The sequence below is a fragment of the Lolium perenne genome, chromosome 6, assembly GCF_019359855.2.
Source record: "Lolium perenne isolate Kyuss_39 chromosome 6, Kyuss_2.0, whole genome shotgun sequence".
Taxonomy (NCBI): Eukaryota; Viridiplantae; Streptophyta; class Magnoliopsida; order Poales; family Poaceae; genus Lolium; species Lolium perenne.
Window position 1 is genome coordinate 129,403,741 of NC_067249.2, and position 72,089 is coordinate 129,475,829.

The 72,089-nt window shown below is 42.9% G+C and overlaps 1 protein-coding gene across 1 annotated transcript; it reads left to right on the forward strand.

The window, feature by feature from the left end:
- Positions 1-40,774: 40,774 nt before the first annotated feature.
- On the forward strand, positions 40,775-44,957 carry LOC127330381 (uncharacterized). Its single transcript, XM_051356613.2, has 9 exons — positions 40,775-40,957; positions 41,063-41,172; positions 41,630-41,748; positions 41,859-41,956; positions 43,524-43,611; positions 43,876-43,998; positions 44,094-44,184; positions 44,375-44,493; positions 44,813-44,957. The coding sequence occupies exons 1-9, from the start codon at positions 40,899-40,901 to the stop codon at positions 44,858-44,860; spliced, it is 855 nt and encodes a 284-aa protein (XP_051212573.1). The 5' UTR covers positions 40,775-40,898; the 3' UTR covers positions 44,861-44,957.
- Positions 44,958-72,089: the final 27,132 nt, after the last annotated feature.

Consider the following 72,089-nt stretch of genomic DNA (forward strand, 5'->3'; position numbering starts at 1 on the left):
CTTGCGATTTCTGTTCTTGCTCTAGATCTTCTTTTTTTTTGTTTTCTCGTTCTTGTTTTTCTCTCCTACAAACCCTGGAGGAGATGGTCTGGTCGAGATCTGGTTTTGCTCTGTCTTGAGGAAGAAAAGCTCAGCTGTAAAAGGAGGGATGGCACGTGTGTTTTTTTTCCTGTAGTCTACTAGGTGGTCCACATATTCGGGCAGAGATATTTCTGGGCGTAAAGGATCCACCTTTTTTTGGCCCGATCTCTTTGTGGGCTTTCTCGTTACTGGGTTGAACCTTGGTGGGTGGACCACGTGCACCGGTGGACGACGTGGGTCGGTGACCACGTGCGTGTGGTCAAGGTGCGCATGTCCACACTCTAGCAACCGCCACACAGAAGCCGGTTTGTGCGGCGCCGCTGTGTAGCACGGTCCTATAAGGTTTTAGCTTTCAGTAGGTTCATCTATTTTTCTATGTATCTAGTCTATTTTTAGTATGTAGATTCACTCATTATGGTGTATATATAGTTCACTTTCAAGTGTCTAAAACATCATGTATTTATGATCAGAGGGAGTATTTACCAATTTGAAATTCCAAGCTGAAAAATCATGTTTGGCTAATCCTGCACTATTCCTAAAGTTGGACATACAGAAGGCATTTGATACGATCTCCTGAAAACTCTTGATGGGGATTCTTGAGGCTAGAGGTTTTGGGGAGAGATGAAGAAACCGAGTGGCTGCTCTCTTATTCACCGTTTCCACTAAATCCTCGCTAATGGCAACCTCAGAGGAAATTCAACATTGTCGTGGCCTTGGACAAGGCGAGCCACTGTCCCCTTTGTTATTTGTTATCTTCATGGATGCACTGGTCAAGATGGTGGTGGCAGCCGATCAACATGGAGCCCTCACCCAGCTTGGGCGACGGGCACTACTTCACCGGATATCTCTGTATGCAGACGATGTCGCCCTTTCATCAGCCCACTGCAGCGAGACATTGAAATGACCAAACAGATTTTCCATTCCTTCCAATCAGCAACCGAACTACGATTAAATTTTGAAAAAAAATCTCTATCACTTTGGTACTATGCAACGAGATTGATGCCACAACGATCACCGCAATCATCGGAGGCCCCATCAAGCAGTTTTCGTTGCAATACCTAGGCATGCCCCTATCGGATAGACAGCTCCGCAAGGTTGATTTCCAACCAGCTCTTGACAAGATTGGAGGAAAAGCCATAGGCTAGATGAAGAGGCACTTATCTATTGACGCACATATAATCCTAGTCAAGCATGTTCTCTCAGCAGTGGTTCTGTTCTAGATGATTGATCTCGCCCCTCTAATTTGGCTCTCCAAAGTTGCAGACAAGGTTTTTCGTGCCTTCCTTTGGTGCTAAGACGAGATTGCACCGGGAGGCAAATGCCTTGCCAATTGGAAGACAATATGTCACCCCTACACATATGGTGGCCTTGGACTACCAGAGTAAGTTGGTTGTGGCAATCCTGGAAGGACCCCAATAAGCCATGGCAAGGCCTTCCCTTGCCGGTTGATGAGCGTGTCCGCGCCCTTTTCAATTCTTCAGTGAGATTCCATCTTGAAGATAGAAACAAAATCAAGTTCTTGACAGATCCATGGTGGGGTGGCCAATGTCTTAAAAATTCTTTCAACCTATATGTACTCGCAAGAATCTCACAGTTACCCAAGCCCTGAATAATTACCGATGGACTAAACACTTCAAGCATGATCTCACGACAACGATGCTAACTCAAGTGGTTCAACTTTGGGAAGACTTACAACATATAAATCTGTAGGACAATGTTGAGGACTCCGTCGGGTGGAGATGAACTGAATCAAGCTAATATCCTAACCCTAACCCTAATACACTACAGTTCCGGCCTATGCAGTCCAGTTCGAAGGTGCGGCTAGAAGAGATTACAAGGTGACAATCTATTCTTCTGAAGCTCCTCTAGGCTGCCGAATCTTCGCTTTGTTGGAAGTGCCTGACCGCTGACTTGCTCGCGCGTCGAGGATGGTCACACAAGGATCAGTGCCCTCTCTACCTAAATACCGAGGAGACAACACCACATCTGTGTAGGTTGCCCCATGTTGGTTCAGATATGGTGCGCCATTCTTCCAATGGTAAGGTTCCTGCCCTGCTACCTCCCGCAAGCTCATCACCCGCTGGCAACCTGGACTGCGCACATAAGAGCATCTCTAACAACCTTCGTATATTTGAGCAGAATTGATAAAAACTAAAAATATAGCAATTTGCTCAAATACATTGCTCCAATAGCCTTTGTATAAGTGGTCCCCCACTCAAAATGATAGCAAGTTTGCTATACTTGCACCTCCACTTTGTATATATATGCAAATTCTAGAGCCACTTTATATAACTTCTAAAAAACGCACTGCGGGAGAGCCAACTGCCCACGACCCGGAGTTTTTAACGCGTGTGTTGTATCGCCCACAATCACCCTTTCGACATTCCGTCGCCGTTCAGCCATGGTGTCGCCTCTCCTGCATGCCCAAAGGTTCCCAGCCGCCGTGCCCCTCCTTTCACCTCCACCTCAAGCCGCTAGGTCAGTCAATCGAGCTCCGCCGCCCTATAGACCAGCCGGTCGATTCGCTCCGGTGGAGGCCAACACCGGCGCGGGAGAAGCTCCGCGCGACCCTCAAGTGCTCCTGACCGGCCTTCGCTTCCCCACCGACGCTCCCTCGCCTCCACGCGCGTCGGAATATGGTGGGAGGCGGCGACCTACGTCACCAAGGCGAGCTCATGCGGCCCCACCGCCGGCCACCAATGCGAGCCCTAGAGCCGTCTCCACCGCATGCCCCAGCTACCCTCTCCTCTTTCCCCCTCAGTCGCTCGCTGCTCCACCACGGAACCGACCCTCGCAAGCCCCGCCTCCCCGGCATACCTGCCACGCCGCGAGATCGGTTTCCAACCGATTTCGGCCGGATTGACCGCCGCTGGAGTCGATTATGGCCGATTGCCGCCTGATTGGCCCCTCCCACGGACACCATTCGTCATCGGGCCTTGGTGTTCGGAGCAAGACTGCAACACTTGTCCGCTCAGGCGCCATAACTCCGCATCTTGGATGATCTTGGTCTTCAGGATGGACAGGTTGGAGGCTTGTGGCTGAAAAATCCTTGCATTTCTTTTCCAGGTTGTCCACCAGATCAGATGGGTTAGGGTCGTTCATCATTTTCTGTTGCGCTTAGTTGTCATTTGCCGAGCATCTCCAACAGCCTTTGCATATTGGATTGCTAAAAATTAGCTGTAGAAAGATGAGAGAGGTTATAGCTCTTTATTCAACTTTACTACCTCTTTTTCCAAAAATAAGGCGCACACGTATTTTAAGATAAACTTTGATCATAAAAATTGAGTAACAAAATCTTGATTATATTATATGTAATTAGTATTGTTGGATTCGTATTGAAAACCACTTTCTAATTTTATACTAACAACCTTAATAAATTTAAAATAAATTTTGGTCAAACAAAAAACACGAAAAAGAGAACGCCATATTCTTTCCAGAAAATAACGTTGTTAGGGACATGGATTGACTTAACCTACATTATCAATTTCTAGAATTTTTTCAATTGAAATAACAGTTCCAATTCTATGCATCCAAACACGTTGGGTGTGAAATATGAATTGAATTTCATGATTCCAGCACGAAATGATAGTTGCCAAAAGAATCCAAAACCAATTTGAAAGAATCCGATGATCATAACGGTATCTGATTGACCGGTTCCCACTAACACCTTGATACAGAAGATATGACATGTAAAATAGCATCTAGATTTGGATTATCAACAAATTAATCCGAGTTCTCCAATGGTTTTTAACTGAATTGGTCTGACTTCTTGCGGAAAAGCCGGAACTCATTTGTTGAGTTAGTAGTCACTGATTTGATAATCTAGTTAGTAGTTAATGAGTTTTTGAGTTTGTCTCCTATTCATCAACTCATTAACCTAGTCCTTGGTCCAATCAGGGATTACAATTTTGATAGGCTACTTGGCTATTGAAGCATGTGTAGACTTTTTTCCAATAAAGAGTATGTATTAACATCACGGAGATACCAATTACATCCAGCCTTAGCACCGATGTTGTGCCTAGCGGCAATATTGGATGCACACAGCCAAAAAAAGAAGAAAAATTAGATAGAACAAATGTCCCGCTACAGTGATCAAAATCTAATAGCAGCAATACAAACACCACTGCGTGTGACAGTAAAGCACACGTCCGTTGGGAACCCCAAGAGGAAGGTATGATGAGTACAAGAGCGAGTTTTCCCTCAGTAAGAAACCAAGGTTATCGAACCAGTAGGAGATGAAGACCACGTGAAGGTTGTTGGTGAAGGAGTGTAGTGCGGCGCAACACCAGGGATTCCGGTGCCAACGTGGAATCTGCACAACACAATCAAACTACTTTCCCCCAACTTAACAGTGAGGTTGTCAATCTCACCGGCTTGCTGAAAACAAAGAATTAAACGTATGGTGTGGAAAAGTATGTGTGCTTGCAGAAAACAAAAGAGAACAATGATTGCAGTATGTTGTATTTCAGATGTAAAAGAATGGACCGGGGTCCACAGTTCACTAGTGGTGTCTCTACAATAACATAAATAACATGTTGGTGAACAAATTACAGTTGGGCAATTGACAAATAGAGAGGGCATAACAATGCACATACATATCATGATGAATACTATGAGATTTACTTAGGGCATTACGACAAAGAACATAGACTGCCATCCAGCATGCATCTATGCCTAAAAAGTCCACCTTCGGGTTAGCATCCGCACCCCTTCCAGTATTAAGTTGCAAACAACAGACAATTGCATTAAGTACTGTGCGTAATGTAAACAATAAAAATATCCTTAGACAAAGCATTGATGTTTTATCCCTAGTGGTAACAACACATCCACAACCTTAGAACTTTATGTCACTGTCCCAGATTCAATGGAGGCATGAACCCACTATCTAGCATAAATACCCCCTCTTGGAGTTACAAGTATCAACTTGGCCAGAGCCTCTACTAGCAACGGAGAGCATGCAAGATCATAAACAATATATATGATAGATCAATAATCAACTTGATATAGTATTCCATATTCATCGGATCCCAACAAACACAACATGTAGCATTACAAATAGATGATCTTGATCATGATAGGAAGCTCACAAGATCTAAACATGATGGCACAATAGGAGAAGACAACCATCTAACTACTGCTATGGACCCATAGTCCAAGGATGAACTACTCACGCATCAGTCCGGAGGTGGGCATGGTGATGTAGAGCCCTCCGGTGATGATTCCCCTCTCCGGCAGGGTGCCGGAGGAGATCTTCTGAACCCCCGAGATGGGGTTGACGGAGGCGGCGTCTCTGGAACTTTTCTCGTATTTTGGCTCTCGGTCCTAGGGTTTTCGCGAACGAAGGAATAAATAGGCGGAGAGGCAGCGTCAGGGGAGCCAGGGGGCTCCCTCCCCACATGTCGGCGCGGGGGGCCCACTGCCACGCCACCCTATGGTGTGCCCCCCCTGCTGGCCTTCTTCGACTCCTCTTCGGACTTCTGGAAGACTCCGTGGAAAATAGGGCCATGGGCTTTTGTTTCGTCCAATTCCGAGAATATTTGTAAACTAGCTTTTCTGAAATCAAAAACAGCAGAAAACAGGAACTGGCACTGTGGCATCTTGTTAATAGGTTAGTCCCAAAAAATGCATAAAAACATTATAAAGTGTGAATAAAACATGTAGGTATTGTCATAAAACAAGCATGGAACATAAGAAATTATAGATACGTTGGAGACGTATCAAGCATCCCCAAGCTTAGTTCCTACTCGCCCTCGAGTAGGTAAACGATAAAAAGAATAATTTCTGAAGTGACATGCTACCAACATAATCTTGATCAATACTATTGTAAAGCATATGAGATGAATGAAGTGACTCAAAGCAATGGTCTATAGTTTGCTAACAAAAAGATAATGACTAAACAACTGAATCATATAGAAAAAACTTTTCATGAATAGTACTTTCAAGACAAGCATCAAAAAGTCTTGCATAAGAGTTAACTCATAAAGCAATAGATTCTTAATAAAAGGTTTTGAAGCAACACAAAGGAAGATTTAAGTTTCAGCAATTGCTTTCAACTTTCAACATGCATATCTTATGGATAGTTGTCAACACAAAGTAATATGATGAGTGCAATAAGTAAGCATGTAAGAATCAATGCACACAGTTGACACAAGTGTTTGCTTCTAAGATAGAAAGAAGTAGGTAAACTGACTCAACATAAAGTAAAAGAAAGGCCCTTCGCAGAGGGAAGCAGGGATTAAATCATGTGCTAGAGCTTTTCAAGTTTTGAAATCATATAGAGAGCATACAAATAAAGTTTTGAGAGGTGTTTGTTGTTGTCAACGAATGGTAGTGGGCACTCTAACCCCCTTGTCAAATAGACTTTCAAAGAGAGGCTCCCATGAAGGACGTTATCTCCACCAGCAAGGTAGATCATCCCTCTTCTCTTTTGTTTACACATGTATTTTAGTTTTATTTATAGATGACACTCCTCCCAACCTTTTGCTTTCACAAACCATGGCTAACCGAATCCTCTGGTGCCTTCCAACATTTCACATACCATGGAGGAGTGTCTATTTGCAAATTAAGTTGCTTACTGATAAATAAGGGCAAAACATGTGAAAAGAATTATTAATGAAAGTTGATTAATTGGGGCTGGGCACCCCGTTGCCAGCTCTTTTTGCAAAATTATTGGATAAGCGGATGATGCCACTAGTCCATTGGTGAAAGTCTGCCCAACAAGATTGAAAGATAAAACACCACATACTTCCTCATGAGCTATAAAACATTGACACAAATAAGGAGTAATAAAGTTTTGAATTGTTTAAAGGTAGCACATGAAGTATTTACTTGGAATGGTAGAAAAATACCACATAGTAGGTAGTTATGGTGGACACAAATGGCATAGTTTTTGGCTCAAGGTTTTGGATGCACGAGAAGCATTCCCTCTCAGTACAAGGCTTTGGCTAGCAAAGTTGTTTGAAGCAATCACAAGTATAAACCGGTACAACAAAAACTTACATAAGAACATATTGCAAGCATTATAAGACTCTACACTGTCTTCCTTGTTATTCAAACACTTTTACCAGAAAATATCTAGACCTTAGAGAGACCAATCATGCAAACCAAATTTCAACAAGCTCTATGGTAGTTCTTCACTAATAGGTTTAAACTACATGATGCAAGAGCTTAAACATGATCTACTTGAGAGCTCAAAACAATTGCCAAGTGTCAAATTATTCAAGACAATATACCAACTACCACATGAAGCATTTTCTGTTTCCAACCAAAAAGCAATAAGTGCAGCGGCTTTCAGCTTTTGCCATGAACATTAAAAATAAAACGAAGAACACCAGTGTTCAAATGAAAAAGCGGAGCGTGTGTCTCTCCCACACAAGTATGTTAGGATCCGATTTATTCAGAGAATGAAAATAACAAAACAAAAATAAAAACACACAGACGCTCCAAGTAAAGCACATAAGATGTGACCGAATAAAAATATAGTTTCACTAGAGGTGACCTGATAAGTTGTTGATGAAGAAGGGGATACCTTGGGCATCCCCAAGCTTAGACGCTTGAGTCTTCTTGAAATTTGCAGAGATGAACCACGAGGGCATCCCCAAGCTTAGACTTTTCACTCTTCTTGATCATATTATATCATCCTCCTCTCTTGATCCTTGAAAGCTTCCTTCACACCAAACTCAAAGCAATCTCATTAGAGGGTTAGTGCATAATCAAAAATTCACATGTTCAACAAGGACACAATCATTCCCAACACTTCTGGACATAACCAAGGTTACTGAAATTTAATGGAGCAAAGAAATCCACTCAAACACAGTAAAAGAGGCAATCTGAAATAAAGGCAGAATCTGTCAAAACAGAACAGTCCGTAAAGACGAACTTTTTCGAGGCACTTAACATGCTCAGATGGAAAAGCTCCAGTTGATTGAAAGTTGCGTACATATCTGAGGATTACTCATGAATTGTTTCAAGACTTTTAGATTTTTCTACAAGAGAAAAACTCAAAACCGTGACAGCTAGAAATCTGTTTCTACGCAGAAATCCATATCAAGTATCAACTTTCTATCAAAGACTTTACTTGGCACAACAATGCAATAAAATAAAGATACAAAGGTATTGCTACAGTAGTAACAAACACCTTGACTCAAATATAAAACAAAAATTGCAGAAATAAAATAATGGGTTGTCTCCCATAAGCGCTTTTCTTCAACGCCTTTCAGCTAGGCGCAGAAAGTGAAAATCAAGTAACATCAAGAGAAGAAGCATCAACATCATAATTTGTTCTAATTATAGAATCAAAAGGCATATTCATTCTCTTTCTATGGAAGTGTTCCATACCTTTCTTAAGAGGGAATTGATATTTAATATTTCCTTCTTTCATATCAATAATAGCACCAACGGTTCGAAGAAAGTGTCTTCCCAAAACAATAGGACAAGATGCATTGCATTCAATATCCAAAACAACAAAATAAACGAGGACAAGGTTATTGTTAACCGTAATGTGAACATTGTCAATTCTCCCCAAAGGTTTCTTTATAGAATTATCAGCAAGATTAACATCCAAATAACAACATTCCAAAGGTGGCAAGTCAAGCATATCATAAAGTTTCTTAGGCATAACAGAAATACTTGCACCAAGATCACATAAAGCATTACAATCAAAATCATTGACCTCCATTTTAATGATGGGCTCCCAACCATCTTCTAACTTCCTAGGGATAGAAGCTTCAAGTTTTAATTCCTCTTCCCTAGCTTTAATGAGAGCATTTGTAATATGTTTTGTAAAGGCCAAGTTTATAGCACTAGCATTAGGACTTCTAGCAAGTTTTTGCAAGAAATTAATAACTTAAGAGATATGACAATTATCAAAATCAAAATCATTATGATCTAAAGCAATGGGACCATTGTCCCCAACACTTTGAAAAATTTCAGCACTTTTATCACAAATAGTTTCAGCAGTTTTAGGAAATTTTGCACGCTTTGTAGTAGAAGTAGAAACATTGCCAACACCAATTATTTTACCATTGATAGGAGGAGGTTTAGCAACATGTGAAGCATCAACATTACTAGTGGTGGTAATAGTCCAAACTCTAGCTATATTATTCTCTTTAGCAAGTTTTTCTTCTCTTTCCCACCTAGCATGCAATTCAGCCATCAATCTAATATTGTCATTAATTCGAACTTGGATAGCATTTTCTATAGCAAATAACTTAGTATCTTTGACTTCATTAGGCATAACTTTCAGTTTTAAAAGATCAACATCAAGAGCAAAAGACTATCAACCTTAGAAGCAAGAACATCAATTTTACCAAACTTTTCCTCAGTAGATTTGTTAAAAGCAGTTTGTGTACTAATAAATTCTTTAAGCATGACTTCAAGATCAGAGGGTACACTCCTACTATTGTTGTAAGAATTACCATAAGAATTTCCGTAAGAATTACCACCATTAGAAGGATATGGCCTATAGTTCTTGTTACCAAAATTATTCCTATAAGCATTGTTGTTGAAATTATTATTTTTAATGAAGTTCACACCAACATGCTCTTCTTGAGCAACCAATGAAGCTAAAGGAACATTATTAGGATCAACATGAGATTTACCATTAACAAGCATAGATATAATAACATCGATCTTATCACTCAAGGAAGAGATTTCTTCAACAGAATTTACCTTCTTACCTTGAGGAGTCCTTTCGGTGTGCCATTCAGAATAGTTGACCATCATATCATCAAGAAGCTTCATTGCAGCACCCAAAGTGATGGACATAAAAGTACCTCCAGCAGCTGAATCCAATAGGTTCTTTGAAGAAAAATTTAATCCTGCATAAAAGGTTTGGATGATCATCCAAGTAGTTAGTCCATGGGTAGGGCAAATCTTTACCAAAGATTTCATTCTCTCCCATGCTTGGGCAATATGTTCATTATCTAATTTCTTAAAATTCATAATGCTACTTCTCAAAGATATAATTTTAGCAGGAGGATAATATTTTCCAATGAAAGCATCTTTACATTTAGTCCATGAACTAATACTATCTTTAGGCAAAGATAGCAACCAATCTTTACCTCTTCCTCTCAAGGAGAAAGGAAACAATTTCAGTTTTATAATATCCCCATCTATATCCTTATACTTTTACATTTCACAAAGTTCAACAAAATTATTAAGATGGGCAGCAGCATCATCAGTACTAACACCAGAAAATTGCTCTCTCATAACAAGATTTAGTAAAGCAGGCTTAATTTCATAAAATTATGCTGTAGAAGCAGGTGGAGCAATAGGAGTGCATATGAAATCATTATTATTTGTGCTAGTGAAGTCACACAACTTAGTGTTCTCAGGAGTACTCATTTTAGCAATAATAAAAATAAATAAAGCTAGACCGAATTTAAAATTAAGTAAAACAAGTAACTAAATTTTTTTGTGTTTTTGATATAAAGAAAGCAAACAAGACAAAAAATAAAATAAAGTAAAGCAAGACAATAAACAAAGTAAAGAGATTGGGTGTGAGAGACCCCCTTGCAGCGTGTCTTGATCTCCCCGGCAACGGTGCCAGAAAAGTAGCTGCTTGTGATGGTAAAGCACACGTCCGTTGGGAACCCCAAGAGGAAGGTATGATGAGTACAAGAGCGAGTTTTCCCTCAGTAAGAAACCAAGGTTATCGAACCAGTAGGAGATGAAGACCACGTGAAGGTTGTTGGTGAAGGAGTGTAGTGCGGCGCAACACCAGGGATTCCGGTGCCAACGTGGAACCTGCACAACACAATCAAACTACTTTGCCCCAACTTAACAGTGAGGTTGTCAATCTCACCGGCTTGCTGAAAACAAAGGATTAAACGTATGGTGTGGAAAATTATGTTTGCTTGCAGAAAACAAAAGAGAACAATGATTGCAGTAGGTTGTATTTCAGATGTAAAAGAATGGACCGGGGTCCACAGTTCACTAGTGGTGTCTCTCCAATAAGATAAATAACATGTTGGGTGAACAAATTACAGTTGGGCAATTGAAAAATAGAGAGGGCTGATGACCCACAAGTATAGGGGATCGCAACAGTCTTCGAGGGAAGTAAAACCCAATTTATTGATTCGACACAAGGGGAGACAAAGAACACTTGGAAGCCTTAACAACGGAGTTGTCAATTCAGTTGCACCTGGAAACAGACTTGCTCGCAAGAGTTTATCAGTAGTAACAGTTTTATAGCAGTAGCAGTAGTGAAATAACAGCAGCAGAGTAACAAGACAAGCAGTAGTGATTATAGTAAACAGCAGGATTAAAATACTGTAGGCACGGGGACGGATGACGGGCGTTGCATGGATGAGAGAAACTCATGTAACAATCATAGCAGGGCATTTGCAGATAATAATAAAACGGTGTCCAAGTACAAAGCAATCAATAGGCATGTGTTCCATATATAGTCGTGCGTGCTCGCAATGAGAAACTTGCACAACATCTTTTGTCCTACCAGCCGGTGGCAGCCGGGCCTCAAGGGAAACTACTGGATATTAAGGTACTCCTTTTAATAGAGTACCGGAGCAAAGCATTAACACTCCGTGAACACATGTGATCCTCACATCGCTACCATTCCCTCCGGTTGTCCCGATTTCTGTCACTTCGGGGCCATCGGTTCCGGACAGCGACATGTGTATACAACTTATAGATAAGACCATAAACAATGATTATCTTCATGAAACAATAACATGTTCAGATCTGAGATCATGGCACTTGGGCCCTAGTGACAAGCATTAAGCATAACAAGTTGCAACAATATCATCAAAGTACCAATAACGGACACTAGGCACTATGCCCTAACAATCTTATGCTATTACATGACCAATCTCATCCAATCCCTACCATCCCCTTCGGCCTACAGCGGGGGAATTACTCACACATGGATGGGGGAAACATTGCTGGTTGATGGAGAGGCGTTGGCGGTGATGGCGGTGATGATCTCCTCCAATTCCCCGTCCCGGCGGAGTGCCAGAACGGAGACTTCTGGCTCCCGCGACGGAGTTTCGCGATGTGGCGGCGTTCTGGAGGGTTTCTGGCGACTTCGACTTCTCTTCTGGTGTTTTTAGGTCGAGGCGAATAAGTAGTCCGAAATAGGGCGTCGGAGGCCGGCCGAGGGGGCCACACCACAGGCCGCGCGGCCCCCGGGCCGCGCCGCCCCATGGTGTGGGGCCCTCGGGCCTCCACTTCAATTGCCCTTCTGGCTCCGTTAGTTTCCTGGGAAAATAGGGCCTTCTGCATAAATTCCGAGGTTTTTCCCGAAAGTTGGATTTCTGCACAAAAACGAGACACCAGAGCAGTTCTGCTGAAAACAGCGTTAGTCCGTGTTAGTTGCATCCAAAATACACAAATTAGAGGCAAAACAATAGCAAAAGTGTTCGGGAAAGTAGATACGTTTTGGACGTATCAACTCCCCCCAAGCTTAGCTTATTGCTTGTCCTCAAGCAATTCAGTTAACAACTGAGCGATAAAAGAACTTTCACGAACACATTTGCTCATATGATGTATATATTCTCATGGTATGGCTAATACTTAAGCAGTTCATAATGAGATACATGCAAATAAGATCATCTAACAGCTATGTCAATCATGGAGAAGCACCAACAATTAATAATAAGCATCATGAATCATGTATATAAGCAGAATTGTAATGTTCATAAGAGAGCATGATAAAGTGGTATCTCGCTTGCCTCGTATTTGGTTGGCAAAACATAAATGCCCGGGCACCTCGAGTTCATAGAAAGACTAGAAGTAGTGATTGTCAAAAGATAAATGCATCAAAGTTATACCACAATCAATCATATTTTGAGACAAGCATATTATACTAAGAATGACAATTGTGCTCTCAAGATAGTGCTCAAAGAAATAATGGAGACACAACATAAAAGTAAAAGATTGACCCTTCGCGAGAGGGAAGCTGTGGATTAACATGCGCTAGAGCTTTTCATTTTTATAAAGTCAGGAGTAAAATTATTTTGAGAGGTGTTTGTTGTTGTCAACGAATGGTAATGGGTACACTAACTACCTCGCCAACCGGACTTTCAAGAGCGGCTCCCATGAATTATTGCATATTTATTTGGCACTCCTTCCAACCTTTCTTTCACAAACCATGGCTAACCGAATCCTCGGGTGCCTGCCAACAATCTCATACCATGAAGGAGTGCCTTTTTATTTTAGTTTTACTATGATGATGACACTCCCCCCAACCTTTGCTTACACAAGCCATGGCTAACCGAATACTTCGGGTGCCGTCCAACAATCACAAACCATGGAGGAGTGTCTATTTAAGTTAATTAATTCGGGACTGGGAATCCCATTGCCAGCTCTTTTTGCAAAATTATTAGATAAGCGGATGTGCCACTAGTCCATATGAGAGTCCGTCAAAAGTAAATGACAAGGTTGAAAGCTAAACACCACATACTTCCTCATGAGCTATGAAACATAAACACAAATTGAGAAGCATTTTGAAGGTTTTAAAGGTAGCGCATGAGAATTTACTTGGAATGGTTTGAAATGCCATGCATAGGTATTTATGGTGGACACGCTGGAGTAACTTGGTTTTCATGTGGTTGGAAGCACGAGCAGCGTTCCCGCTCAGTACAAGTGAAGGCTAGCAATAGACTAGGGAGCGACAAATCAAGAGAGCAGTAACTGTCATAATCATGCTTGCGGCAAAATAAATTAACGGAGGCATAAAAGTGATACAAGAACTCTGAAGCAATATAGATCATCGAGGCTTAATTGACTTTTTTGTTCAGTCATATGCATGCGTGAGCATGTGCCAAGTCGATATAAATGAATTATTCAGAGGAGGATACCACAATGCCATACTTACTTATGAATAAAACAATGCAAACAAACATACATGACATGCTACTCATATTAATAAATTGGAGCTAAACATGAGAGATCATGAACTACTAGACTTTCTCAAATAACATATACCTCACATGAACCAACTAAGCATGCTCACATGGATGAGTATATGTACAAAAATGAAAACAAATAGAGTTCATACCAGCCTCTCACCACAATCAGATTGTCGTAGATCGTCATTATTGCCTTTTCACTTGTGCAGCTTGGATAATATGAAATGAAAACCACGCTCCAGCCACCGAAGACCATTGAACTCAAAAAGAACTTTACAAACCAGAGAAGAACAGCAAATATTTTTGGTGTTTTCAAATTGCAAATAAGAACAAGAGGAAACAAACAAACAAAGCAAAATCTTTTTGGGTTTTCTTATAGCAAACTAGCAATAGCAAATAAAGTGAAACAAATGCAAGAAACCAAAGCAAACAAATGGTGAAGAGAAACAACAGAAATATTTTTGGTCTTTTTGTGTTTTGGGAAGGAAACAAAACAAAAACAAGAAATAGCGAACTAAAAGAAACACAGAAAAGCAGGATGACAGAAATCTGCCAAAACCTGACAGCAGTACAGAAATCGATTTTTACAAAAATCTTACGTTGCTCAGATCGAAAAGTGTTCAACTAATGAAAGTTAGATAACAACCTGGGAAACCTGCACAAAAATTTGCAGCTTAAAATGACGTTCTGGCTATTTTTGACGATTTTTACAGTAACGTTCCAGAATCTGTTTTCAGGCAGCACTTCCCCAAATATCATCTTCCTCTCATTAGAAAACCACTCAAACGAACAAAACAAGTATGTGCAAGTATCCAGCAATCATAATATGCAAAGATTGAGTGATGCCGGTATACCTCCCCAAGCTTAGGCTTTTGGCCTAAGTGGAGTTCAATCCCATCGATCCCATGAAGTAGTGTCTCCGTAATATGAAGAAGATGGGTCGTATTCCGGGTATGTGCTAGAAGAAGCACCCGGATATGTGACGGTGTGGTCGTAGGAGGTCCCGACATCCTCGGAGTCATGTTGCTGGTGGAATTCTTGTATCTTCATATGTTCATCCACCTCCTCCTTGGTGCACGACCATGATTGCCTGTCAATACTTAACAAACCAGGTTGGGGAAGAGGGATTTCCTTCTCCTCCCCGTCAGAAAACAACATTCTATACACCATATTATCTAAAGTAGAGTCAGTGGTAACAAAATGATGACTCTTCATAGCAGTAATATCGAGTCTCCTAGGGGCCAATGGCACATCATTAGGATCAAGAGGAAGATTAAGATATGTTAAAACACGCAATGCGATAGTTCCTCCAAAAATAGGCCCCCTGGTAGTCAGGCGGCGAGCAATAAGAGCACCGAGGTGATAGGAGGTTTGACCAGTAAGTGCAATATGCAAGAAAGCAAGATGGTAACTAGAGATATTACTAGTGTTCTCCCTACCAAGAATGCTAGTAGCAATGTAGTATGCGAAATACTTAATGGCGGGAAGTTGGATGTTCCTTATCTTGCCCCGCCGGATGGTGCGACAATCATCCTCGGTGATCCCTCGGTAGAGCTCCAACAAGTCCCGGGGTTGTCATCAATCCTACTTGCTGTACCTACAGGGGCAATGTCCAAAGCACAACAAAAATCCTTCAACGGCATAGTCACGGTCTTACCATAGATTCTGAATGCAACCGTTGGCTCATATTGTTTGTTGTCGAACCGGAAACTCTCGACAAAGATCTTGGTGAGCATGTGGTATTGCTCCCTTTCATCGCTCATATAGGTGGTTAACCCTGCCCTGTTGACAAGGGTCAAGAAATCCTCCAGTATCCCTGCATTCCTTAGAAAATCATAACATGGAAAAGTAGAAGCATTAGGGGGACCGTGGTCCTCTTCGGGCGCGAAGCTAGGCGCGAGGATGTCTTCATTGTATGATTGCCTAATCCGGGTGGCGGCCCTAGAAGGCCTCCCGGTGCTGGTTGTCCCCTTCTTGAACAACTCTCCAAAGCTAAACTTCTTCATAGCTTCTCTGAAATTTTCAACAAATGACATAAAAATTTGATTTGGTGACATATAATTGAGGGAAACTACAATAGGAACTTGCTAGAGTACTAATCATGCATCAAAACTAGTTTCTACCACTTAGAACAAGCATGCAAGCTCACTAATCATGTTACCTACAGCAGCAAAATATTCAAGATATACTCAACCAAACGAAATTCTACTTGGATGGGTGGAGGAGTCACATACCGAAGAGCAAATGTGCCAAATTTCAGACATGTAAATCTGGGCTGAGTAAAGAGATCGAAAAATCTGGAGTTACTGGAGCAAAAACGCGAGTGAGAGGAACTTGGTACGAGTTTTTCGGAGAGAGACTGTTCGGGGCGAAAGAGATGACAAAGTGGGGCGAGAGGGGTCCCACACCACATGGTGGCGCGGCCACCTCCTTGGCCGCGCCGGCCGGTGGTGTGGCGCCCTCTGGTGCCCCACAGTCATCTTCTAGTACTCCCAGTGCCTCGTCGAAAAATAGGACCAACGGTATAATTTTCGCGAATTTTTGAAAACTTTGAAAAATGCATATTTTAGGGTATTAAGTTTATTATTACCGGCCAGGAAAAATTTTGAAATCTTCGAATAACTCAAGAACTTTGCAAATTAAAAGTGCTACAGCAACTAGAGCAAGTGGAGGAAGAAAGAGATGTTGTTTACCCTCTCCATGCATATAAAAAGTATCCGTTAACAAGGTTGATCAAGTCTTGTCACCAAATAACTTTTTCATAGCATAAGAAGAAATAAACCTCAAATCAATCATGTTACCTTGAATTGTATTGATATGGATCCAATCACGAGAGTGTGATATTCTTCCTTAGGCTCATATATAGGACAATCAATAGTTCCCACTTTGATAGTTCTCACATTAGAAATAGTATTAACTCCACATGCCTTCTCAATCCTCTTGGGAAAATAAACGGTATGCTCCCTATCATCAACATTGAAAGTAACCTTTCCTTTATTGCAATCAATAACAGCCCCTGCGGTGTTAAGAAAAGGTCTCCCAAGAATAATAGACATATTATCATCTTCAGCATTTCCAACACAACAAAATCAGTTAATATCAAGCGAGTTAGTAGTAACTTGAACAGGAACATTCTCACATATACCAACAGGAATAGCAGTAGATTTATCAGCCATTTGCAAAGATATATCAGTAGGTATCAACTTATCTAGGTAAAGTCTCTTATAAAGAGAAAAAGGCATAACACTAACACCGGCTCCCAAGTCACATAGAGCAGTTTTAACATAATTATTCTTAATAGAACAAGGAATAGTAGGTATACCTGGGTCGCCCAACTTCTTTGGAATTTTGCCATTGAAAGAGTAATTAGCAAGCATAGTGGAAATTTCCTCATTGGGGATTTTCCTTTTGTTAGTAACAATATCTTTCATATACTTTGAATAAGGAGGCAATTTAATGGCATCGAGTCAAAGGGATTTGCAAGAATAAAGGTTTCATCCATTCGCAAAATTTATTATAGTGTTCTTCTTCCTTTGATTTTAGTTTCTTAGCAGGAAAAGGCATTTGCTTTTGCACCCAAGGTTCTCTTTCATTACCATGTTTCTCAGCAATAAAGTCTTCTTTAGTATACTTTTTATTTTTAGCATGCTTCTCAGGTTCTTCTTTATCAGGAGTATCATTCTTATCATTATCTTTATCATTATCATGTTCATTACCACTTTCAGTTTCAGCATCAGAAATAGAAATACTATTAGGATCATTAGCAGGTTCATATGATTCTACAACATTTTATGTTTCTTCTTATTTTTCTTCCTAGAATGAGCTCTAGGTTCAATGCGTTGAGAATCTTGTTCAATTCTTTTGGGATGCCCTTCAGGATATAGAGGATCCTGGGTAGAGACACCACCTCTAGTTGTTACTTCATAAGCATGTTTCTCTTTAGAATTATTCCCTAACAAGTCATTTTGCACTTTAGTGAGTTGATCAATTTGAGTTTGAATCATTTGAAAATGTTTAACAAGCATCTTAACATCATTGGAGGTTCTCTCCACAATATCATGCAATTCACTAATAGCTTGAGAATTTTCCATTAAATGATTCTCTACTCTCATATTAAAATTTTCTTGCTTAACAATATAATTATCAAACTCATCTAAGCATTGTGCAGGAGGTTTCGAATACGGAATATCTTCCCTAGTAAAGCGTTGAAGGGAGTTTACCTCAATCATGGACGAAAGGGGAATTATCTCACATATATCTTCTATAGGAGGTAGATTCTTCACATCTTCAGATTTAATACCTTTCTCCTTGAGAGACTTCTTGGCTTCCCTCATATCTTCATCATTCAATTTAATTAAACCCCTCTTCTTCACTATTGGCGTTGGAGTTGGTTCAGGCGTATTCCAATCATCATAATTCCGGCCTATTTTAGCCAATAATTCTTCAAATCGTGCGGAGTTCTTTTCCTGAAAACACAACCAGCACAACTATCCAGGTATGCCCTAGAATCAATGGTTAGTCCACTATAAAATATATCAAGTAATTCATGCTTTTCTAAATCATGGTCAGTGCAAAGCTCTAATAAGAGAGCAAAATCTCGCCCAAGCCTCGGGCAATTTCTCTTCATCTCCCGATCAAAACTATAAACTCTCTGCAAAGCGACATGTTGAGCACTAGCAGGAAAATATTTCCGAAAGAAAACAGCAAGCAATTCTTTTGGACTTTTAATAGAACTAGGTGGCAAATTATTATACCAAGTTTTAGCGTCATCCTTCAATGAGAATGGAAATATTTTAGCAACAAAGTAAGTACGCTTCTTAACGTCATCAGAAAACAAGCTACTCAAAGTAGATAACTCAGTCATGTGTTCAACAGCACTTTCTTTTTCAGTACCACGTAAAGGTGTTTTCTCAACAATAGCTATATGAGATAGATCAAGAGAAAAATCATAATCTTTATCCCTAATGTTTATAGGAGATGTGGCAAATTTAGGATCGGGAGACAGTTTATATCTAACGGTATGTTACGCAAGCAACTTTTTAATTTTTCTTGCATCAGTAGTAGCATTGCATTTTTCAATAAAATCATCATCAAGCTCCACATAATCTTCCTCAGGATCATCACTAAAATAACCAAGTTCAGGTGAACTAACAGTGTAGTAGCATTAGGAGTTTCAAGATTTTCAATTTGTCTAGACCTAGCAATTGTAGCATCTAGAAAGGATCCCAATGAACCACTATCATCAAGCACAGCGAGAAACATTATCAATATTATGAGAGTGTTCAGATTCAGCAGATGTACCCACATGCGAAGCATGTGGCGGTGAAACTAAGTTTATCAATCACGGATGGTGAATCAAGTGTAGCGGAGGTACTCGAGAATTGTACCTTTTCTTGTAGTGGATGGTAATATGGCGATCTTAGTATCGCGAGGTTTACCCATGATGGAGAATTTGCAGCGAACAATATTAATCCAAGTGAACTTCCAAATAAAGCTATGCTCCCCGGCAACGGCGCCTTAAAATAGTCTTGATGACCCACAAGTATAGGGGATCGCAACAGTCTTCGAGGGAAGTAAAACCCAATTTATTGATTCGACACAAGGGGAGACAAAGAACACTTGGAAGCCTTAACAACGGAGTTGTCAATTCAGTTGCACCTGGAAACAGACTTGCTCGCAAGAGTTTATCAAGAGGTAATGCTTTATAGCGATAGCAGTGAGTGAAATAACAAACAGAGTAACAGAGACAGCAGTAGTGATTATAGTAAATAGCAGGATTAAAATACTGTAGGCACGGGGACGGATGACGGGCGTTGCATGGATGAGAGAAACTCATGTAACAATCATAGCAGGGCATTTGCAGATAATAATAAAACGGTGTCCAAGTACAAAGCAATCAATAGGCATGTGTTCCATATATAGTCGTGCGTGCTCGCAATGAGAAACTTGCACAACATCTTTTGTCCTACCAGCCGGTGGCAGCCGGGCCTCAAGGGAAACTACCGGATATTAAGGTACTCCTTTTAATAGAGTACCGGAGCAAAGCATTAACACTCCGTGAACACATGTGATCCTCACATCGCTACCATTCCCTCCGGTTGTCCCGATTTCTGTCACTTCGGGGCCATCGGTTCCGGACAGCGATATGTGTATACAACTTATAGATAAGACCATAAACAATGATTATCTTCATGAAACAATAACATGTTCAGATCTGAGATCATGGCACTCGGGCCCTAGTGACAAGCATTAAGCATAACAAGTTGCAACAATATCATCAAAGTACCAATAACGGACACTAGGCACTATGCCCTAACAATCTTATGCTATTACATGACCAATCTCATCCAATCCCTACCATCCCCTTCGGCCTACAGCGGGGGAATTACTCACACATGGATGGGGGAAACATTGCTGGTTGATGGAGAGGCGTTGGCGGTGATGGCGGTGATGATCTCCTCCAATTCCCCGTCCCGGCGGAGTGCCAGAACGGAGACTTCTGGCTCCCGCGACGGAGTTTCGCGATGTGGCGGCGTTCTGGAGGGTTTCTGGCGACTTCGACTTCTCTTCTGGTGTTTTTAGGTCGAGGCGAATAAGTAGTCCGAAAGAGGGCGTCGGAGGCCGGCCGAGGGGGCCACACCACAGGGCCGCGCGGGCCCCCCCTGGGCCGCGCCGCCCCATGGTGTGGGGCCCTCGGGCCTCCACTTCAATTGCCCTTCTGGCTCCGTTAGTTTCCTGGGAAAATAGGGCCTTCTGCATAAATTCCGAGGTTTTTCCCGAAAGTTGGATTTCTGCACAAAAACGAGACACCAGAGCAGTTCTGCTGAAAACAGCGTTAGTCCGTGTTAGTTGCATCCAAAATACACAAATTAGAGGCAAAACAATAGCAAAAGTGTTCGGGAAAGTAGATACGTTTTGGACGTATCAAGGGCATAACAATGCACATACATATCATGATGACTACTATGAGATTTACTTAGGGCATTACGACAAAGAACATAGACCGCCATCCAGCATGCATCTATGCCTAAAAAGTCCACCTTCGGGTTAGCATCCGTACCCCTTCCAGTATTAAGTCGCAAACAACAGACAATTGCATTAAGTACTGTGCGTAATGTAAACAATACAAATATCCTTAGACAAAGCATTGATGTTTTATCCCTAGTGGCAACAACACATCCACAACCTTAGAACTTTCTGTCACTGTCCCGGATTCAATGGAGGCATGAACCCACTATCTAGCATAAATACCCCCTCTTGGAGTTACAAGTATCAACTTGGCCAGAGCCTCTACTAGCAACGGAGAGCATGCAAGATCATAAACAACATATATGATAGATCAATAATCAACTTGACATAGTATTCCATATTCATCGGATCCCAACAAACACAACATGTAGCATTACAAATAGATGATCTTGATCATGATAGGCAGCTCACAAGATCTAAACATGATGGCACAATAGGAGAAGACAACCATCTAGCTACTGCTATGGACCCATAGTCCAAGGATGAACTACTAACGCATCAGTCGGGAAGCGGGCATGGTGATGTAGAGCCCTCCGGTGATGATTCCCCTCTCCGGCAGGGTGCCGGAGGAGATCTTCTGAACCCCCCGAGATGGAGTTGACGGCGGCGGCGTCTCTGGAACTTTTCTCGTATTTTGGCTCTCGGTCCTAGGGTTTTCGCGGACAAAGGAATAAATAGGCGGAGAGGCAGCGTCAGGGGAGCCAGGGGGCTCCCTCCCTGAAGGAGATATGCCCTAGAGGCAATAATAAAGTTGTTATTATTTATATCTTTATGTTTATGATAAATGTTTATATATCATGCTATAATTGTATTAACCGAAACATTAATACATGTGTGATATGTAGACAACAAAGAAGTCCCTAGTATGCCTCTTAAACTAGCTTGTTGATTAATGGATGATTAGTTTCATAATCATGAACATTGGATGTTATTAATAACAAGGTTATATCATTATATGAATGATGTAATGGACACACCCAATTAAAGCGTAGCATAAGATCTCGTCATTAAGTTATTTGCTATAAGCTTTCGATACATAGTTACCTAGTCCTTATGACCATGAGATCATGTAAATCACTTATACCGGAAAGGTACTTTGATTACATCAAACGCCACTGCGTAAATGGGTGGTTATAAAGGTGGGATTAAGTATCCGGAAAGTATGAGTTGAGGCATATGGATCAACAGTGGGATTTGTCCATCCCGATGACGGATAGATATACTCTGGGCCCTCTCGGTGGAATGTCGTCTAATGTCTTGCAAGCATATGAATAAGTTCATAAGAGACCACATACCACGGTACGAGTAAAGAGTACTTGTCAGGAAACGAGGTTGAACAAGGTATAGAGTGATACCGAAGATCAAACCTCGGACAAGTAAAATATCGCGTGACAAAGGGAATTGGTATCGTATGTGAATGGTTCATTCGATCACTAAAGTCATCGTTGAATATGTGGGAGCCATTATGGATCTCCAGATCCCGCTATTGGTTATTGGTTGGAGTGAGTACTCAACCATGTCCGCATAGTTCACGAACCGTAGGGTGACACACTTAAAGTTGGATGTTGAAATGGTAGAACTTGAATATGGAATGGAGTTCGAATATTTGTTCGGAGTCCCGGATGATATCCCGGACATCACGAGGAGTTCCGGAATGGTCCGTAGAATAAGATTCATATATAGGAAGTCATATTCCAAGTTTGGAAATGATCCGGTGCATTTATGGCAGGTTCTAGAAGGTTCTAGAAAAGTCCGGAAGAATGGCACTTTGGAAAGTAGAGTCCCGAAGAGACTCCACTAGCATGGCCGGCCAGCCCTAAAGGGAAGAGTCCCAGGTGGACTCCACCTAAAGGTGGCCGGCCACCCCACCTCAAGGAAAGGTGGGAGTCCCACCTTGGGTAGGACTCCCTCCTTGAGTAGGTTTCCCACATATGGGAGGTTTTAGTGTTGGGGTCTTATTCGAAGACTTGGACTAGAACTCTTGGGGCTTCCACCTATATAATGAGGAGGAGAGGGAGGGGGGCAGCCACTCTTTGGCTCAGCCTTGGCCGCACCCCTTAGAGGGCCGGCGCCCAACCCCCCTCTCTCCCCAAACCCTAGCTTCTTCTCCTCCTCCACTTCTCCCGCATATGCTTAGCGAAGCTCCGCCGGAGATCTCCACCGCCACCGCCACCACGCCGTCGTGCTGCCGGATTCAAGGAGGAGCTACTACTTCCGCTGCCCGCTGGAATGGGGAGAAGGACGTCGTCTTCATCAACAACCGAACGTGTGACCGAGTACGGAGGTGCTGCCCGTTCGTGGCGCCGGAACCGATCGTGATCAAGATCTTCTACGCGCTTTTGCAAGCGGCAAGTGAACGTCTACCGCAGCAACAAGAGCCTCCTCTTGTAGGCTTTGGAATCTCTTCAAGGGTGAGACTCGATAAACCCCTCGTTGCTACCGTCTTCTAGATTGCATCTTGGCTTGGATTGCGTGTTCGCGGTAGGAAATTTTTTGTTTTCTATGCAACGTTGTCCTACAGTGGTATCAGAGCCGTGTCTATGCATAGATGGTTGCACGAGTAGAACACAATGGTTTTGTGGGCGTTGATGCTCTTGTTATCTTTAGTTTGAGTACTTTGCATCTTTGTGGCATAGTGGGATGAAGCGGCCCGGACTAACTTTACATGACCGCGTTCATGAGACTTGTTCCTCGTTCGACATGCAACTTGTATTGCATAAGAGGCTTTGCGGGTGTCTGTCTCTCCTACTATAGTGAAGATTCAACTTACTCTTCTATTGAAAACATTAGTATCACCGTTGTGGTTCATGTTCGTAGGTAGATTAGATCTCTGTCGAAAACCCTAAACCACGTAAAATATGCAAACCAAATTAGAGACGTCTAACTTGTTTTTGCAGGGTTTGGTGATGTGATATGGCCATGATATGATGATGAATATGTATGAGATGATCATTATTGTATTGTGGCAACCGGCAGGAGCCTTATGGTTGTCTTTAATTTTCATGTTGAGTAGTATTTCAAAGTAGTTGTAATAGTTGCTACATGAGGTGAACAACCTTGAAGACGGCACCATGGACCTTGACGCTACGCCGACGATGATGGAGATCATGCCCGAAGATGATGGAGATCATGTCCGTGCTTTGGAGATGAAGATCAAAGGCGCAAAGACAAAAGGGCCATATCATATCACATATGAACTGCATGTGATGTTAATCCTTTATGCATCTTATTTTGCTTAGATCGCGACGGTAGCATTATAAGATGATCCCTCACATTAATATCAAGATAATAAAGTGTTCTCCCCTCGTATGCACTGTTGTACAGTTTGTCGTTTCGAAGCATCTCGTGATGATCGGATGTGATAGATTCAACGTTCACATACAACAGGTGTAAGCCATGTTGCACACGCGGAATACTTGGGTTTGCTTGATGAGCCTAGCATGTACAGACATGGCCTCGGGACAACGGAAACCGAAAGGTTGAACACGAGTCATATGGATGATATGATCAACATGTTGATGTTCACCATTGAAGCTACATCATCTCACGTGATGATCGGTTTTTGTGTAGTGGATTTGGATCGTGTACCACTTAACAACTATGAGGTATGTTGTATTAAGTGGGAGTTCGTTAGTAATTAGATTAAAACATGAACTAATTATCATAAACATAGTCTGAGTAGTATTTTGAATTAATTTTGTAGTGTTGGCATCCGTTTTCTACCATGCGTTAGTCTTGTTATTGAGATAGAAATACTGTTAAAATCTGACAAGAAACTTTACGGATTGGTACCGTATTGTTAAAGAATCAAGAATTGATTAAGTCCTATTGCAAACTTTTAGTAAACCTCACATTGTTGATTCAAAGAACTATGGTTTCAATTAGTACCTAAAGTTATCTTGTCTCCGTGAAACTTGAAGTTCAAATTTGTTTGAAAAGTAAGGAGCTGAAAATTTAGTTTTCAGAAATAATCAAGGTATGAGATATATGTGATATCTAAGACCTTATTGCAAGATGATAGAATATAAATTTGGTGAGACTACATAAACTCATAAGTTTTATGGGAATGTATGAAGGTTGAAGGCGCCAAGCGTCACAATCCTCCAACTATTGGGGCACTAACGATATTCGCATATCCATGAAGTTATCATCCTTAGTATGCACCGTTGCTAAGACTCGTCGTATCGAAGCATCACGTGATGATCGGGTGTGATAGATTCTACGTGTGCATACAACGGGTGCAAGCCAGATTTGCACATGCGAATACTAAGGTTAAACTTTATGAGCCTAGCATGTAAAGACATGCTCTCAGAAAGTTGTCATGAATTGATGGATAAAATTATGAGTGAAATTGTTCATCGTATTACAAAGTTACTAATAGTGAAATCTAGAACACTTGTCATATGATGATCAACTTCAAAATAAGAACCTCAAGGTTATTGGTATTAGACCAACAAACCTAGAAGTTATTGATGTTGAAGTGTTTTTCTGAATAATGAGGAAAAATAAAAGAGAAACTACAAAAGATATTTTGGCAGAAAGAAAGAAAAGACTAGAAAGTCTAGCTCAGGTGTATATAAATGATATACATGTTATGGTTGTATTCCTAGTTAGGTCACACTATGAAATTCTTGGGTATTAGTACTATATTGGTTGGTATGAAGTGTCATACAAAACAACGCAATACAAGAATACAATGGCCTAAGTGACTGACAAGGAATATGATAGGAATGCACGTCTAGAACAAAATAAAGTGTTATTATGTTCGTCGTTAGCATTCTATCTAGTCCTTAGAATTTATAATAAATAACTTAATAATTGTTATTTTGCTCTGGTCAAATGAAAACAATGAGTTGTTTAAATTATGACATTACTCCATGTACAATGGATAAGTTATTATAAATCTTAATGGTGAAACACACATACATAACACCGACGCTAAAATGCCATAAGGCAAATGATTTGAATTCCACTTATTTGTGTAACCGCCATTTAGGTCATGTTAGAAAGGAACGCATGAAGGAACTCCATGCAAATGGATTTTTGAAGTCATTTGAATTTTGAATCATTTGGCGCTTGCAAATCTTTTGTAAAGAGAATGACTAAAATACCGTTTATAGGCCAAGAGTTGAACGGGCAACTAACTTAGTGAAAACATACATGATGATGTATGTGGTTCACTGGACATAGTTGTGTGCGGGAGATTCTTCTACTTCATGAAAACTTCAAACAATGAATTGAATATATATATGTGGATATATTCGATAAGGAAGAAGTTTGAAACATTTGAATAGATTCAAATAAATTTCAGCATGAAGTGGAAATCATCGTAATAGAAAAGTCAAATATCTATGATTGGATCATGGTGGAAATATTTGAATTACGAGTTTTAGCGAACATCTAAGAGAGTTATGAAGTTGTTCTACCACTCACGTTTCTTGGAGTATCATAGTGATGATGAAGTATCCAAAAGACGTATCCAAACCTTGTTGGATCAATGATGAGATAAAATATTGATGCCATTATATTTTTTGTGGATTATGCTTTAGTGACTACCGCTTTTACACTTAATAGAGCATCATCATGATCCGTTCAAATGACACCATACGAGTTATGGCATGGGTATGAATCCTAATAGTCTTTTCTTAAAATTTTGGTATGCATAACATAAGTAAATAAGTTTACAACCAAAATCGGATGAATGTCTTTGTTGGTTATTCCAGAGAATTGATTGGGAATTCTTCCCACTATGTAGACAAAGACAAAAGTGTTTGTCAATGTTTCTTATTTCCAAGAAATTGTTTCTAGCGAAGTATTTGAGTGGGAGGACAATAGAACTTGATAAGGTTTATGAACCTGAGCATAATGATCAGAGTAGCGCAGCATCGGAATTGGTTCCGGAAGCGACCACGACGATCATGGCTCCCATGACTACAAAGTGTTTTAGCCATGGAGATCGAAGTACATATTGAACCTTGTAGGTATGGTTTACTTTGTGATCAAATAAATGATTTGTGGACAAAGGATTGTTTTTTGAACAATGATAAACCAACTACAAACAAAGAAGTTATGATGGGCCCTGACTCCGTTAAAATGGCTATACGCCATGAAATCCAAGATAGATGAATACTTATTGAAAGTAAATAGATCTATAAAATTGATGGACTTGGATGAAATATCCTTGAAGAAGCTTGACTTGTCGAAAAGTTGTTTACGACAAAGTTCAAAGAGTTGACTACGACAAGATTAGATCTTCCGTAGCAATGCTTAAAGTCTATATGGATTATTCTAGTAATCACTACATATTTCCTTTATGAGATATGTTAGTAGGATGGCAAAATACATTACTTATCAGAAGTGTGTATTAAAGGTGTATACAAGATACAACCAAGAGTTTTGCTGGTCCGTGGAATACTAGATAGGTATACGAACTTCAATTGGATGAAGTAAGTATCACGGAGTTGGAATCTTCACCAGATGAAATAGTCAAAGAGTTTTTGATTTCATCAGAGACGATGAAGAGGCTTGCATTTGCAAGAATTTAAGTGGGAGCGCTAAGACACATTTATAATACTTTATGTAGGTGACATATAGTTGGTTATAAATGATGTAATTATATACTTGATTAAAAGGTTTCGTTGAGAAATTAATTTCAATGAAAGGATATGGACTGAAACATATCTAGTGTCAAGATCTATGAAGATAGATTGAAACACAAAATAAGTTTAAGTCAAAGTACATAGAATGGATATTGAAATAGTTCAATATAGAAATATTAAGAAAATGTTCTTGTCATGTGAAGTTTTAACAAGACTTGAGTGTATCTGATACTCAATGAGTAAAAACACATGAGTGATTATGGATCACGAATAATATGTACAAAATCAGATGTCCTGTGCTCTAAAATGTTATGAGCATATACTAGAATGATTCATGAGATGATCATTGGACGACAGTAAGAGTATCCTTGAGTACTTTAGAAGAACCAAGGATATATATATAATTTTGTATGGAGAAATGACAAACAAATCGCTGTAATGTGATTACACCGATATTTGTTTTGTCACATATCAAAATAGAATTTCAATCTCAAATTAGACTAAGTGTTGTTTTAAAAGGTAGCACAATGAGCTAGAAGTTGTCTATGCTAGATTTAGAAGAGTTCTAAATATTGTGACGGATTCTACAAAAGAAGGCAGAATATGTCATTGTTTTGACAATGACAAAGGATGTTAAGTCAAGAGGTTCTTTAAGAACTTGGTGTATTTCCGACAGAGTCAGAACTTTGAAACTATATTGTGTGTGACAATATTAGTGACATATTTCAGACCGCGGAATTAAGGTTCCACCAGAAGACCAAACATATTTAATGCCAACTCATTTGGAAATGAGTGATGTGTTGAGACGCAAATGAATTACAAAATACATAAGTTTCTGAGCATGTTAGATCCGTTGACTAAAACCTCTCCCGTGAGCAATACATGATAAAGCACCAGAAGGCCAAGGTGTTATATCTTTACAAATGTAAACTAGATTATTGACTCTAGTGCAAGTGGGAGACTGAAGGAGATATGCCCTAGAGGCAATAATAAAGTTGTTATTATTTATATCTTTATGTTTATGATAAATGTTTATATATCATGCTATAATTGTATTAACCGAAACATTAATACATGTGTGATATGTAGACAACAAAGAAGTCCCTAGTATGCCTCTTAAACTAGCTTGTTGATTAATGGATGATTAGTTTCATAATCATGAATATTGGATGTTATTAATAACAAGGTTATATCATTATATGAATGATGTAATGGACACACCCAATTAAAGCGTAGCATAAGATCTCGTCATTAAGTTATTTACTATAAGCTTTCGATACATAGTTACCTAGTCCTTATGACCATGAGATCATGTAAATCACTTATACCGGAAAGGTACTTTGATTACATCAAACGCCACTGCGTAAATGGGTGGTTATAAAGGTGGGATTAAGTATCCGGAAAGTATGAGTTGAGGCATATGGATCAACAGTGGGATTTGTCCATCCCGATGACGGATAGATATACTCTGGGTCCTCTCGGTGGAATGTTGTCTAATGTCTTGCAAGCATATGAATAAGTTCATAAGAGACCACATACCACAGTACGAGTAAAGAGTACTTGTCAGGAAACGAGGTTGAACAAGGTATAGAGTGATACCGAAGATCAAACCTCGGACAAGTAAAATATCGCGTGACAAAGGGAATTGGTATCGTATGTGAATGGTTCATTCGATCACTAAAGTCATCGTTGAATATGTGGGAGCCATTATGGATCTCCAGATCCCGCTATTGGTTATTGGTCGGAGTGAGTACTCAACCATGTCCGCATAGTTCACGAACCGTAGGGTGACACACTTAAAGTTGGATGTTGAAATGGTAGAACTTGAATATGGAATGGAGTTCGAATATTTGTTCGGAGTCCCGGATGATATCCCGGACATCACGAGGAGTTCCGGAATGGTCCGGAGAATAATATTCATATATAGGAAGTCATATTCCAAGTTTGGAAATGATCCGGTGCATTTATGGCAGGTTCTAGAAGGTTCTAGAAAAGTCCGGAAGAATGGCACTTTGGAAAGTAGAGTCCCGAAGAGACTCCACTAGCATGGCCGGCCAGCCCTAAAGGGAAGAGTCCCAGGTGGACTCCACCTAAAGGTGGCCGGCCACCCCACCTCAAGGAAAGGTGGGAGTCCCACCTTGGGTAGGACTCCCTCCTTGAGTAGGTTTCCCACATATGGGAGGTTTTAGTGTTGGGGTCTTATTCGAAGACTTGGACTAGAACTCTTGGGGCTTCCACCTATATAATGAGGAGGAGAGGGAGGGGGCAGCCACTCTTTGGCTCAGCCTTGGCCGCACCCCTTAGAGGGCCGACGCCCAACCCCCCTCTCTCCCCAAACCCTAGCTTCTTCTCCTCCTCCACTTCTCCCGCATATGCTTAGCGAAGCTCCGCCGGAGATCTCCACCGCCACCGCCACCACGCCGTCGTGCTGCCGGATTCAAGGAGGAGCTACTACTTCCGCTGCCCGCTGGAACGGGGAGAAGGACGTCGTCTTCATCAACAACCGAACGTGTGACCGAGTACGGAGGTGCTGCCCGTTCGTGGCGCCGGAACCGATCGTGATCAAGATCTTCTACGCGCTTTTGCAAGCGGCAAGTGAACGTCTACCGCAGCAACAAGAGCCTCCTCTTGTAGGCTTTGGAATCTCTTCAAGGGTGAGACTCGATAAACCCCTCGTTGCTACCGTCTTCTAGATTGCATCTTGGCTTGGATTGCGTGTTCACGGTAGGAAATTTTTTGTTTTCTATGCAACGTTGTCCTACACTCCCCACATGTTGGCGCGGGGGGCCCACTACCGCGCCGCCCTATGGTGTGGCCCCCTGCTGGCCTTCTTCGACTCCTCTTTGGACTTCTGGAAGACTCCGTGGAAAATAGGGCCATGGGCTTTTGTTTCGTCTAATTCCGAAAATATTTGTAAACTAGCTTTTCTGAAATCAAAAATAGCAGAAAACAGGAACAGGCACTGTGGCATCTTGTTAATAGGTTAGTCCGAGAAAATGCATAAACACATTATAAAGTGTGAATAAAACATGTAGGTATTGTCATAAAACTAGCATGGAACATAAGAAATTATAGATACGTTGGAGACGTATCAACCACCAAGACAAAACCAGAAGTCTAGTCTCTCCAATAACGACGCCTCCAGGAAGGAAAACAGTGCACACACACAGTGTCGTCGCTTAATCAAAGATCATAGGTTTTCACCCTGGAGAAAGTCCGTGCTCACAAAACAATGCATTCAACAAGGCCATTATCAGGCACAACCAATAAAGTCCAGACCTTGAATTTTCACCCTGCAAGGTAGAACTTTAAACTTCTCGTATGTTGCTGCCCCACTATCCAAAGCCGCTGCTACGAGGCTAGAATGCCAAGCAAGTTCCTCAATAGTGCAGAGATTTGAACCTCCATTGATAGTCCCCTAATCCGGCCTTCATGATATTTCCCATCACTTACTTCATCATGGACCATAATGTCACCTGATGGTAGCACATAACAGGGCTTACGCCACTCCCTCGAGAACCAAACAGTCGGAATAAAAGCATGGGTGCACATGACCGAATACCACCCGATCCAACAAACTCCAGGCAATAGATGCACTGTTACATTCGCCGACAGAGGCTTCATAATCTCATCATTTTGGCTAGATCAAGAAGGACATGCTTCAGGTAGGTCTTAATCTTCGCCCAAGAGGAACCCTAGAACCTCCACCTTTATTCATGATAGGCCAGCTACCCCCACGCCACTAGTCGGCCGCTCCCAGCGGGACTAGCCGCAAGATCCCCGACAGGAAGCCAGAGGCCCGGCATGAAGATCGAACGACCCGAGCCGCCACGACCGCGAGCTCGACAGAGGGAAGGCAAGAAAACCAAGCAACGCCGTCAATTGGCATGAAGGCATCCAACCGGACACCGCTAGCCCCGCATGGAGCTAGCAACATCGGCCACTGCCGCACACGGCCTCTAGGCACACGGACAACCACCGCCCACCGTCCCAGATTGTTCTCCAATGGGGTCGCCTCCCGAAAAAATCTTGGCGCCGCGCTGACGTGTTGCCTCCCCGCATTGCGCCGATGTTTCCTCACCGCATCCCCGGTGTCGTGTGACAGCTGCAGTACCCCGACATGCGCAGCCCGTGGAAACTGCCCCCTCCACGCGAAACAGGGCATTGGAGCACACCTTCCTCGTCCGCCTCCTTCGACGGATGGGCGCCGCCACCACCGTCGGCTCCGGTGGCCAGTGAAGCACGGACGACTGGGGACTTTTTTGCGAGGGTTTGGTCGCCCGCACGAGCGACCCGGGATGTAGTTTTCTGAAGCATGTGTAGATGGTACCTTAGCCTTTGTGTTTACTTATTATATCCATAGAAACATGTTGTGGTCATGTTCATTTTTTTCACTAAATCATGTTGTCATTACTTACTCTATAAGTGTTTCGCTGAACTCATTTTATTAATTATTTTTGGTTTGATGGTTTGTCTGTCTACTTATTATGTGCATATAAAAAATGATTACATTTGTTTTTGTCCCGAGTCCACTCAGTTTTTGTTCCAAATCTACCACCCGACCCGATGTTTTTGTATTCGAATCCGCAACGGGTGGTTATAAGTTTGGCTCTGAACCTGATGAAAAAAATCCATATTCCCTCCATATTGGTTTATAGGTCTTACGCGTGTGCCTAGGTCATCAATCTAACTTATACTAATATAAACTATATAACATACAAATTATATTATGAGAAAATATAAGATTTGAAGTTTCTAGTGATATAATTTTTGTAATACATTCCTAATATTAAGTTTGCCAAATTGATAACCTAGGGGCTAGGGCTACACCTAAGACTAATAAATCGTTATGGAGGGAGTAGAAGATATGGCATGTGGAAAATTCAATCTGATCATGTTCCTTATTGTTTTTTTAGTGTACTAGGAAATATGCCCGCGCGATGCGGCGGGTTAATTTTTATTATTTTACATGGTCGCAATTACCATCGATTGTATTTGAAAATATGTTTTTTTGCTAATTTTCATATGTCTACTATGACCATAAATCACCTATGAAGAAATTTAAGTGCCGAATTCAGCCACCACGTTAATTTTGGTTCTAGACAGCCTACCCTTATCGGCCCCAATAACCTTAGATCTTATTTTTCATTGAATATTTTGTGAGCCATGGAAAATTTTGCTATCGATAATTATAATTTTCTTGGCAGGATGAAACACTTTCACGGGGATGCAGCTACCTTCATGAAACAATATCCTTTTTTTATCAGGTCGTGACGGAGCCCTTTTCCTAATGCATTTTAGTCTAAACCATAATCCGACACCAAAGTTCCTACGAAATAGCCTATGCTTAATATTTTAGCCCGCAATGAACCTACGACCGAAGGTCACCTATATTAGACTGTTATAATAATTTATAAACATGGAAGGATCTTGATGCAAAACTGGAAAGAGATAAGCCGCCACCATGTGCGGTTACGAAATTGCAATGGGGAATTTTGCAATGAGTGTTGTCGTCCGCAGCCGTATACTGCCGCCGCAGGTGTCGTCCAGGCTAGCATCGTGCTGGTAAGACGAGGCCCCACCCGCTGTCTCCGTGTTCGTAGCCGGGGCTGTCTCCTTGCCGGGAGGTCGAGGCCATGTCACCATACCTCGCGTTTGACGGACCTGCCGCTGCTGTGTCGAGCGCTCCCCTGCCTGGTAGGGAGTCGATAAAGCCGCGTTGGCCACCGCTGCCGCTCTCCAGTTGCGCTGATGGGGAAGAGAGGCCGTGCGACGCACGTTGATGGCCGCCTCGTTCAGGTCGACCTGTCGCCTGCTTTCCTCGCCGTCCACTTACGCACAAGCAATTCCGCCAGTACTACTACGGCAGTTGTCGTTCTCCTCTGGTGCTGGCGTGCTCTAACCCCCTGCTGTCCACCTTGTGCGTCTCAAAGACTCCAAATCGCAGAAGCTCGTGCCACGGCCTCCTTCGTTGAATTCCCCAGCGCCACTGCAGTTGGGCTTTGTCGCAATCGTGGGAGAGGTCGTACAGTGGCAGGGAAAGAAAAAGAGAAAGAGAAACAGACGCGAACAGGTACGATGGTATTACTGTTGTAGTATGCGATTTGGTGGGAGGGTAAAACGGTAAAATCAAAGACGGACGAACAAGAAATCTTATTTTCTTTATTATTAGGTATAGACTAGTAAAAATGCCCGTGCGTTGCACCGGGATAAATAAAACTTTACAAGGAATCATCTATGATTACAGTTCTCAAATGTGCTACCATCGATGGAGATGATCACATTTTCTCCTATTCATGATGAACATGATGATTAATTCTAAACTGCTGAGCGTGAGAGTTTCTCGCTTCACCTACATGTAATAATTCAAACGATGGTTGACACCGCCCCTACGAAATTAAAAGTTATTCCGTGGGTTTGGTATGATGGTGAGCAACACCTGTGTGTGATCTACATTTTGTGTCGCGCAACAAAGAACTAAAAAATGATGGGTCGAAACAAAAATAAAATAGCTTTTTGTTGAAAATTAGTCAATAACTCAATACTAAATTTTTGTCTCAAATTCGATTGGCCCGCCTAAGCCCATACCTAGTAGTAATACTTTTTTTTATATTTAATCTACTCCTCTCTCCGTTCCACAAAAGATGTCTTTACTATGTTTAAATTTTAATAAAATTATTGTATAATTATGGGATGGAGGGAGTACAATATTTTTATTGTTTTTTCCTGAGAACTACATAGTATTTTTATAGTAAAAAGGTGCGTACGTTGCTACGGGTTGATTTTAATTATTATTTTTGGTCATCTCAACATTTGCTGTACCGTGTTGAATCTTCTGTAACTTTGAAAGTAGGCCTAAAACTATTCAATTAAAATCATCTCTTTAATGTTAAAAAATCATCTCCTTGTTAGGCCAGAAACATATTTGGTAGTGATTAATTTTTTGGTATGCTAGAGTAAAATATAAAAACATTTTAGCATTGCAAAAGCTCTTAAATCTATCAATAAGGGGTGCACAAAACAATGTGTTTTTATCGATAAAAATTTTGTTAAGTTTTTCTCTGATTTTCTTTCATACCATTTAAAATATCAACTTACGGACCACCGGAAAAGGCAGGATTTTTTCTTGCAGGCTTTGCCGCTGTCGAAACTGAAGAAAAAAAACTTCACTTCAATAGATAGCTGATGATATCACAGTTTAGAGGAACTTTTACTACATCCAGCCTGTACGAAGTGAGTAGTTCGTCGCAACTCGCAAGTCCAGCTTCAAGTCTCTATGCGCTCATGCTGATATGAAGCTAGCATTCATACAAAACTTCAATTTGTGCACAGAACCCGGTTCAAGCCAACCTCGTACTCTCCAAGTTCAGCTACGTACCTCGCTCTTGCGAACAACAAGATCACTGAGCCAATCCTACAACCAATCGGGCAAGCAAAAGACACTCTCTTGATTAGGTGTTCCTCAACAACAACAACAACAACCAGTTCTCCGACTGACTCTCCCACATACAAGATCGTTATGTTCACCAATATATCTGTCATCGACGCTGGCGTGAACCAACTACCGGCCCAATCCCACTATCCTTCTGGTGTTCGAGCATTGTCGAGCAGCCCAACTCGCCGGGAATCGGCAAATCATCTCTATTGGTAGGCTCCCGACGTGCTCTACAACCTCGCCGGCCCGGCTGGCCGACTCACCAACCTCATGATGTCGCCTAAAACTACTTCACATCTATCTTGTCGGCGTGTATGTTGGACGTGAAGCACTACGCGTACGGCCAAGTGCCCCCCGTTTCTGAGCCAGCTGAAGTCCGAAGATGTGCTCAGCGTGCCCAGCCACAACCCACATAACCCAGCCGCCGCTGGAACTCGAGTGCTTTATTGCCGAACGGGCAAATTGGAGTTCATGTCGGGCAGAGAAAAGATCGCTTGCCAATCTATGCACGAACGGGCCTACTCCAAGAAGCACGATGGATCCAGGCCGGAGTGGACGTGAGCTTGTTCATCTCCGGCCAGCTGCTGGTACGGGACATGCGGCTGGTTGTGGAGGCCGATTTCTGGCATCGTTTTGCCATCGTCTCTGTCCTCACGTCGCCTCGTCCTCTTGATCGTTGATGTCTATTAGGTACTGGTACGATTACGCAGCTATTTTTCCCATCCAGTAAACCATGTTCTCGCTCAATCGATGTCGTATCCCCGCACCGTCCGGCAGTTCTTGTATCAACAATTTTTTTTCGACATAGGGAAGTCGACGGGTAGCCGCGTCGCCGCGAGGATGCAGACCAGGTGCGGAGGTGGGGGCTCCGTCATCATGAGTCGAAGCGTGGTGGAGTTTGCTGCAGTGCCCCGGACTTGGGTCGCCCCTGTCCTCGGACGCATGCCGAATAGCTGTTGTCAGCGCCATCGCCAAGATCCGCCACATCTCCTCTTACGCCATCTTCCCCGCTCCTTGCTCGTGCAAAAAAGGATCTGGTGCCTGGTGTGCAAGTAACACATGGTTTATATTTAGCCGAGACCTGAGGGAGTCCGTGCGGGAAACGCGTGGTTTATTTAGCCGAGATTGGAAGGAGTCCGTTCCTGAGTCTCATATATGGAATTGGAAGGAGCGAGCAGCAAAAGGAGAAAGAGCAACGTACGATACCAAGAGTTTGACGTAGGCTTTTTTAGCGATAGCGATCGGACGAAACAATCTAGCGTGATCGGACGAAACAATCTAGCGTACCAAACCAAACGGACCGAACCACGGAAACACTATTTTCTTTATTATTAGGTACTAGTAGAATGCCCGTGCGTTGCCACGGAACAGAAAATGGTACATTTATTCACTGATTGTGTTAATTCATAAATATGTTAGATACTAATCCAAAATGTTAACCAGTGTTTGCTAGTTATTTTTCAGAAACACGTGCCAACTATGAAGACATATATTTTATTCCTTTTTTTTCTTTTTCTCCTCAGCAGTCTTGTCTCCTTAACCATTATCTCCTTGCAAGACAAAATAGAACATATTTATTCTTGTCCCTCATACCCCCAATTTCATTTTCTTTGAGTAGCATTGATATGGTCGCTTTAAAGGTCATCATCTCATATTGCTATCTCTTAAGCACGTTTTTCGAAATATTAGTAAATCAATGAAATGCGACTCGGTTTACTATCAAAGCTGATAAATCATTGTATTTCTGATTTGAAAATTTAATGGTTATCATGTAGCACAAGAGATGTTGGCGTACTAAATGTCTTGTTGGCAGGTTGCATGCGTTAAAATGAAAATGTTCTTTTCTCTTTGTTTTGTCTCTGATTATTCGTTGATCGCAACAAAGATAACTATCTCTAACTACAAAAAACATAAAGGAAATGAACGTGTGTACGCTAAACAAAGATGTGGTTACCTAAAATGAGAATGCCACCTCTGATGTCTTGGAAGTTTTATTTTTTTACAGTTTTGGAATGTGAAAGGATATATCTCTATTTTTTGTCAGATTTAAAAGAGAGTGGATTTGTTACCTACATGGGTTGATACACACGTATGTGTTATGCGGTGATTCAAACCGTATAAACCTACTTTAGCTTCTTTTTTTCTAGTAGAACATAGATTTCTAATGTACAAAAGTGGTTTCGAACTTTCAAAGTTTATATAGCTTGAAACTCCGTCCAACATAGGGGTGCATGTCTACATTATACTACCTTCATCTCAAAACTTAAGGCTTATATTATTTTAGAAAGTCAAACTATGGTAAGTTTGATTAAGCTTTTGCCAAATATCATTAAATGCAAAATACAAAATTAATATCATTAAATAGATAATAAAATATATTTCGTATGGTATCTACAAAATATTATATTTGTTGATAGTTTATTCTAAAATTTTGATTAAACTTTACTTGATTTGACTTTTCAAAAAAAAAAAAAGCATTAAGCTTTGGAATGGAGGTAGTACATAGCTTAACACCGAAAGATAATAATATCAAACTCTGAATTTGAACGCTCCTACTAATTGGTCTCTTCAGGTAGCAGAACAAAACAACCATCGCTTGCTCTGGTTCAAGTCCAATGCATAGCGTCAGTTTTCTATCTGAGTGATAATGTGCTGAATATGTTTGTGTTCGTTCCTGAAGACACTGGCCATTTCTTTCTCTAGAAATCATACAAACTGTTAGCGTGACAAGGGTGCTGAGCTTCTTCTTGTTTGCCGCCTGAACTCTCTCTCTCTCTTGCTGCGACCACCATGGCCTCATGTCCTGATCAGTGATGGGAACGACCGTGTCAGCTTCAGCCTCGACCAAGAAAAGATTGAACTTCAGTTTATATGTTACTGACGGTTCATGCCTTCAATAAATTAGAGCATATTCTTGAACAAACATGTCAGTAGAAAACTTCACTAACTACTAATGTGTACTTGGACAAACATGTCAATAGAAAACTTTGTCGTGGGGTATCTTACACAGCAAGTTGTGCGCGTTCAGCGTCACGGCATGGCGGCGGTAGGGGCGGAGCTGTTTGGAGTGACCCTGATGCACATGCATCAGGGTGAAAAGAAAAATTTAGCATTATTTATGGGATTAATAGGTAAGTGCATCAGGTTAAACTTAAAAAAGTGCATCATGGAGGAACAGTTTCAACTTGTAGCAAAGTTGCAAGGTTAAACATGCATCAGGGAAGAATTTCCTCCAGCTCCGCCCCTGAAGCGGCGGCAACCTTGGGCGGTGGTTGGCAGCATGAGGACCGATGAAGGCGAACGACAACCTAGCTTCTCCAGTTGATTCCACGCCTCATACACCGTTAGTACGTTCGGGCGGCAGACAGCACGACACAATCTGATCCTGGCTCGTGAGATGCATTGCCCAAAGAGAGCCGCGTCGGTGAGGTCATCCGCCATGCCCCACCGCAATGTTCTTCCAGTCGTGAGTCCAACACAGAGGCCATAGCTTGAATCCCTGCTGCAAGCTATGCACAATACTAATCTTAGAAATGCTTCACAATATGAAAAAATAGCGGTGACATTAAGGGCATGTCAGCGCGGAACGCTTGTATAGAGGCTTGAGTGAAAAACAATTGATCAATTAATCCTAGCGTTCAGGAAAGAGTCCAGCCACTCCAAGGCTTCTCTCAAATATCAGGCGCCTATTTCTCTTAACTGGTAGATCCGTTTTTTGTGGAGTAAGAAATAATCTGAGGAAGCGCTAGACGCAAAACGTTGCGCCGCCTCTCGAAAATAAGCGTCCATCGTCCGGGATCGATCCTACAACTGCCGATTGGCCCGGAATAAAATCCTAGGGCTCCTAAATAAGCGTCTGCATTGTATGTGCTCTAAATTCCTTAGGCTATTTCCTCGCCAAGGAGGGCCCATGGAGGAGAGGATGCACCTCTACCAACCAATTAGAGAAGACGGAGAACAACGACAACGACAATGAAAACGCCTTCCATGGACCTGTCGGAGGTGTCTTGTAGCTACAGACCTTGTCCAGCTCGAGCCCCTCCAATTTCCCTCGTCCTTTTCCCCTGCGATCCCCGACGCAACGAACCTGCACCGGCAACCAAATTATACTTGCTCAGCTCTCGAGGTAATTATGTCACACGGTGCCCACTACCGACTGAATTGTCTGTCTGAATTTCGTGCTGTCACGACCGGTTGGCGAGCTGGAATAGATGTTCAACTACATGGGCGACGATAAATTCCCCACGGAGGACCTCGGCAAGCTGCGCTTCACTTGGAGGCACCACCCATTTCCGTGCCGGCCAAGGCGCACATCAAAGCGGTCCCATGTTGCGTCGTGCAACTGGTCCTCCCGCCTGTTGCTGCTCTCGCCGGCACCGGCCACACCACCCTCCCTAGCGTCCGCGTTCATGTCACCGTCCGAGTCCGGCACCGCCTTCCCGGCTTTCCAGTACAAGAGGTCCGCGAATCCCATGGGACCTCCACGGCTCCACTTGCTCAGCCCTCGAGTCAACTCCGGCCAGTTGGTGTCTCCTTTTTCTCTGGATAGGATAGATCGATTGGATGCATGGTGAGGCCGAGAGATGACGAAGTTGCGGGAGCCATGTTTCCAGAATTTTGGTCGTTTGGAATTAATTTTCTACGCTGACGGATAAGTTGGATGGGTGGGACTAATTTTTTGGATCAGTTTGTTGAGAGTGTTTAACTCTATTTAGCAAATACACTTTGATTAATGAGCTGACGCTGGATCAACATTCCCGTGACGTACTAATCTAAACATTACCAATACTTATCAAAACGAATCTTTAAAAATAATTGCATGTATAGGAAGAGGATCAAGCTGAATTACACGACAGTACAACAACTCGATCCTCGATCTACTGCCGTCATCGAAGGTGCCCACAACTACTTGCGGCCGGCCACCCATCCTGCCTGTAGATCGATCACCATGCTCCACGTACTACCACTGTTGTGTGTCGAGTGCGGACGGTATTGGCCTACTGCTGCACGACCTTGAATCGGGTCTTCGCTGCTCCAACATGACGACGATGACCATTGACCAGAAACACTACCTTCGCTAACCCATACGTGTCGCGTGCTTCGGCGCCCTTGCGGACGCCGCCTGCAGCTGCGCTTGTATTAGTATCTTCCATGGGCTGGTGGCGCCATGGCGGTGGAGACTGCTCGGCTTGGTATCGGGGAGTGCGAGGAAGCCTGATTTGATGTAAATCCACCTGCTAGTGACTCTTTGTCGTTCGTCCGAGATAGACGATTCACTGATGAATGAAGTAACCACCGGTTGTCAAGGAGAAGTTCGTTTTCCACCGGGGAACAAGTGCATGGCAATCATAGAAGAACTGCCTACCAAAAAAGGGGCCACCAGGTATTAGGTGTATAGACTCATCTGGTTTGTTACGATCCCAAAATATAGATGCGATCTGTTAGAAAATGTGTGGGTTGGCTGTGATGCGTTTTGTTAGTTGCGTTTTCTTTGTGACGTGGGGGTATTATTGTCCATCCTGAAAATGTGACACCAGGCATTCACCAGTTTGCTCTTAATAGTAGAGATAGATAGATTGCTTTATTGTTACATCTTGACACGTGCGAGATCGGCCTTTGAAAGATCGGCCTTTCCCCAATCATACCCAACAAATTTCGGTCCAATAATTCGGAGCCTCCAAATTCTGAAGTTGAGCCCAGCCCACACATATGTCATTGTCGTATTCCCGTCCGTCTTCACCTCTCGCCGCCGCCTACCCGTCCAACTCAACTCCTCCTACACAGCGGCAGCACCCTAACCTCGCTAGCCACAAACCCCTAGCACAGAGCAGGACAAGCGCGAGCCTAAGTAGGACGCGAGGAGGCACGCTAGCAGCGGTGTCGAAGATGAGCGACGAGGTGGTATGGCACTGCATCCGCCACGGCCACTGCAGCTTCATGGCCAAGTACGCGAGCAGCTGTTGCTGTCTCCTCTTATATATGCACTTTTAGGTTTTTCCCGTGTTGCTTCTTTACATGACGCGACGGTGGGTGCGTGTGGTTTTGCGCAGGTTCACGACGGGGATCTTGTGCCGGAACCCCTACAATGTGACGGGAATCTGCAACCGGAGCTCCTGCCCCCTCGCCAACAGCCGCTACGCCACCATCCGTGACCACGACGGTGACTGATCTCTACCTTTCCCTTGTGTACAGATTGTGACTACTTTTGATTAGAATTAATCGAAATCGTGCCGCCCTTCTTTGTTAGCTAGTCCCACACATTATTTTGTTAGAAATTTGCACTACAACAGATGATGTAGATGGTGCAAATGATTTAGAAACCATGAGGGGAATTGAATATTCTCGCTCTCACAGGGATTGTTGTTGTAGTTAACATACGCTATACATTAATAACTCACCACCCCTAACATTGGCACTTAATTTTTTTATTACTACCCTATGTGTCAACTGATACATGGATCCTTGGCCACATGTCAGTACAACAATAGGGTGACACATCCTCAAATCTTTGTGGTATCCTTAAAAGGTTCTAAGGATATACTAGTGTCTTTGTATATACAATCTTTGAATCTTTTCTTCCTCTCCCTGAGCGTTTCTTGTATATGATGGTCATGAAGGTATTTTCTACTTGTATATGAAAACTCCTGAGAGAGCTCACATGCCAAACAAATTGTGGGAGAGGGTTAAGCTGCCCAAGAATTACGAGGACGCTATGGAAGTGATCAACAAGCATCTGGTCTGGACTGGATCTCCACCTGATATCTTTTCCCATACCAATATGCCCTATTGCCACGTTGACATGATGAGAACAATCAAGTTCAACTACATGCTTATTTATTTATGCAGGAATTCTGGCCCAAGTTACTTGTGCTCAAGAACAAGCAGCGATTGACAAAAATGACACAGTATCGAATACGGATGAGGAAACTTCAACTGAAAGTGAGGTAGGACTTGTTCTACTTCTTGGGAAACAAGAGCTACACGTTTTTTGTTGTTATGTTTTTGTATGTCCATGATTGCAAATATGGATATTCTGATTGAACGCTGCAGTTTGTACTTGTCAACAGCTACATAGTTGGTTAATTAAATCACAATTCTATCTGGGAGGGATGCAGGCTAGCTTAGGACAGCCTTTGTCAACTTTTATATAGAAACAAACAGACAAACGCTCGATTAAGCGAGCAGTTCAACACTGCATTTTTTCACATTTGCTGAATGCAGATGTTTTGTTAGCAAGAAACAGTTGAGCGAACACGGGGGGAACCTATTCAGCATGGATAAATTTACTTAGTTAGCTCACAAACTTCGAAAGGATGGTCCTCAAGGAGAGTGGTATAGTAAGGTTGGCTTCCCGCAAAATTTATTGTTAGTTGTAGCAGTATTTTCTACTGACAATGGGAGCAGAAATGATGTTATAAGTTTCACTAGTGGATTCGTTCACGAGTTTCATTGTTGAGTCTCATAAATCTTGTAAAGTATTTCTGCATTCTGTTAAACGGTAGTAATATAATACAGCAGAAATTACTGGAATGATGGAATTGATTAACTTGAGTAAAGAGTGACAAGAAGCTAAATGTTCGAGATGATTTCAGCCTCCTTAGGCAAGGCATATGAGTAGTCTGTAATATTGACCAGCCGATAGCCTTTTGCCTCTGCGGCATTTTTATTACCCCCTCCGTTCATAAAAGGATGTTAGAAATTTTTCTAAATTTGGATGTATCTATACACACTAAAGAGTGCCTAGATACATCTAAATTTAGACAAACTTGTGACATCCTTTTATGGATAGAGGTAGTATTATTTTTGCTTCCAGATGCAAGCCTTTGTAACTGTTATCCCCCCTTACTTAATGCAAATGCAGATCTCATGTGGTAAAATAAATAATCAAGCAGCTAAATGTTGAAAACCACCGAACTGTTAGATGCCAAAATTAATACTTCCGGCTACTATTGCTGAAGCCATACTGCATTTTCACATTGCTGAACCTTGGGAGTTAAAATATGGGATTATTACTCCTGTGCCCCCCAACCCTTAGTTTTGCTCAGTTTTCCCCACGTCAAAAACTCAGCTTAGTGTTTCATCGAGTTTGGATTAAATTTCAATATATTGTTGGATAGGGCTTGTCATTATATGTCGAACAACACTGAGTATATCTTATTAGGAGCTTGGATGCTCGAGTTATTGCAGATTATGTGTCACCTTTTTTTTTCCCTATTTCATGTCTAGAAGGGGAAAAGTGAGCACAACTAAGAAACCAGGGGCACAGAATTAAATATAGCTAGTAGCCTACTAAGGTAGTAGTCAGGTGGCTGAAATTTGGCAGCAGTATATGAAATCAAAGACAAAATAAATGGACACTAGAACTACTGGTCATCTGAGTTTTTGTGTGACAGTATATTCACTATTTATATATCATATACCAAGCAGATTCATCTTGTTGATGAAGTTGGATTTTAAATAACTTCCTTAGTGCATGAAGAAGATGTTGAACATATTCATTTCTTCTTCTAGGGAGAAGGTAATGACAGTGCCTAGAAAGAAGATACAACGTGATCGCGGGAGAATGGAGAAAGCTGAAAGGGCTGCACAAATAGACAAGGTTTTTTTCTTCTCTTTTCTTGTAATCGTTGCCAAGAGAACTGAGTGCTAGCTCAGTGGCAAAGCGTGTGAGTGCACAGCCAGCCCACCCGGGTTCGAGTCCCAAGGACGACCGAATTAAAACTGGATGATATCACTGTTGGAGAGGTCTCATCTTCTACCTAACAATGGACAGCCAAAGGAGGGATCTGTGCCTCTTTGGTCAACGTTTTAAGTGTCGGTTATCCATTGCCATATTCTGACATGCATGTTCATTGTGATGCAGAGTATTACTAGCGAATTATTGGAACGCCTGAACAGAAACATGTATGGGGATATTCCAAATATCCCCTTAAAACCGTCCAGGGATTTTATTGATGAGATGGATTTTGAGTATGAAGAGGAGCATGTAAGCATTGTGCTGGCAAACTGGTTTATTCTCCTGATAACATTATTCACAAGCTTCCTTATAGGCTCATAGTGTGACTTGTCTTGCCATTCCAGGAAAATGAGATTGAATATGTTGAAGGTGATGGGATCGAAGAGGATATGGAAGACATGGTAGATTTTCAAGACCTCTGTAGTGATAAGTATGGTAATGATTTTTTTTTTATTGATTTAACTTTGACATTAGATACGTTTCCTATGTTTTGGGTTTAGTAGTTGATTCTCAGTTACAATCTTTGTCTTGGCCTGCCAATATACATTCACAGACTGAATTGCTTATTTCACCGAGAAGGGATAGCTGTGTGTACCGATCTTTAAACGCTCTAAAATGGTTGCAGGTGGCATAGATCAAGATGATCTTATACATCAGCCAGTTACAAAGAAACAAAGGGGAACATGCTCTGTTTCCAGTTCCAGGCCAATTATTGGAACCAAGTCGAGAAAGGTTATCACTGAGGTAAAGCATACACTTCGAATCTGAATATTATGTCTCTAACATATTGCATTTAACTGCTTCAAGAATTGCATAATTGGTTCATTAATCAACTGATAAACCCCTTAACTATTCCTTACATACATTACTACGTGGTACTATGGTGAATTTATCTTTTTTGGGGGCAAGTTGTGAATTTTATCTTTCAAAATCTGTATAATGCTTTAATGCATGCATTAGTTTCATATATGCTGCTTGAAACCTCTCATAGTGATCTCAGTTTCGTGGTTATGTTGCTTGCTTCATGGTTCAGCATGGTTTACTTGTCTGTCTGGGGTGACAGGTTGAAGAAGATGAACACACCAAACCGGGGCAGAGGACACTTGCGTGAATTCAGCAAGAACCTTGACTACTTCAATCTTGTGCTTTTTTGTTGATGACGTGTTAATGCTTGAAGTTCACATGATGTATCATGTCACTGAAAACTTCAGGAACACGAGTTGTAGTGTTGAAGCACCATCTGATGCAATTCAAGGTGGGGTAGAATGCCTAGGATTTCAGCTAGAATAATGTGTGTCTGTTTCTATTTTGTAAACAGACGCTTAGATATAAATTCTGATAATGCATTTTGGTGATGTGCAGTCCTTTGCTGTGACTTGTGATCCTTGGGCTGTGTCCCCATTTCAAGCACTGTGTTAATTTGATCTGGGAAAAATATAACGTTGACCGTCCACCACTCGAAACATGACGACTCCCTTGGGAGGCCGCCCCACAACAAATCCTAAGAATAAAGGTTGTGTCATCACCATATATCTACTGTAAACATGGACCGACCACATGTTCATGTTTTGCTAAGTGACTTGTCCATGAAAGCTTCTTCAAATTTGTGTCAACAATAATTAATGGCACGTTCAGTGGTATGACGACATCCTTCTTTTAGAGATACCATATGTGGTTTGGAGGTGGGAGAATGAAAAGTGAGAACATTGCCGAGAAGAAAGGTAGTTCCTAGGATATTACGGATATCTTCTTTTTGTCACATGTTTTCATTTTAATTTAACCACAAATTTATTTCATTTAAACCGATGTCGATGAATAGTCTCTTGTACCCTTGCAACCGTAATTCCAATGATCTCGAGAGTACATTTATTTGTACGTACTAGGGCTCATGCCAAAGTGTAATGGATAGACACATATTGCCCAGGTTCAGGGCCCGGTTTGATGAGAGAAAACCTACTCATACCTTCAGATTGTATTGATACGGAGAACACAAATATGATTACAAAGGGGTTCCCAGCGAGTTGAAGGTCAGATCGATCTAGGGTTTTGAGTTATATGGTGTATGGCGGCGATGGAATAGATGTAATGTATGAACGATTGGATGAAGGGTTAATTATTGGTTTGCTACTACAGCCTGCGCAACACTCAGTTTTGCCACTAGATGTGAATTGTGCTCAGTTTTGCCACTAGTCTGTGTGCAACGACTCGTTCTGTGAGTCTGCCGTTTCATTCAGGTCAATGTCCTTGACTCGGCTATTTTAGGTGGGACCAGGTGGAGACGCGTTTGAAAAGAGGACCGTTGCTGGCCGTTTCACGTGGGACCCACAGGGCAACCGTTGGAGCTCAACCCCATTTAAAATCACCTGAACGCGCGGCGGAGCTCGCAGCGGTGAGCAGAAATCGACGGGGTTGGAGACGGCCCCTCGCAGAGGTGCAGCGCGGGCGACTGAGAGAGCCTTGTTGACGGGGAGCGCCGCCGACGGCAGGAGCTGCGGAGGGTGCAGCCGTCTACCAGAAGCAAGTCACGGTTCAGATCCCGCGCCACCTCTCGGTTCGAGCTTCCGGTGCTCATGGAGGTGCCGATCCTCCTCTGTCCACGGTGCCGGGCGGTCGTTGATCGGAGGATTTCGCGCACATCGAAGAACACCAATCGTCCGTTCTACGTGTGCAGCAGCGAGAAAGGGGTAAGAGTAGGGAAAATTTCAGTATTTTGTGCATAGTTTGTGCTCAATATGGTTGATCTGTTTCATGTGTTTGCAGATAAAATGCTTCTTCGTTTGGGTTGATGTTTTGGTCCAGACACTGATGAATCAGCTGCTAGATGAGCACGAATAATGGTTGCCCATCTTGCCACAAACGACACGGGTCGCCGCGATAGCTCTTGCAGAAGAGACGGAGGGCGGAGCACGCATTGACAGAGAGGTAGCTTTTGAGCTAAGGAGGATGCACCAGAAGATTAGAGAGCTCGAAGATCAATAAAAAAATGGAATTACATTTGTGCATTTGTAGGTGGTATTGTCATCACACTAGGTTTAATGTTGACATTGTATGGAAAGACATGACTTTGTGATGAATTTGTAAGCTTCAAATTGTATGAACTTGTAAGCTTGAATTTGCAAGCTTGAAATAAATAAATCTGATCAAAATTCGCTAGTGGCAAAGGTTTGGCTTTGGGCAGATGAGAAGGGTCTTTAAAAAAAGGGTGAAAAATGAACAAACAAAAAGGGGTGCAGCTTGAACTCGAACCCAATACCACTTTGTTTGGTAGCGTTAAGAATTGCTCTGGTAACCAGTGGGATGGATGGAAAGATATTGAAAAGCAAAAGGAAGAAATCTAGCTATAGTTAGTTTTAGTTCATGACTTGGTTTATGGTGTAAGGACGCATATGTTTGTACTTTGTGTTTATGCACGCTACTTAACCAAAAAAAGGGTGCGTCTTTGTTATTTCAAGCATTACGTGTTTGTGATTTAGGTTGGAAAAATAATCAAACAAAAAAGGGTGCATCTTTTTTTTTTGCGAGGGAAAAATGGTGCATTTTTCTGATTTCAGGCATTGAGTGTTTGTGATTTTTTTTTCATACTTATATGGGTACCCTACTTATATTACATCAAAGTTCATACTTTGATCCATGTTTGTGATTTCATGATTCATACCCTTGATATATTACATCGAAATCATAGTTTTTGCGGGGAAAAAGGGTGCATTTTCTGATTTCAAGCATTGCGTGTTTGTGATTTTTTGTTTCATACTTATATGGGTACCCTACTTATATTACATAAAAGTTCATACTTTGATCCATGTTTGATATATTACATCGAAATCATAGAAAACTAAGATATATGAGATGCAAATATTGGTAGTCAGATCATCACGCAAAATAACTTAGATAAATTTGATACATAAGATGCTTAGTTCCACCATTACACGGAAATAACTTAGATAGATAGATAGATGGGTACCCTAGATAGTAGATGGGTACCCTAGATAGATAGATGGGTACCCTAGATAGATAAGTTGAGTGACACGAAACGTAAGGCTAAAAAAACATGATTAGCTTGACGAGAACACATCTTGGCCCCACCACCTGCCGCAGCACCTGCGCCGCACCACCGTCTTCACCAGCGTCTTCACTTGTAGTACGGGAGGCAGTGCATACGGTTCCCGGAGAAGAAGATGGTGTCGCAATTGGTGAAGACGTTCTAGGTGGTGAAGAAGATTGACTCGCAACCGCACCAAAAGGCCTCACAGAGGAGGGCATACGCATCAAATCGGTTGGCGAAGGTGACCGTCAGCAGATTGAGGGAGACGCCTTCACGAGACTCGTTGAGGCGGTACATGACGGGCGAGCCCCGTGGGAGGTGGGAGAAGCCCTCGTCGAGGAAGTCTCGAGTGAGCTCGACCTCGGTCCTCCACCTCGACTTTTCCCACACACGGAGCGTGTTCTCGGCGAGGACGTCCGCCGGATAGAGTAGCTCCGGCGCGGTGCGCGGACGGCGGAAGGTTGCTCCCGTGTACTGCATCTTCGGAGAGGCAGAGAGGCTCGCTTGGGTGCGTGGTACTTTGGAGAGGGAGAGGAAGAGAGGCTCGCTCGGTTGGTGTGTGGGAGAGGAAGAGATGCCCCTTATAAACAGGTTGGCTCATCATTCGGGTTCCTAATGAATTAGGGCTACGCGTGGCTAGCCGTCTTCCAAAAATAATTAAGCGTATTGACGCGTGAGACTATGGCACGGCCTGAGACGATGGAAAAATTGATGATGTTGCATCACTGCGAGAGCTGAGACGATGGCAACGCTGAGACGCTGCGATGATGCAATAAAAGGCGTCAGCGAGTGAGGTATGTGGAAAGGGGCGCTGGCGAGCGAGCTTCGTGGTGCCTGCATGGCGCATGCATGGCGTATGCATCGCAGGCCTAGACACGCGGGATGGCCCAACGGACATTTCAGTGTCCTAATAGTCCATCGTACACGTGGAGAAAGGAACCAATCATGTTGAAGAACAAGGGCGTCCACGGATCGGCCGCGAAACATCCTAGAAGGCTAGATCGGACGGCTGGCGTTACCGTAGTGAACGGTCCACAATGCAAAACAGAGCAACCCACGGATCGGTCCGGTTTCCTTCTAGAAGAATAGGGTTAGCTGGTCAAAATTAGGCTTTTGACCAAACTTGAAATGAGCATAACAAATTCAAAAAAATCGAAAAAATGGAAAACCTTCTCACATAGACTTCTTATGTCATATACTACCGATTCTAGTTGATAAACATGGTCTAGATGCTGTCCAACAAAAAAACCATGTGTCTAATGTGTTTTCTCAAACACTGTACAAGTTCGAGGGTGAAGACAAGAGGTTTAGGGTTTGGAACATGAAAAGTGTCAAAAACCTCACCAAAGCTTCATTTTCGAGTGAATAACAAGGAATCCATGCTTAGTTTTCCAATTCCATGTTTCAAACTTGCTAAAATGATGGTCAAAGTTAGGTTTGACTAAATTTGAAATGAGCATAAAAATGCAAAAAAAATGGAAATCCTTCTCACATAGTCTTCTTATGTCATATACTACCGATTCTAGTTGATAAACATGGTCTACATGATGTCCAACAAAAAAACCATGTGTCTAATGTGATATCTCAAATACTGGGGTACAAGTTCGAGGGTGAAGACAAGAGGTTTAGGGTTTGGAACATGAAAAGTTTCAAAAACCTCACCAAAGCTTCATTTTGGAGTGAATAACAAGGATCCATGCTTAGTTTTCCAATTCCATGTTTCAAACTTGCTAAAATGTTAGGGTTTAGGGTTTAGGGTTATGAGATCGAGGGTGAAGACAATAGGTTTAGGGTTAGGGGTTAGGGGTTAGGGTTTGGGGTTTGGGGTTAGGGTTAGTGGTTAGGGGTTAGGGTTTAGGGTTTAGGGTTAGGGTTTAGGGTTAGGGGTTAGGGTTAGGGTTTAGGGTTAGGGTTAGGGGTTAGGGTTAGGGGTTAGGGGTTAGGTGTTAGGGTTTAGGGTTAGGGGTTATGGTTAGGGGTTAGGGGTTAGGGTTAGGGTTTAGGGTTAGGGTTAGGGGTTTTGGGTTAGGGTTAGGGTTAGGGGTTTGGGGTTTGGGGTTAGGGTTTAGTGTTTAGGGTTAGGGTTAGGGGTTAGGGGTTAGGGTTAGGGTTGGGGTTTAGGGGTTAGGGTTATGGTTAGGGTTAGGGTTAGGGTTTCGGGTTAGGGGTTAGGGTTTAGGGTTAGGGTTAGGGGTTAGGGTTAGGGTTTAGGGTTATGAGATCGAGGGTGAAGACAAGAGGTTTAGGGTTTGGAACATGAAAAGTTTCAAAAACCTCACCAAAGCTTCATTTTGGAGTGAATAAGAAGGATCCATGCTTAGTTTTTCAATTCCATGTTTCAAACTTGCTAAAATGATGGTCAAAGTCAGGTTTGACTAAATTTGAAATGAGCATAAAAAATTCAAAAGAAATCAAAAAATGGAAATCCTTCTCACATAGTCTTCTTACATGGACTAGATGTGTAGTCAACTTATTTGGCCAATTTAGACAAGATCAAAAAAACTTGCTTAGAAATGAGGCCATTTACCCTACCTTTGGAGCTCTTTTTAGCACATTTTGACATGAGTTCCTCAAAACATGTAATCTCATCATTCCAACATCATTCAAACATAGTTCAAACATGTACTCTAATCATTCCAACATCATTCAAACACAAATACAACATTATTCATGAACTTTAGTTGGTTCCCACTCAATCATCTACAAAGCGTTGCGGCTTGTTCTTGGTCCTTGAGCTTCTTGCCACCACTTTGCTCCTTGTGATCCTTGTGCTCATTGCTTATTTTCTTCTCCTCTTGGTTGTCGGCACCTTAACTACCTCAGAGCTCACTGCCACAACTTTGTTCGAACCTGCAACAGAGCTATACAAAACAAAGGGCGGTAAGATTGTGTCAAGTGATAAATGTACAATAGTATTGGCAAGATTTACATACCAAGTAGAACTCACAACCACATAAGGTTGGACACCAACATTTGGAGCCTCAATTTTCTCCTCAATTGGATCATCAATTGGATCCTCATTTTGATCATCAATTGGATCATCATTTTGATCATTTGTGGCTCATCAGTCCGATCATCAATTGGATCATCATTTTGATCATTTTGTGGCTCATCAATTGGATCATCAATTGGCTCATCAATTGGAATATCAATTGGATCATCAATTTGATCATCACTTGTAGCCTCCACTGGATCCTCATTTTGATCATCAGTTTGCTCATAATTTGAAGCATCGAAACACTCTCCGAACGCTGGATCTACTGCGTTATCATAGTACTTAGCGAAATGACCAGACCCACCACACCTTGTGCACTTACGTCTCCTCAGTCCAAGTCCAGCTCCTTCGCTGTGAGGTCTTATTCTACTTTTCCTCGGTCTACCTGCTGCTCTCTTCAAAACTGGAGGGCAAAGCTTAAAACCAGGGTCCACTACGTCCCATTGTTGTTTTCCCTCCAAAGCAGGTAAGGCATGTGCATATGTGGCTTTGAACTTTGCAACAGAGTAGTAATCATGCACATATTGTTGTATGTTCCCTGCTTGACCTGACAGAGTAGTGATGAAAAACAAGGCATGAATGCATGGCAACCCAGTAGTCTGCCAATGCCTACAACTGCAAGTTCTAGCTTCTAAATCCACTGGATATCTCCATTCCCTCTTCTCTTTATCCAAAAATGATACCTCTGCCGTTGTAGCTGAGCAACGAGTCATGTCCATTTCCAAGCCTCTTGTTTTCTGCTTCAATTCATTCATCACGGAAGGGATTATAATGTGTCCCATGAATTTTTCCTCTGCTATTCCTGCACGAACAAGAAATTTCTGCACGTATTCTACCCTTATCTCGTCAAGCAAATTCGCCAAATAAAGGCCCTTTAGTTTTCGGATCGTTGAGTTGAAAGACTCTGCAAGATTATTATGCACATAGTCAACTTTGCTCAGTTCACTGAATTGGCTTTTGGCCCATAACTTGGAGTGGTGTGTTTCCAAGTATTCCTTCACTTTGTCATTTTTGTATAACTGCCTCATGTGATAGTTGTGCTTCTTCACACTGCAAGTCAAAGATGCTGGCCATAAATTGTCGGCATACACCTTTCCTTTGAATTTCTTACCAAAATTTGCAGCAAGGTGACGCATGCATTCCCTATGCTCTACTCCAGGGAACACATTGTCCATGGCTACTTCTAAACCCTTGCAAGCATCTGTATGAATTACCAACCCATTGGGATGTGCAATAGCCCAGCGCAGATTCTGCAGAAACCAAGTCCAGCTCTCCTCAGACTCTGCCTCCAGCACACCATAAGCAACTGGAAATACAAAATTGTGTCCATCAACTGCACAAGCTGCTACTAACTATCCATTAAACCTCGCTGTGAGAAAATTAGCATCAATAGCCAAATAGGGCATGCAGCCTTCCAAAAAACCCTGGCGACAAGCCTCAAAGCAGACAAAAACCCTTCTAAAGCATTCTTTGGTCATTCTCATTCCCCTCAATGTGTACTCCACGGTGTGGTGGTCAATATCTACAATACTACCTGGGCTGGTCTTCTCCACTTCACCGTTAAATGAATACAACAGTTTAAAACTTTCCTGCCAATTACCATAAATAGAATCCATAACATGTTGTTTTCCATTGAAAACCCTCATGTATGGTACCTCTATCTTGAACTTTTCTTTGAGCTTCTTAAGCAACTCCTTTGTACCCACTTGATGGTCTTCTGTCACCCACCGTTTTACTTCTTCAGCCACCCATCTTGACTTGGCTCTACTGATTGTTTCCTTCCTCAGGGTTGATTCCAGGCATGTGTGCCTAGAAGGGTTCACTTTGACTTGAACATTCGTGCTATTTTGCATTTTAGACGCGTGCATCCTCCATGGACAATCTTCAGTCGGACAGTGCACTCTGTAACGTCCTCTGTCGCTCTTGTCAACTTCAAATGTACGCTCTGCCTTGATGCAGTATGTCACAAGTGCATTTCTACACTCACTCATGGATGCAAAGATGGTACCTTCTTCCATCTGAGGGTTTGCAGGGTCCCATTCAATAGTTGGAAGGTCTTCGTCCTCAACCTCCTCATCATCAATCACAAAAGCCTCATTGTAAGACTCATCTCGGTTTTCAGCCCAACATGGCCGTCGTAAATTATGCACAAGATCAGAATATAGCCTCTCTTCATCATTGATGTACTCAGGCTCCACTTCTCTTGGGACCCTACTACCGGTGCCCATGTTTGACGAGCCACCATGTCGTCGTGCACTAACTGAAGCTCCCCTAACTGAACTATTCTGGCTAGAGCTGCCATTACGACGACATGAATCTATCCAAGAAGGTCCAACTGCCGGCACAACCACATCATTTTGCAGCCTCACATGAAATTTCTCTTTCTCCTTATGATTAGCAAATATGGTAGCGAGCTCTTCATCATTACTAGCTTTCACCCAATCACTTCCCCATCGTAGTATTTGAATTCCACTTCATCATGCATACCCCAAGGATATGGGCCCCAAATTACCTCCCCAAATTGTCTAAAACTCCAATTACAATCCATTGGCAACCGATAATCAAACCCTCCTTGGAATTTCTTTTGATCCTTTGCATCCACAATGAATCGCTCCCTTCTAATGTTCACCAAGAAAGCAAACCGCAATTCCATCCTAATCAAGCAAAAACAGAGAGGCAATGAGCACACCAAAAGCAAAATCAAACGCAATGAGCACTCCATGTCAAATCGACTATTGCACTGCACAACAAAGCTCAATAGGAACAAGGCTTACCCCTCGGGAACCCAGTCGCGGACGCGGTGGGTCTCCGGCCCGACGCCTATCTCGCCAAGGTCGTCGCCGCCACTAGCCATTTCGTCGAGCAGGTGGAGGGCGCAGTGGCGGAACGAGCAACTGCGTCGCAAGACGGTGGGGGGAAGAGAAGGTGCTGCTGGAGGCGGTGGCTATGGAGCAGGTGTCCACGCAGGACGGCCACGCGGCGGCGCAGGTGGTGGTGGCGCAGGTGGTGCCGACACGGGCGTGGGTGGTGGTGGGTGCAGCGGATCGGTGTGTGGCTGTGTGACGGGAGCAGGGGTAGTTCGGTCTTCACCAATTTGTCATTGCACGGTCCTACCTGTAAGATCTGGCCCCATTTTCAGTAACGGCACGAGACATAAATGTTTGAAGCCTGGCTGTTTGGCCTCGACAGAGCAGCTGCGCCAGAAGCGGTGGCAAAACTGAGCACCATTCCGCTCTAGTGGAAAAACTGAGTGATGCGCAGGCTGTAGTGGCAAACCAATAATTAACCCTTGGATGAATGGACCAATCTCCAGTTGTCATCCTTTCCCTTATATATATATAAGCATAGGTCTTGGATGTCCTTCTGGCCTACATGAAGATCTACTTGTCTTGTTTTCTGAAGGAATGCTTCCTTGTGTTTTATTCATTAGACAATAGTGATACATCGTTTATTACATCATCTAAAATAAACTCTAGTGGATCTCCATCCCAAACAAGAGTTTCTTTCGAAAAGCAGTCTATGCAAGATTATGCGCCACTTTGTTAGCTTCCCTCGGGCAATGTTGAAATGAGATATCCTGGAGGTGGCAGGGGCGGCACTGACGCACTTTAAGGAGTTCTGGAGGGCTAGGGTCCCTCCCAAGATTAAGGTGTTTCTTTAAGGAGGTCGATATCTCTGGCTGTCGCAGGGGGTAGCAGTGACGCACTTTAAGGAGGTCTGGAGGGCTAGCCCCCCCCCCCCCCAAGATTAAGGTGTTTCTTTGGCAACTCATTAGGAGTAGGCTACCCTCTGGGGTCCAGCTGGCTAAGCGGAATGGGCCGTCTAATGGGGACTGCCCCTCTATGGGGAGATAGGGGATTGTAACCATATCTTCTTTGGTTGTCATTTTGCGAGGATGATGTGGGCTGGAATTAGGGAACTCATGCACTGCGATTGGAATCCGACAGGGGTTGGTCATTTCATCGCTATCGTTCAGGGTCTCTCGGGGTCTCTTCGTAGGCTAGCTTGGTTCACCTTCACGGCTCAATGTTGGGAGCTTTGAAACATCCGAAACAAGTTATCTATAGAAGGGAAACTCATCAATAACCCCGTTGATGCAATATTTCATATGTCTATGTACATGCAGAGATGGAGGGCTCTGGTCAGACCGAGGGACCGACCACTGCTGGATGCGGCAATGGACGAGCTTAGGAGGTTACATGCAAGAATCGGGACGGAGGCAACTGGATGATGAAGACCCCTCTGTTGGGTGCTGCGTTTAGCCTGTCTTTGATTTGCTGTGTATTCCTTTGATATGTATGCCTAGACTATGACGGAAACTTGGTATCAGTTCTTGTGGTGTGGTGGGGTGTATTGTATCAGACCTTCAGGGTTGCCGGATGTTTTTATATATAAAGCCAGGCCTTTGGCCTTATGTTTAAAAAATGATGTATCCTTGATCGATCCAGCCTTCAAAAAGCACTCAGCCAATATAGTTGTATCCGGATTCCACACTTCAATAATCCCATTGCATGTTTGAATTAATTCTAATAAGTCTGATTGCATCATAACTGTTGGAGAACCCAGATCATCGACCAACTATAAACCTCTCAAGAGAGCTAGAGCCTCAGCAGTAGCAGCACTTAGAACATAATTCATAGGGCCAGACCTGCCTGCAATTGCTTCTCCATGATGGTTACGGAGCACCGCTCCAAATGCACCCGACCCATATCGTTATGGTACAAAGCATCAACATCCATTTTGTAAGCTCCAGTAGGAGGCTTGGACCAAGCAACATTTTTAGTCTTTGCACTCGCTTTTGGAGCTCCAAAATTTGCAGTTAAAGCATGGATAGCAAAAGCCGGTGAGGCAAGATGATCTCCTTTTACGGTTTCACGCCTTTGCCACCAGATGTACCAACACCCCACTGCAATAGTTTCTTTTAACCCCAAACGATCAATGACAGGAGCTCGTTTCTTTGCACTATGCAGAAGGTACTCGAGAATTACCGAACCCGACCTGCCATAGTCAGTGTCTGATCAATAGCTTCCAATTAATGTACCTAATTCCTCACAGACCTCCCGTGCCCTAGCGCACAAGAACAACAGATGCTTGATATCCTCAGGACCAAGCTGACATACAGGGCACTGGGGATGCACCTTGATATGGCGATAAGCTAAAACCGCCATCCCGGGCACCGTGCCGTGTAACGCCTTCCACAAAAGGATTTTCACCTTACCTGGGAGTTGTAACTTCCATAGATGACCCCAGACTGGATTAATGTGTGATGTTCCCTGTCCATCTCTTCTATAGACTTTGGAGCCAAAATGGTGCTTTCCATTCAACATAATAAGTGTATGTTTTGGTTTTATGCCATGCCACAAAATCGTCTGTCAAGTGCTCACTCAAAGGTATCCGTAGTATTCTTTTTGCATCCACTTGTAAGAAGAGGAACCAGATCGAATTCTCATCCCAAGTTTTGAGTGAGGGACAATGAGTTCATTGTAACATCCCAAATTTTAAAACAAAGAAGAAAATGAATTTCACTTATTTCGAATTTTGGAGCCAACAAAAACTTTATTTTAATAAATCAAGATGCATAGTGCTCATGCATGTAGGTGATGATGTTTGCCATGTTTGTTTGTTAAAGTGTTTGAAAATGATCCTAAACCCTAAACCATGATCATTTAGATCAAAGAGAAACAAATAAGAAAAAGAGAAAATATAAATAGCCTCATATATGTGCCTATGGCTAATTTTGTAAAACTTTAACCTAGGCCTTTCTAACTTGATTAGATGTTTGGAAAACATTAATAAACACTACCTAGTACTTAACAAATCAAATCCAAGGTGAAACAAAAGAAAATAAAAATGTCCATAGAGGCATATGAGAAGAAATGGCCAAAAATATGAAATTGAGAATTGACCCTAAGACTTGGTGTGAATGGTGGGATCACTCCTCTATACCATTTCAACACTCAACAACATCAATTGGATCAAGAAAAACCAAATCAAAATGAAAATAAATGAATTTCCCAACTCACATATGATGATGGTCACATGTGACACTTTTAACAAGTACCCTACTTTGGGCCCTTCTATTAAGAGATTTCTCAACCAAAACCCTCCAAATCTTTGCACCTCATCCAAGACCTCATCAAGATGAACAACTTTGGTGTTGACCCCTTTGACCAGATCATTGACCATTGCTCAAAATAGTCAAGCCAAGATGCTATGTTGAAACAGATTCTAGATTCCCTCATTTTTTAGAAATTTCATCAAACCTCTCCAAATTTCAAACCAATGTCACACATTGTTGCCGAACCTTATTTAGAACACATCTATGCAGAAATTTGGTCAAAATTACACCCAAGAGAGACCTTTGCTTGAGACATATGAAGTACACATAGTTTAAAATATAAGTACAAACCACTTTACGACCACTTTTCACTTTTCTCACCTTCTCTCTCTTGTCATTCTCCTTAGTACACATTTACCCTAAAGCCACTAAATGAAAGGACCAACCATTGCCATGATCACCATGCCCATGCATGCCAACATCATTGCAATGTGTGACATACACATTTGACTTTAATCCAATGTGCACACCCTAGACCCCTCTCACCATGCCCACCAGGTCTAGTAGACTCACCTCACCACACTCAAGCTTGCAGCACCCTTTTTCACAAGAAAAAAATGCACAAAGGACCAAGGCCAAGACCATGCCATTGCCATTGACATCATCATGCCACTCATGTCATTCCCTCTCTCTAGTCCCTCTCACCTTGTCAAACCCTCTTGCCTCATCTCACTCTAGCAAGCCAAGCCCTAAGAGACAAAGAAGAATACACCCAAGGACATAGTACATGACCATGCCATCCACTTGATCACCACAAAGTCACCACCTGCCCCTGGACCCTCCTCTCCCTCTGACCATGTCACATAGACTCCTCACACTATGCTGAGCCTGCTAGACATGATCTCTGGCCAGGGAGAAGCAGACAAGATCCTGGACGCGACATGATCACCACGCCTAGAGCGTGCCAGACGCGCACGGGCACGGTACTGGACACGACGGTGCACGCCATGCCCTCGTTGCTGTCTTCCTCCTCTCGACCCCTCCTCTCACCTGCGCACTCAACCACGCACCAGTACACTCCCAAACACCGCCATTGGATCGCCCGCGCCCTATAGACGCCATCATCGTCGATGTCTGTCGCGCCAGTACTGCGAGGACGACGACGTCGCCCGCACGCCCCCGTCCTCCATTCACTGCGCCAACACGCTCCCTAGGACCGCCATGATGTCGCCAACCTCACGCGCACCTCGCCTTGCCCCTTCACCGCTCCAAACCGCCGTGCCATGGTCGACCCGACGCACACCCCCGCAGACCTCCTCGCCCCTATTAAAGGAGAGCCCCCGCGTCTCATTTCTTCACACCTCTCCACTCTCCTCTCTCTTCTCAGCCTCCTCGTCCACTCGCTGCTCCATATTAGCCACCAGAGCTGCTCAATTGCACGTCGGAGTCCGCGGAACCGCCGCAGATGCCTACGTCAATTTCGCCCACCCCCGGAGCTCCCACGACCACCGCTGACACCGCCGTCCTCGACAACCTCGTCCTGCACCTCGCCGCCCATCGCCGGAGCGCCGGTGAGCTCGCCGGACCCCTACCCTCGCCGCCAGTAAGCCCCCTCTCGCCGGAGACGACGACGGCTGTGCGCCGTTGGATCGTGCTCTAATCCTACGCCTCTCCTTCGCCCATACTGGTTCGCCGTTTAAATGTCGTTGACACGTAGGCCCCACTGTCAGGCGGCCCGCGTACAACGTGCGCATAACTGGGCCGGCCCATTTAGTCTTTCCCGCGCGAGCCAAATCATTTGAATTCAAATATTGGATTTAAATGAAATTGCTTGCAGATGCCTTATTCAAAATCAAATAACTTCAAATATGCTCAACCAAATTTGATGAAATTTATATTGTTGGAAAGCTTATGAAAAGCTCTATCCAACCCCACTGGTTTCAACCCTAGATCTTTTGTAGAATTAAAGGAGCAAAAATAACAAGACAGAGAGTTTTCAGAATTCAAATAAATTTATAAAATCAACCATAATGAATTTTGAGGTGGATCCAATTGCTATGATTCACATTTCAAATACTCTAATTGGTTACGTGAAAATATGATATGGTTGTTTCATATGATCATGGGCTAGAATAAAAAATTGGCTATGTAGTCAATACTAGCCAATTTAAATTATTTTCAAATTTAGGATTTTAAATCTATGAGGTGTAGCACCTCATTTAAATCATCTTCCCAAGTAGTGTGAAGTAATGAGATGACCCTTGTTTCATGGTCTCATACTTGCTCACTTGAGGATCTTAAATCAAAGTGGGATTTAAAATTGCATGAGGTGTAATCCCTCATTTAAATCATTTTTCTCAAAATGATAAATGTGAAGTATTGACCTTGGTCAACATGATCTCACATTTATGAATTGAGGAGATTAAATCTAAGAAGATTAAATGAGAGCTACAAGTTAATTAGTACCCCTCATGACTAGTTGCTAGTGCTAAAAACTAAAAGTGACTACTTTAGATGGGAACTTGTGAAAACCAATGACTTTGAAAACCTTGGAATGATGAGTCATTCTATTGAAAAATTTTGAAGGTGAATATGACTTGTGAATGACTTGGTGAAATTTACCAAAAACTGATGGTTGGGTTCGGATGCGATACCATTCCAATTCTTAAGTACCCCCACAATACCTGAATCTGGGTAAGGCTTAACTGGAAACTTATGTATTTTAGTATGAGTTCCCTCTGAACAAGCGTCATAGGGGTTATGCCGAGGCTGCCTCCATTGAAAGTGAAATGACGTGAAATGAGGTGAATGTCCTACCCAAGCCCTGTGCAGTTCCCGGGTTGGCGGTTTGCTTTCACCGGGAGGACAAGCTCATGGGGAGAGGTGCCTATACTAGGGTATGTAAATGAAAGGTTATGATTGCTAGTTCGCGCACTGAGTGTGATAAATCAGGGCCAGTTACCCCTGACGGACTATTGCAATTATTGTGGCACAAGTGTACGACCTTTGTAGAGTTTAAACTATTCGAATAGCCGCGTCCGCGGTCATGGACAGTTGGAAAGACCATATTGTTCCGTCATCAGAATTTTTCCAAAATATGAATGGTGACTAGTGACTTGAGTTTGAAAGGTGACTCTGACTTTGAATCAAACAGAGTTGTGGGAATGACACTAATGTTCCCACTTGAGTTTAGTTAGGCAATGAAAGATTCTTTGTTTACTAAATGCTTCTGAAATAAAACTGGCTTTATGCAAATGAACCTAGAGCTTAGAACCCCATTAATATAGTGATAGTACTTACCTTAGTATTAGTTTGTGAGTACTTTAAAGTACTCATGACTTTGTCCCTGGCTATTCAAATGGCCAGACTATGAAGAATAGCCCCAGTACCAGGATGAAGGACAGCAGGACGTCTACGACAACTAGGACTACTCCTGACGTCAACAGTTGCCTGTGGAACAGATGGACCACAACCGCTACTTCGCTTCCGCTATGTGTTTTGTAATTGATCACTAGATCAACTATTATTGTAAGACTGGATCATGTGAGCCTTTGATGTAAGACATTTATGAGTTGTAATGAATGATGTTCTGTGATATCAATCTATTATGTCTTGCAAAAACAATCTTCCTGGGATTGCGATGTATGGCATAATAGGCATCTGAACTTAAAAATCCGAGTGTTGACATTCTCATCCACGGTCCTTAGCAATATATGATCACGTACTATCATTATCTTCCTTGTAGGGCTAGTGGGGATCCAATGATCCTCCCAAATGTTAATTCTAGAGCCAGATCCTACTCTCCAAATATGTGCATGCTTGAAAGTTTGTATGCCAGCAACAATACTTTGCCACATGAGTGAAGAACCACTTTTTGGACCAGCCTTTGACAAATCTCCATTCAGATAATACTTAGCTCTTAGCACCCATAAAGATTCCGGATTCTGTAAAAGTCTTCAACACTGCTTTGCTAACATACCAATATTGAAAGAGTGAAGATCACGAAAACCCATACCTCCACCATTTTGGGTACACACATCCTCCACCATGCAAACCAGTGCATCTTGTTTCGCTCTTTTGTGTCACTCCACCAAAAACTAGCCATTGCATCATTAATCTCATTGGAAAGCTGTTTAGGAATTTTGAAAACTCCCATTGCAAAAACTGGAATAGATTGGGTTATTGCCTTCAACAAAATTTCCTTTCCACGCAACGATAATTTTTTTCTTTCCGTCCTTTAAGGCGCTCCACCACTCGCTCGAGAAGATATGAAAAACTATCAATACAATCTAAACCCGCCATAGAAGGTAGACCAAGATATATTTCTGCCTCAGTCATAATATTGAGCTCCTCACACATTTCTACCTTAATTTACTTCAACTTTCACATTCGGGCTAAAGAAGATACTAGATTTAGCCTTACTCACCATTTGTCCCGAGCTTGCACAATATTGTACTAGTACACGTATCAATGAGGTTGCATTAGTCAAATTTTCCTTCATAAGTATAAGTGAATCATCAGCAAATAATAAATGAGATACTGATAGTGCATTTCTGCACACCCGAACACTTTCTATGCCATGAACCTCTTGCACGCCAAGCGTTGGTTTATCTACTTCCATATCTAAAATTAGGAAGATGTAGATCTTTGTCCGCCTAGAGTCTGGATGCAACACACATCGTTAGGTTGGTGGAATCCCAAGGTGGGACCGTGAGGCCTTAGTTGTTCACGTTTGTTCCAAGATACGTGCTAACAATACTCAATTCTTTTTCAAATGGACTGATTCTGATTTAGTGGCCCGATGCTCTGGTAGATAGGACTGCTCACTCTTGGCCCATAGTCTCTGCCTTTTGCATAGTGCAGGAGTTAGGCTCGTCTGTTTCTGACATAGAACCGTTCGCCTTGTCTTCTACCCCTCGTCTGGCCTCTGGCAGCGGCCCGCAGCTCCCTGCATCACGCAGCCCCACCACCCCCGCCCCCATTTAAACTCGATCTCCATCCCGGTGGCCGGTGGCGTCGATGGGAGATCGCGCTCGCTCAACGCCGCCCTCCCTCCACGGCCATCGCGCCTCCCGTCGAGGATGCTCCCAGTAGACCCCCACCGAACCACCTCCGCGTGCCGACCCCTACTCCTCCCCCGCATCCCGGCCTCTGGCGCCACCCCGCCTCCCTGTACCATCCCCAGCCGTCCTCCTCCACAGATGGTGCCGCCCCGGCTTGCCTCCTCCACCTCACGCGCGGCGGCCTCTGTCGGGCTCCCATGCGCCACCGCATCCCTGGGCATGGTCAGACGTCGTCGCTCTGGTCCTCCCCATCGACGTGAGGGCACTGGCGCCTCGTGGTCCTCCCCATCGTCCCGAGGGCGTCTCCACCGGCCCTGCTCCTCCCTCCTCCCGGTCGAGGCCACCGCTCCGTCCCTGCTCCTCCCTCATCCGGCTCGAGACCCGGCCTGCCTCCACCTCACGCGCGCGGCCGCTCCCGGGCTCCCTTGCGCCACCGTCGCCCTAGACAAGGTCAGCGCCGCTGCCCCTTCTCGTCCCCATCTACGCGAGGGCACCGATGCCACCAGGTCCCTCCCATCGACGCGAGGGCGGTGCCGCCGCCGCCGCCTCCTCCTCCTTCTACTCCCCCTCCGCCGCGCCCGGTAGTCGGCCTAGGGGCACTTTTAATCAAGTACAATTAAAATTTAATCTCTACCTAATTGCATGCCCCTTTCTAATCTCTACGCAATAACAACCAGCTAGATCTCTTGACTGGTGATCTAATTAGATCCCAGCTGATGGGATCATTCACGCCATAATTAAGTTAGTTAACAATGCGATGGCATGCTGAGTAATGTTGTTGTTTTGTTGTTCTTCAGCTGGTACTGTAGCTTCTTCTGGATCAACAGGAACTGCTGCTTCTACAGGTAAATCTTGTCAGCAAATTTGTTGTTCAGGTGATTGATTTGCATAGACATGCCCATCCAATATTTGTGGCAGCTCTTTTATGGTTAATCATGTTATTCAATTTTGAAATTTAAATCCTGCATACTAATTTGGTCATTTCTCCATGTGCTAAGGCCATGATAACTTTAGCTACATTGGTAAGAATATTGTCAACTGAACCGACGAAACTGTGATGTATGGCATCCTTGACCAGTTAGGCTTAGAATTACATGCTAACCCACTGCCATCTTTTTCTAAAAGATTGCATCTATGTCGTCAGTAAATCCCAACTGGTCAGAGTATTGTCCAACTGAACCGACCAAACAGTGATGTGTGGCATCCTTGAACACTTAGGCTTAGAATTAGATGCTAACCCGCTGCCATCTTTTTCTAAAATATTGCGTCTATGTCGTCAGTAAATCCCATAATTTCACTCAACTGAAGTAAACACCATCGTATGGGGTTATCTTCGCGTCTAATGATTTTATGCCTCTTTCAATCCTTGTATTGGTCCTTGCTTGTTCTTCCAGTAGACGATATTAACTAGATAGCTATAATCATGTTTCATTTATAACATCTTCTCTTTTGTATTTAGGTTCCCTGCAACTTCAACTCACTTCATCACTAGCTGAAGGCATTTTCTGTCCAGATTTGGTCGGTGGGTGCTTCTGTATCTTATGGATCTTATGATCATTATACCTTCATTTCTTTCTTTTAAATGAAAACAAATTGTAATGGGTTCTTTTAAATGAAAACAAATGTTTATGTCTATGACACGCGGACCAGGGGCGGACAAGGGGCGGACGCGAGCGACCAGCCTTTCGCGTCCGCGGCCACGCAAACCTGGCCCAGATTTGGGCCGGATTTGCGTCGTTCCAGACGCCGCGGCCATCCATTTTAGGGATGAGTCCGCGCGCTGGACCGGGTTTTTGTCCGTCTGGACCCATCCGGACGCGCGGGCGGGGGATGGGTCGCCCCATTGGAGATGCCCTAGGCTCGTCTGTTTCTGACATAGAACAGTTCGCCTTGTCTTCTACCCCTCGTCTGGCCTCTGGCAGCGGCCCGCAGCTCCCTGCATCACGCAGCCCCACCACCCCCGCCCCCTCGATCTCCATCCCGGTGGCCGGTGGCGTCGATGGGAGATCGCGCTCGCTCAACGCCGCCCTCCCTCCACGGCCATCGCGCCTCCCGTCGAGGATGCTCCCAGTAGACCCCCACCGAACCACCTCCGCGTGCCGACCCCTACTCCTCCCCCGCATCCCGGCCTCTGGCGCCACCCCGCCTCCCTGTACCATCCCCAGCCTTCCTCCTCCGCAGATGGTGCCGCCCCGGCTTGCCTCCTCCACCTCACGCGCGGCGGCCTCTGTCGGGCTCCCATGCGCCACCGCATCCCTAGGCATGGTCAGACGTCGTCGCTCTGGTCCTCCCCATCGACGTGAGGGCACTAGCGCCTCGTGGTCCTCCCCATCGTCCCGAGGGCGTCTCCACCGGCCCTGCTCCTCCCTCCTCCCGGTCGAGGCCGCCGCTCCGTCCCTGCTCCTCCCTCATCCGGCTCGAGACCCGGCCTGCCTCCACCTCACGCGCGCGGCCGCTCCCGGGCTCCCTTGCGCCACCGTCGCCCTAGACAAGGTCAGCGCCGCTGCCCCTTCTCGTCCCCATCTACGCGAGGGCACCGACGCCACCAGGTCTCTCCCATCGACGCGAGGGCGGTGCCACCACCGCCGCCTCCTCCTTCTACTCCCCCTCCGCCGCGCCCGGTAGTCGGCCTAGGGGCACTTTTAATCAAGTACAATTAAAATTTAATCTCTACCTAATTGCATGCCCCTTTCTAATCTCTACGCAATAACAACCAGCTAGATCTCTTGACTGGTGATCTAATTAGATCCCAGCTGATGGGATCATTCACGCCATAATTAAGTTAGTTAACAATGCGATGGCATGCTGAGTAATGTTGTTGTTTTGTTGTTCTTCAGCTGGTACTGTAGCTTCTTCTGGATCAACAGGAACTGCTGCTTCTACAGGTAAATCTTGTCAGCAAATTTGTTGTTCAGGTGATTGATTTGCATAGACATGCCCATCCAATATTTGTGGCAGCTCTTTTATGGTTAATCATGTTATTCAATTTTGAAATTTAAATCCTGCATACTAATTTGGTCATTTCTCCATGTGCTAAGGCCATGATAACTTTAGCTACATTGGTAAGAATATTGTCAACTGAACCGACGAAACTGTGATGTGTGGCATCCTTGACCAGTTAGGCTTAGAATTACATGCTAACCCACTGCCATCTTTTTCTAAAAGATTGCATCTATGTCGTCAGTAAATCCCAACTGGTCAGAGTATTGTCCAACTGAACCGACCAAACAGTGATGTGTGGCATCCTTGAACACTTAGGCTTAGAATTAGATGCTAACCCGCTGCCATCTTTTTTCTAAAAGATTGCGTCTATGTCGTCAGTAAATCCCATAATTTCACTCAACTGAAGTAAACACCATCGTATGGGGTTATCTTCGCGTCTAATGATTTTATGCCTCTTTCAATCCTTGTATTGGTCCTTGCTTGTTCTTCTAGTAGACGATATTAACTAGATAGCTATAATCATGTTTCATTTATCTCTGTTCTACCATTTGAGTTTGTTTTCCTTCAAGGCTGCTATCTTAGTTCATTAGGTACAAGGATTGTTATTGTTTGATCATGAACTTAAGATACAGAGGGGTCGTAAAATGTCTGGTAGCCTTACTTTCATTGAACTTTAGATTTGGAATATTACTGATCCTGCAATTGGTACCTTACACAAAACAAGGTATTGCACATAGATTAATCAAGGACGTACCCAGTGCTGAGAGCTCCCGCACTGTGCGGGGTCTGGGGAAGGTGTTAGTGGCAAGCCTTACCCTCACGAAGTGCAATGTGAGGAGACCGCGACTCGAACCTGGGACCTCTCGTGGTGAGGCTCTACCGCTGCACCAGGCCCGCCCTTCACATAGATTAATCAAGGTGCGAGATAATTGGATTTACCAAACTGGTAGCCTACCAATTAGGGTTGAAATATATTTGAAGGTGCGGCTGACCTCGGAGCAAGTTTTGGTGAGCGATCCAAACCCCTAAATACCAAGTACTGAATGCTATATTGGTGGGTACGACCCATATTGACCTTAGGTGCTTTTGTACGTGTACTAATATCCCCGTAATAAAGGTACGACTTACAGAGACGTAGGTGCTTGTACAATATTTTCAAAACTCTAAGTCCTAAGTACCGAATGATTTCTCAGAGGGGTATGACATAATGTTAACGTAGGTGCTGCTGCATGAGTGTTCCGTGTTACCGCTACAACTTAGAACTGGTAGCCCTGCCGATTATGATTGAAATATATTCGAGGTACCGATAGCCTTATAAAGAAGGTGCGGCTGACCTCAGAGCAGGTGCTTGTTGAGGGCTCCAAACCCCTAATTACTAAGAACCGAATGTTATATTAGTGGGGTACGACTCATATTGACCTTAGGTGCTTTTTGTACGGGTACTAATATCCCCGTAATAAAGGTATGACTTACATAGACGTAGGTGCTAGTACAACATTTTCAAAAATCTAAGTCCTAAGTACCGAATGATTTGTCAGCGAGGTACGCCATAATCTTAAGGTAGGTGCTGATGCATGAGTGTTGCGTGTTAACGGTAGAACTTAGAACCGGTAGCCCTTCCAATTAGCATCGAAATATATTCGAGGTACCAATAGCCTTATAAAGAAGGTGTGGCTAACCTCGGAGCAGGTGCTTCGTGCGTGATCCAAACCCATAATTACTAAGTACCTATGCCTTATACCAATTACAAGCTCTATCTGTCTAACTCGTACTGATTGCCTATTTTGGAGGGTGGGATATGAATTAGCTTTAGGTGCTGCAAGGAAGAAATGGTGTTCTTTTGGAGGGTTCGACATTTTCTAGAAGAGGGTGCTTGAAAAGTTAAGATGCGGTGCCGGAATTTATGAAAGACCAATGACTTGCGACATCAAACCATCCATATGCATGGTTGATTTTTTACTATTTTTATAGGTACTTGATAATATCAACTCGAGTTGCGAGATCTTTCTACAAGAGGGTGTTTGAAAAGTCTAGTTATTTCAGGGTGTTTGGAAAGTTAAGTTGTACTGGCTCAATTTGTTCATGTGAGGTACGATGGATTATTTAGTCTACTATTTTATTTTTGATTTATGCAATATATTTATTCAAAAGTGGGAAAATAAACAAGTGCCTATTGCGATCTAGAATAGGTACGATATAATTATACAGGTGGTGTTTATACAAGTTTTGCCTTTTTTGAAATGCTGTAACATAGAATGGGTAATATAAAAATTCTAGACAGATTTAGGCAACATTTTGAATAAATTTACGACAATTATATGGATTGAACGGAGTATTATTTTTTCAAATAAATTCTTCAAAGAAATAACTGAAAAGATACAAAGATTACTTAAAAAATCTGGTACGTAACTTAAACCGAGAATCGGCCAAGTCAAAGAGCAAAGCATGATACTCTCCACGTCTAGTACTCCACCAGTGATTCTCGACCCTGATCAATTGGTCATTAGTTGAACTGAATCTTCAATGCTCAGTTTGTGCAGCTGTGGTGGTATTTTTTTATTCTGCTACTACATAACTATTTGACGAAACAGGTACTGATAAGGTCATCTGATAGTGGCGACGTCATGAGTGGTACACGTTTAAATATATATATACCAGCACTATTCTGCAACCGGTTGCAGAATAATATTCTGAGCACCGGCTTGTACTTTTCTGGACACAAGGTTGTACTTCCCGGATAACATGGTTCAACTTTCTGTCGAACTTACCTGAACTTTCCGTTTTTTTCAGAGATACTGATTATACCTCGAGTTTCTCAACCATTTGTGGGAACTATGCAAATGATATACCGTTGGATAGATAATGAAAAACCGCAACTTTTTCATGTTCACACTTTTCACAGATTTTGCACGGTTTAAATTTAATTTTGGAAATACGAAAACGCTTCTATATGGCTAGAAAACGAACTTTTAGTTCAATTTTCGAATCGCTTATCTAAACTGTGCAAATGATATACCGTTGGGAAGATAATGAAATTGCGCAATTTTTCCATGTTTTAAGTTTTTTCAAAATCCTCACATTTTTTGAACAATTTTGAAAATACCAAAATTCGGACGTACTCAAAAACGAGCGGACAGTAATTTGGATGAATTTTTTCAACCGTTTGTCTAAATGATGCAAATGATATGGCGTTGGAAAGCTATGGACTAGGCGCAACTTTCTTATTCGAATTATTTTCTCTAATTACTTACAGTTTAAGAGAATAACTCGAATTACTGTCCGCCCGTTTTATGTGATAGGCACCGAATGATTTTCCCGCGTTTTCCATTCGGAATATTTAAAAAATGGAAATGATATATGGTTGGAAAGCTGTCAAAATGGCGCATCTTTTTTGTATTTACCATTTTTGCCAAATCCAAACGGTTTAAAACTAATTTTAGAAGTTTTGAAAGCATGTTTCCGGTATATTTTGTGGGATAACGGTTTGAATTTGATGGCTTAGATCCATTTATTTGTTGTAAATGTTGTAGGTAATGAAATTAGACATATAATCTACCATATAAAGCTTTTGGTGACAACGATTGAAGTGGTTGGTGATCAAATCGATGAGATTTGAACAATAGATTTCCGCCCCGTAAAAACAGAGCGTTGAACTTCTCTCGACGTGAACTTGTACTTACCAGGAAATAGGGTTGTACTTCTTTGTGCGGTTTCATGAAAGTATTCAGTAAAATAGAGCTATAATTTTCACCACACAAAATGCTCAGCACAACCATGCACATCTGAACTTCCTGTGACATGTCCTTGTACTTCCTGGCCTTCGTGGTTGTACTTCCTGGAAATGTTTTGATGCTAGTGCGTTTTACAAAAATTAGCATGTGTGCTTCGAAATGATAATTTTAGATTATCCCTATATTGTATTTAAGAGATTATGTACTTCCTGGATCCTAATATTTGAACTTCACAACGTTGCTATGTGAACTTATGTGGGGGGTATTTTCTTGATGTAATTACCGCTTGTACTTACTGTGTGTCCGCATGTACTTCTCGGAATCGCTGCTCGTACTTCCTCGTAGATGATGGGATTATTTTGTTTTTTTCTAAATTTGGACTATATCGGGTTTCTTGTACTTCCTATATTAAGTGGGTTTATTGCTCGTGTCGAATGGTTGTACTTCTCATTGTCAAATATATGAACTTCTTTAAGGGTGATGGGATTATTATTGTTTTTTGCTATGTGGACTTATGTGGGAGTATTTTCTTTGAACACTTTTAATTCATGTAATTACCGCTTGTACTTCCTGTCGTCTCCGCATGTACTTCTCGTAATCACTGCTCGTACTTCCTCGCAGATGACGGGATTATTTTGTTTTTTCTACATTTGGACTTTGTCGGGTTTCTTGTACTTCCTATATTAAGTGGGTGTATTGCTCGTGTCAATGGTTGTACTTCTCATTGTCAAGTATATGAACTTCTTTAAGGGTGATGGGATTATTATTGTTTTTTGCTATGTGGACTTATGTGGGAGTATTTTCTTTGAACACTTTTAATTCATGTAGTTACCGATTGTACTTCCTGTTGTCTCCGCCTGTACTTCTCAGAATCGCTGCTCGTACTTCCTCGCAGACGACGGGATTATTTTATTTTTTCTACATTTGGACTTTGTCGGGTTTCTTGTACTTCCTATATTAAGTGGGCGTATTGCTCGTGTCGAATGGTTGTACTTCTCATTGTCAAGTATATGAACTTCTTTAAGGGTGATGGGATTATTATTGTTTTTTGCTATGTGGACTTATGTGGGAGTATTTTCTTTGAACACTTTTAATTCATGTAATTACCGCTTGTACTTCATGTTGTCTCCGCCTGTACTTCTCGGAATCACTGCTCGTACTTCCTCGCAGATGACGGGATTATTTTGTTTTTTCTATATTTGGACTTTGTCGGGTTTCTTATACTTCCTATATTAAGTGGGTGTATTGCTCGTGTCGAATGGTTGTACTTCTCATTGTCAAGTATATGAACTTCTTTAAGGGTGATGGGATTATTATTGTTTTTGCTATGTGGACAGTGGACTTATGTGGGAGTATTTTCTTTGAACACTTCATCGGTCTTCTTGTACTTCCTATACACAGTGGTTGTACTGATCATGTCATATGATTTTATTTCTCGTTGTCAAGTATTTTAACATCCTCGCGGATGAAAGGATTATTCTATTTTTTCTAATTTTGGATTTTTCGGTCTTCTTGTACTTCCTATAATAAGTGGTTCTACTGCTCGTGTCGAATGGTTGTACTTATCAACATCAAGTATTTGAACTTTCTCACGGATGATGGGATTATTTTGTTTTTTCTACATTCAGATTTTCTCGGTTTTCTTGTACTTCTTATAATAAGTCGTTGTACTCCTTGTGTCGAATGTTGTACTTCTCATCATCATGTCTTTGAACTTCCTCGCGGATGACGATTTTTTTTCTTTTTCTACATTTGGATTTTGTCGGTCTTCTTGTACTTCCTATACTAAGTGGTTGTACTGATCATGCCAAATGATTTTAGTTCTCATCGTCAAGTATTTGAACTTCCTGAAACTAATATCATGCAGCATGCAAACGGATAGAAGTATCAAGGGTCAACGGCGCGCCGGCCAGGGAGGTTGCATGCGGGCAGAGGCCATCGGTGCATGGGTGAGGGGTGGGCAGAGCGGCGCGCAGGAACCCGGAGATGAGGGGGCAACGGTGGATCTTGTCGGCAGCAGGGTGCCGCGACACCAAAGATTCTGGAATTTCTGCAATTTCTGTATCAAAAACATGCCCTGCCTATAACACTACGTCTGCACTTCTCCCCCTGTGTAACAGGGTAATGAGACATCAGCTCTTTGTTCGTGCTATCTAAGTGCATTTGTTATCTCAACTAAAGTTGTACCGCTGTACGTAAATTATAAATAGAGTAAATACGCAGCTAGCACGTGGCTAGAAGCGAGGAGTCAGGATTCACGAACTTAAATGTCGTATCTCAACTCATATCCAAATATTTATGTAATGAGCAACCAAATAATATGTTGATGATCCATGCTATGAAACCTCTAGTATGAATATCTGTGTGTCTCAAACGAGATAGCATGTACTGCTCATCGACTGAATCGGATGAAGGCTAGGTGTGAAATTGATAGAAAAAAAAAGCATTGGACCATGTACTTCTCAAACAAAATAGCATGTACTGCTCATGGGCGTGGCGGATGTCGTTGCCTAATCGACGGTACCTCGGAGGAGGGATCCTCACGAGGGGAAGAAGAAGTAGGGGCCATAGGGCGGAGTGCACACGGGACGGTGGTACGCGATTTACCCAGCTTCGGAACACCTGCACGATGACAGGGCCTACTGCTGCTTGTCTGGAATTATCTGGGCGCTTTCGCGTTGTTACAATGAGTTGTGGTTGTGAACGTGCCTCTAGGGCTCCCAGGATCCGGCTTATAAAGGCGCGCGGATCTAGGGTTTACATGGAGAGTCCTAGCCGGATTACAGGTCGCCTAACTACGGTAAAAGGTCTTGCCGTGTACGTCAAGGATCTGCCTTCCTCCCTACGTCGTACTGGATCCGGGTTCCACATGGGCCTCCATGGATCCGGGTTACTCCTGGGCCTCCATGGATCCGAGTTACTCCTGGGCCTCCATGGATCCGAGTTGCACATGGACCTTCACGGATCCGACTTCCTCCGATGGTCGGTTGGGATCCGGCTTCCCTATCCTGGGCTGGACTTCATCCTTTAGGATCAACAGCAACTGGGCTGCCCGGCGGGCCATATGCTATCACCACCATCTGTGGGCCACCCGGGCTTGCCGGAATCGGACCATGTCGATGGTATACCTATGAAGTATATCCACAACAGTAGCCCCCGGAGTTCTCCAAGATTCACCGTTCTTCCATCCAGCTCAGCTTGCGCATGTATCTTCATCCTTTGGCTGCACGAATAATAGAGAATCTTGAAGGACTCCAAACTTCGTATCTCCAACCAAGTATTGGTCGGAAACTTCATGATCCAATGGTCAGATTCTTCGGAGACACCATCCAACGTAATCTTCGGTATGGATCCGACTAGCCAAATGTAGGTTCGGATCTAACTAGCCAAAATATAGGTGCGGATCCGACTACCAAAAAATTAGGTGCGGATCCGGCTACCAAAAATTAGTTGCGGATCCGGCTGCCAAAAAATTGAGGTGCGGATCCGACTACTAAAAATTAGGTGC

Bases quoted from the DNA above. Each gene is read 5' to 3' on its own strand.
- LOC127330381 (XM_051356613.2), top strand. From the start codon at position 40,899: ATGAGCGACGAGGTGGTATGGCACTGCATCCGCCACGGCCACTGCAGC. The intron at 43,612-43,875 runs GTTTTTTTCTTC...ATTGTGATGCAG, and splicing joins GGGCTGCACAAATAGACAAG to AGTATTACTAGCGAATTATT. The intron at 44,185-44,374 runs GTAATGATTTTT...AAATGGTTGCAG, and splicing joins CCTCTGTAGTGATAAGTATG to GTGGCATAGATCAAGATGAT.